At 39.2% G+C, this 72089-nt stretch overlaps 2 protein-coding genes across 2 annotated transcripts; both read right to left on the minus strand.

The window, feature by feature from the left end:
* Positions 1–13815: 13815 nt before the first annotated feature.
* LOC146002979 (uncharacterized) lies at positions 13816–17514 on the minus strand. Its single transcript, XM_083141135.1, has one exon. It carries the CDS (start codon positions 17512–17514, stop codon positions 13816–13818), a length of 3699 nt encoding a protein of 1232 aa, XP_082997261.1.
* A 27451-nt stretch (positions 17515–44965) lies between these two features.
* LOC146002980 (uncharacterized) lies at positions 44966–47286 on the minus strand. The gene is given in 3 exon segments (XM_083141136.1): positions 44966–45474; positions 45477–45726; positions 46738–47286. Coding segments are annotated over 3 exon segments (1308 nt in total).
* Between the last annotated feature and the right edge of the window lie 24803 nt (positions 47287–72089).

The raw sequence follows: 72089 nt of genomic DNA on the forward strand, positions 1-72089 counted from the left end.
AGGAGCCAAGACCTGTCAAGCGGCTTTCCGTTGAGTGACGAAAATCAGAGCATCAAATCCCATTGCCGCTGTTTTCTGGCTTTCCAGACCGGAGCGCACTGCTTCTTCTTTTCAAGTAGCTCCCCAATTGTCCTGACGACACGGTGCGTCAAAAGTTGTACAGTCATGGACACTGTCGGCTTGTAACGATTCCATTCAAAGTCAATGTATTTATTACAAGCAGGCAGTGTCCGCGATTGTACGTCCATTTTATGAGCATGTGGGCCAATTGGGACTGGGCGTACAGTTAAAACTGAGATTCGAACCACTGTAGACCACAACCAAATTCCCTTGTTTCCAAGGCGGTGACTCTAGTTTAGTTAGTTATTTAGTGAAGTTAGTAAGGGCAGACCGAGTTACAGTTGTTGTTGACGTCTGAAAACAGTGACAGTGAATTACGAATCGGAAAATGAGGAAGAATAGGATGATAAAATGCAATACTCCTAATAAAAATCAATTTTAAAGTTGTGATTTGTTCATAAAATTCAACACTTATGGGGTTAAAATTATGACCATATCGACATTTTTCTCACACAATATAAGTCAACTTCTTTTGGTTACAGAAAGGTAAATACAATTGTGGTCAATTTAGTCTCCCATTGACGTACAGTGTGATCCATAAGTATTACCGTGCAAATTATCCATAACTATTTTTACTAATTTTTCACTTACCTCCTATGTGTTTATAGGTAAGCGATGGATTTTTATGTATGCTGGTGCAGAAGTTGTCAATAGCTTGTTTTGAGTTTTCTTTTAATTCTTTAAGCTCTTTTTGGGTCAAATAAAGTGCACCAACATGGTGGTGAACAATTTGCACGGTGATACTAACGGATCCCACTGCACAGAATGAATGAATTAAATCTTCATGGTGCTTCAGTACACATAACCATTTTGCACCCGGGAAATATTCTATTATCTAAAATCTTTACTTGATATTTGTAAAGTGAATCCAAGAAGACCCTTGAGAAAGTGCAAGGTTTGTAAATGGGCCTGCACAGGACAAGCACAACACCTTAAAGGGGTAAGAATACTTACTATACAGATACTGATACGCTTCCATATAGACGAGATTGCAAGGGCACGGTACAGAGCAGGCGCATCGAAAACACGTGAAATTTTCACCACCTAGGCAGTAGTATGTGTTGTGTCGGCTAGAAAAGTATTCGTGTTGGTCGAAGTGTAATGGCATCGAAAGTGAAACGCTTCTGGGAAGGCTACATTGTAACACTTTCCGATGCACACTTCAGTTGTTCCAGCATAGTTAAACAGTGCCACGATCACGGATTTTCTGTTGGACGCTCCACTGTGAATGCCATAGTGCGACGATATTCAGCGCTACCGCCCCCGGATTGTGTTTCACCGACGAAGCCACATCCGAAATGGACCCCAGTGAAGCTGATACCACCGGTGTTGCGCGGCATTAAGACGTTGACGGCGTGGGAGAATCCACCGATACAGAGTGCTATGGCCAGCCGATTTCGTGTATCCCTACCAACCATCCACCGTGCAATTAACCAAAAGTTACGTCTCAAGGCGGCCCATAAGGCGAATTTTTATGTACTGAAAGCCAGCCACGTCGTGGAATGGAAAACCAACTGCAGAAAGCTGTACGAGCACAACCTGGCTGGATATCGGTGGAAGTTTGTAGTCATCGTAGACGAGGCGTGGATATATCTAACCGATTGTGGTAATGTTCGACCAATTACGTACAGACGTGTCGATGCAAAAGGACGAAGCAATTTTGTTCGTCAATGCACCGAATGTTATTCAAGCGGTTTCATGGTTGTGGCTGGCTTTGTTACAGGGGAAAATTGAAGCTACGTTGCGTTGCCAACAATGTGAAAATCAATGCTGCGTATTATCAGGAACATGTTTTGACTGATATGTACGTGCAACAATGAAATCCCCACAATGTATGGCGCGGATGCCAACCGCGTGGAGCTGCATCAGGACAATGCGTTGAGTCACACAGCCAAATCTTCGCTGGCATTCTACAGACGGATGGAAGCTAGTACCGGGATTCGTGCTATTCCCTTCTCCGACATCCTCGTGAAGAGTCCTGATGCCAGCCCCATGGTCTACTGTGTATTTTGGCTTCTGAAACACCGCCTTTCTTCTCGTAAGGTGGGCACGATTTCCGTCCTCCGGAAAGCGGCCCAACAAGCGTAGAAAAATATACCCCTTCTACATCTGCAACGAAGTCTTCTCCAGTGAAAACTGAGCTGTCGGGCAATCGTCAAGAGTGCTGGTCGTCACATCGAACACAAACAGTGGTGGAAAAGTGGTCTGTCATAGGTGTGTGAACATTTCAAAGTCGTCTATTTGGAAGAGTATCAGTCTCTGTAGCTTCTTCAGAGACATTGGAAAAGATCCTTCTCTTCTGAGAAAGCTAAACACATTTGTTAAAACACCTTCATCGTTTACCAACATGCAAGATAAGTTTTTGGAAACGTTAAGAGTGTGTCTGAGGAAATAGAAACCGGCACATTCGTGAAGGATGGGTCTAGTCCACGCAGCAAATTTGTAGGACGACTGCGTCCGATACGAAGTCGAGTTAAAATGACTTCTTCTCTACGGGCTTCTTCCCTGTTACCATATCCCACTCTTCCTACCACGTGTCAAGCAGGAAGCACCGAGACACATCCTGCAGGTTCCTGCTTGGCAGAAGGTGTACCAGAATATCGCCCTTTGCGTCAACAGACTTCGAGGTAGTATCAGCAGCAGTGATTGAATTGGGCCGGTATGAGACGGTATGGCATACCGGTAGTAAATCAAGATGCCAAAAAGCATACCAGCAGTAAATATATAATTGGTACTTATTTCTTGGAGCTAATCGCACAAGTATCTATGCAATGGCCAACAATGTACTCGCTCATTTCTCTCTCTCTCTTTCTTGATCCACTGAATTGTACCGTGTACAGCATTCTGCACCCTTCTCCACCTCGCCATCCACGACAAACGCTCCTTGTCGATCACACGTCATGAGAAACGCAACAATTGAGACTGCAATTAAAAAAGTAATTTTGCCGATAATTGATAAACTTCGGTAAACCGCTTTTTGCATAGGAGAATTAAAATTATAGCATTAACTGTTTGTCCCTTAAACAATTCTTTGGATAATCAAAATTATTTAAAATGTTATACGCAAAAATGTACAGTCACGTGGTTTATCCCTTTAATTATCATAAAAACGAAGTCTTTAAGTAGTTACTTTACTGCATAACTTTCTGTTTTTTGTTCAGTTGGCGTGTGCGACATATTCATTTTGCGGGTGTGTGTCACAAGTGAAAAATGAGTTTATATTTTTTGCTAAAACGGACACCTTCTAAGAAACGTGATATTACTGAAGTTGAACTTCAAAGTGCTAGATACGTAGGTACGGAAAAGAGAAAAAGGTTGCATATAAAGTAGGTCTGTGCATACGAGCATACCGGAAGTAATTTATTTCCAATTCGGCCTCTGATATACAGTGTGTCCGGTTTAAGACTATAATGAAAGTAAAATTCATAAAGTGTAGTATTTTTATTAGAATACGTAAATCAACTTCTTGTACATAATTAAAGGAATATGAGGCACAGATGAATTGTAGTGCCACCTCTGTCCTCTACACAACTTTTGCTAACCCTCCTGTGTTGTAATTGAAAACTGTACCGATCTGCTAGTTAACGTACGTAATTTTAAGGACAGAGAAAGTGAAAAGACAATATTTAATAAGCACAGAATATTACACAAATAAAAGCATTTTATAACAGAATGAAAACAACACTGATTTTCATTTCGAACTGCGTCTACATAGATTGCTAATTGATTGATTGATTTAGTTTATTTTACTTCTCGTTTTGTGCCTCTTGGCTAATTTGCGAAGATGGTGATGAGTGATGGAATGATGAAATTGATGAATGGACATTCACAAACAGCCAAGCCCGAGCGGGATTCGAATCCGGGACCCTTGGCGTCGCATCGGGATGTGCTACATAGATTGCTAAATATCATTTTATCTACCTCTACCTTACTTACTTGAAAACTTTTCTCAAATTGTATTATGACATAACACTCAGTAATAAGAACATAAATGTATAATTCACGTGCTCTAATGGAAATTAACATTTTTGAAATGAAATGAAAATCAAATTGTATTATGATATAACACTCAGTAATAAGAACATAAATGTATAATTCACGTGCTCTAATGGAAATTAACATTTTTGAAATGAAATTCTGTCTAATAGTGGTCGTTTGTTACCATGTTTGGAGTAATATAATAAGTACGTTATGCTAATATATCAAAGAATATTGGGCCTCCCCCATGGCGCAGTGGTAGCGTCATTGCCTTGTAATCAAGGGGTCCCGGGTTTGATACCCGGTGGAGGCACAAGTGGTTCGGATCCCACTTTAAATTGTAGGTCTAGTCCCGATTAGCCTTACTGTGCATAAAGTGGACTTAAAACAACAACTCAAACTAAACTCAAAGAATATTGTCCAATTGCAATTACTGAATTTGGAGAGCACCTGCATGTATTTTATCTCCTTCTACTGAAATTAAAGTTCAAAGACTTTTCCATATTCTTACTGAGTCTCAGATAGTCCAATTATCTTTCTTCACTTGATCAAGTGCAATAAGTACAGGTTTAAGAAGACGTAACACATCTTCAGCTTTTCGTTTTAGTGCCAGATTGGAGACCTTCTTCTGTACAGCTGAATCAATTACTTGTCGGTTTTCTTCGCATATTTTCACATGTTGGCCAACTGTTAACATACTTGTCTAAACAATCTGTACAAAACTATTCCACCGTACCTCCGTTGGAAGAACAAGTTTTGGTTTCCCAGCTTTTGCATATAACGCACTCGCAAAGTGATTGTACCTGAAGGAAGGCTCAGGTCCCTACATTAAAATTTCCTAGAGCTATAATATTAAACTATAATACTTACACGGACTAAAAGTTCTAAACGAAAACGGATCCTTAAACAACAGTTAATTAAAAAGAACAAAAAACCAATTTAATTTATTTAAGGAAAATAACTGGTTTAAACCACGGTTTAAACCATGGATTAAACCAAACTAATTTAAATCGCTCAACCCTGCCTGCACCTTAGCATAGGTTAACCCTTTCATCCGTCCACACACTATGGATATTATCTCTTCTCTAGTGAGCATGGTTTATATTACCTCTAAAAAGAATCAACTTCAGTATCATGAAAATGAATCAGAACTTTTGAATCACCATGTATATGTACTCTATGTGATCAAAAATATCCGGACACCAGTCAAAATGTGTGTTGTGTATAGTAGGCCACTCTGTGGTGCCATCTACAGTGAGGTGAGGCAAGCAAGGGACCACTACAGGCAGCATAGTGCAGGAGACAGCAGAATGGGTCCGTTGAAGGAACTTACAGACTTCGAACGTGGTGAAGTGATTGGGTGCCACAGGAGTAAGAAGTCAGTGCGCGAGATATCCACCCTCCTAAACACCCCGAAGTCCACTGTCGCCGATGTGATAGTAAAGTGGAAACATAATGGGACGTGTACAACCGCAAAACGTTCTGGCCGAGCGCCCATGTTGGCAGACAGAGACTGCCGAGTGTAGAATAGGGTAGTACGAGAGAACCGGCAATCAGTGATCGCCACCATCACACAGGAATTCCAAACCAGGGCAGGATGTAATCCTAGTAGCATGACTGTGCGACGTGAGGTATACGACTCGGTTACCATGGACGAGCGGCTGCCCATAAGCCCCACATCACCCAATGAAACGCGAAGCGCCTCCTCGCATGGTGTAAGGAGAGGCGACACTGGTCATTAAAACAGTGGAAATCAGTGATGTGGAGTGACGAATCGCGTTATACTATGTGGCAATCTGATGGTTGTGTGTGAGTGTGGCAAATGCCTCATGAACGACATTTAGCATCCTGTGTTGTGCCGACAGTGAAATTCGCTGGAGGATGGTTGAGAGTATGGGCATGTTTTTCCTGGAAGGGGCTTGGTCCCCTCGTTGCTTTGCATGGTACTGTCACGGCACATCATTACGTTGACATTTTACAAACGTTCATGCTGCCTACCATCGAAGGACAGTTCGTGGATGATGATTGCGTGTTTCTATATGACGATGCACCCGTCCACACTGTGGGCCATGTGGGACAGTGGTTTCAAGAGAACAACGACCCACTTATGGCCTGGCCTGCGCAAAGCCCCGATTTGAATCCCATTGAACATCTCTGGGATGTTTTGGAACGCTGACTTCGTGCCAGACCATGCCGACACACATCCACAGCTCTTCTCATCTCGGGACTCCGCGAAGAATGGGCCGCCATTCCCCAAGATACCTTTCGCCACCTGATTGCCGGTATGCCTGCGAGAGTGGAGGCTGTCATCAAGGTCAAGGGTGGCCCCACATGGTATTGATTGCCAGTGCATCCGATGGAGGATGCTTCGAACTTCACGCCCTAATTTCAGTGAGTGTCCGGATATTTTTGATCACATAGAGTATATATGTATATACGAGCATCTAAAAGATCTTTGAAATTTAGAGTCCGTTCATTTTTTATATGTAAACTGTTAGTGTACCACAGACAAAGAGCGCATTATGGACAAATGGATAGACTAGTCTGTCAACGGGTCAATGAGATTTGCAAATAAATGACACGTAAGCTAAGAAGCGAAATCAGATAAAATCACATTCTTTTAAATAAGTTTGTTTTCCTACCATTTGTTGTATCGCTCCTTTACGTCCCGATGGTTTACATAACGTGTTCCTCGCTTTGTATTACAATGCATAATGTGGTTGGTAGTTTGTCATCTTTCACAGAATATGTGTGTTCCTTGCAACCCTGGCATACACCGCTTCACGGCAGTAACGTAACAGATGCGTTCAAATGTGTTGGGTTGCGAGCATAGAGAAGGCTAAATTGGTCTTTTTAAAATATCTGTAGCGTCGAAATAACGCACCAACGACAAAAATGTTGCTCAGAAAAGTTGTTTTTTTATACAAGATCCTCTGTACGTTTCTGTGGTCTTTGGACGTCATTAAAATAACACCCTGTATACTTTTCAAATAATTTAACATTGTAGTTGTACATTTTTTTAATTCAATGTTACTTTTCGCCATGTTCAATGACCTCCTCGATGGCGCAGTCGTAATGTCGTTACTTGTAATTAAGGGGTCCCGGGTTCGATATCAGATGGAGGCACATAGCACAGTGGTTTGGATCCCACTTTAAACGGTAGATCCAGTTCCGGTTAGCCTATCTGTGCATTAAATGGACTTAAGTCAACAATTAAAAAATCTCCCTACATAATCTAATACGAAGCATAATATAATAATTGATGACATAAGTGGAAGAGATAAAATGTCACATTGGCTCTCTTCTGGACTTGTCGGGACTCGAACTTGAAGCCTTTTTATTCGAAGTCGTGGAAGGATCAATTAAAACGCTCGAACCTTCTTGGTCCTCCCGATGGTGCAGTGTTTCGGATCCCACTTTAAGCTACATGACCAGTCCTTATTAGCCTTACTATGCATAAAGTGGACTTAAAAAACAAATTCAATAAATCAATCAATGACAATGACCTTCTCAGAAGTTGTGGTAATTAATCGAACGACCTTTGAGTTTAGTAACATTCGAAGGCAGTTCACCATTTCCTACTAAAGCACATTCTCGTCAGAGGAGATTACGGAGCCCAAAAACTTTAATTTGCCGAAACAAATCTTGTATAGAATTTGCAGACGGCTAGGCTGATCCGTGGATAACGCCAGTGTAGCAGAATAAACCAATAAGCGGAGCAGAGTATAATCTAGGTAAGCTCTATAATGAATGTCTTCCTATCATACGTTAATTAGCTAAGCACCGGAGGTTGTGCCATTGGTTCAAATTATAGTATGGGGATCTCCAAATCCCACAACAAAGCGGATTATGATGTGGATTAATATAATTATTTCCGTGCATTATAATTATAAGAGAAAATCTCGTACTGGATTTTCCATTGCAAGGTACTTCACTTATAATAGATAACATGGTATTAACCTGTTGGTTAGTTAGCATTGTTTCATTGAACACTAAGCAATTCACGTTTAGTGAATTGTGCTTACCCACGAACGTATTTGCAAAAGTATTTACCTTGTTTTTTTAAACTGTAAGCAGGCTTAGATTTCAACCTAGGTTTAGTAAACAGTCTATAATCGGTGTCCACTTCTCAGGCTGAAGGCGTATGAATGTGCGTGTGAATGTGAGTTCATTGATAACCTATTTCCGAACATTAATATCACCACTTGAGTGCTGGAGAGAGAAGATTTCGCTCGAGCGCCATATAGTTCGCACGGACGTCGCTAGATAGCGCATGGAGTTGATAGTTTCTTCGCTCGAGCGAATAACGCTCGAACAGGCGAGACGAGCGGTATATAGCCAACTCGGAGCCCTGTAGTACACGTATTACCGTAATTTGTATCTGGTAGTGGGCTCTCAAATATGGATGGTGACGTGAAAGATGCAGTGAAATTGAAACTTGAGTGAACACAGTCATTATCCCCATGTTAAAATATAGTTTAGTCTATCTTATCAATATACAGTGACTCGCGTACTTTCGACGTGGCCTTTGGACACGTCTTGTACGCTCGCATGCGTGACCTTCGGCCACGATGTGGTCGCAATCATGGTATAGATGGGGTTCTTCATAGATCTTAATGACTTTGAAAATGTCTGCATGGATGATGGGGAACATATGTATAAGTTTGAAAAGTTTAGAAAGTAACTTTATGTGTGTATGGGCTCTAATAAGGTACAAATATTCAAACTATTATTATCTATTTTCTTAATAAAGAACTGAGTAAGTAATAACCGTTTCAAGATTATTAGCTGGATGTCTTGCATAAACGAATTCAATAGCGACACTAAATTGAAAATGCAATATTTACGTATCTTGTTATTTTCACATTTTTGAACGTAATTGGATAATTAATAACTGTTTTCCGTCATTCCCCTCTTTTGCCTACCTTGCCTCTGTAATAAATTCTGATGCTCGTATTTTGAAATTCGAAGAGTCTAGCATAATTCACTTACAGTAGTTTTCGGGGTGAAAATAAACATTATTTAAGTTCCCTAGCAACGTCTGTTTCCATGGACAACAACAGGCACGGCAAGCTCTAAGGAATTGCATGTCATTATACCCCCTAAACATTTAGTTAAAACAAGCACGATGTAGATATTTTTGCATTGAGTATAACAATATATACGGAATTGTATCTGGGCTGAAACTCCTTATTATGTAGATGTCACCCTTGTTTCAGGCACCTTTTCAAAACCACGAGTTCATTCATCTGCGTGCTAATGATCTGTGAGAAATATAATGTAGCTAGACAATTAAGAATTGAAGGAAACAATGTGTGCTGCAAAGAAATGCCCGTGGCAACGGTTGCTAAGGACGTGAGAAAAGGGCATTTTCACCCTTAAGGAAGGGCCGATTGAGAGGTTTTTGAATTTTCTCGGCCTTTTGGGACGATTTCATGGGGGGTCGTAATCGGGCGTTTTTCGCCTCCGGGGCTTCCTTCATGGAGAACATTTATGTCAGTGAGTGAGTCAGTGGTGGGATTGGGGCTTTATATATATTGGACTCGCGTATTTTCGACGTGGCCTTTGGCCACGTATTGTACGCTCGCATGCGTGACGTTCGGCCACGTTGTGGTCGCAATCATGTTATAGATGGGGTTCTTCATAGATCTTAACGACTTTGAAAATGTCTGCATGTTGTATTGGATGATGGGGAACATGTGTATATGTTCGCTAATTTGAAAAGTTTAGAAAGTAACTTTGTGTGTGTATGGGCTCTAATAAGGTACAAATATTCAAAATATTATTGTATATTTTCTTAATAATATACTGAGTAAGTAATAACCGTTTCAAGATAAATAGTTGGATGTGTTTGCATAAACGAATTCAATAGCGACACTAAATTGAAAATGCAATATTTACGTCTTTTGTCATTTTCACATTTTTGAACGTAATTTGATAATAACTGTGTTCCGTCATTCCCCCAAATTCCTACCTTGCCTCTGTAATAAATTCTGACGCTCGTATTTTGAAATACGAAAAGCCTAGCATAATTCACTTACAGTAGTAGAAAATAAACTTTCTTTAAGTTCCCTAGCAACGTCTGTTTCCATGGACAACAACAGGCACGGCAAGCTCTAAGGAATTGCATGTCATTATACCCCCTAAACATTTAGTTAAAACAAGCACGATGTAGATATTTATGCATTGAGTATAACAATATATACGGAATTGTATCTGGGCTGAAACTCCTTATTATGTAGATGTCACCCTTGTTTCAGGCACCTTTTCAAAACCACGAGTTCATTCATCTGTGTGCTATTGATCTGCGAGAAATATAATGTAGCTAGACAATTAAGAATTGAAGGAAACAATGTGTGCTGCAAAAAATGCCCGTGGCAACGGTTGCTAAGGACGTGAGAAAAGGGCATTTTCACCCTTAAGGAAGGGCCGATTGAGCGATTTTTGAATTTTCTCGACCTTCTGGGACAATTTCATGGGGGGTCGTAATCGGGCATTTTTCGCCTCCGGGGCTTCCTTCATGGAGAACATTTATGTCAGTGAGTGAGTCAGTGGTGGGATTGGGGCTTTATATATATTGGACTCGCGTACTTTCGACGTGGCCTTTGGCCACGTCTTGTACGCTCGCATGTGTGATCTTCAGCCACGTTGTGGGCGCAATCACGTTATAGATGTGGTTCCTCAATGATCTTAATGACTTTGAAAATGTCTGCATGTTTTATTGGATGATGGGGAACATGTGTACAAATTCCCTAATTTGTAAAGTTTAGAAAGTAACTTTATGGGTGTATGGACTCTAATAAGGTACAAATATTCAAACTATTTTAGTATATTTTCTTAATAATGAACTGAGTAAGTAATAACCGTTTCAAGATAAGTAGTTGGATGTTTTGCATAAACGAATTGAATAGCGACTAAATTGAAAATGCAATATTTACGTATTTTGTTGTTTTCACATTTTTCAAAGTAATTGGATAATAACTGTTTTCCGTTATTCCCCTCAAATTCCTACCTTGCCTCTGTAATACATTCTGATCCTCGTATTTTGAAATTCGAAAAGTCTAGCATAATTCCCTTACAGTAATTTCCGGGGTGAAAATAAACTTTCTTTAAGTTCCCTAGCAACGTCTGTTTCCATGGACAACAACAGGCGCGGCAAGCTCTAAGGAATTGCATGTCATTATACCCCCTAAACATTTAGTTAAAACAAGCACGATGTAGATATTTATGCATTGAGTATAACAATATATACGTAATTGTATCTGGGCTGAAGCTCCTTATTATGTAGATGTCACCCTTGTTTCAGGCACCTTTTCAAAACCATGAGTTCATTCATCTGTGTGCTATTGATCTGTGACAAATATAATGTAGCTAGACAATTAAGAATTGAAGGAAACAATGTGTGCAAAAGAAATGCCCGTGGCAACGGTTGCTAAGGACGTGAGAAAAGGGCATTTTCACCCTTAAGGAAGGGCCGATTGAGAGATTTTTGAATTTTCTCGGCTTTTTGGGACGATTTCATGGGGGGTCGTAATCGGGCGTTTTTCGCCTCCGGGGCTTCCTTCATGGAGAACATTTATGTCAGTGAGTGAGTCAGTGGTGGGATTGGGGCTTTATATATATTGGACTCGCGTACTTTCGACGTGGCCTTTGGCCACGTCTTGTACGCTCGCATGCTTGATCTTCGGCCACGTTGTGGGCGTAATCATGTTATAGATGGGGTAAAATGTATCCATGTTTTATTGGTAAAGCCAAACAAGTGTATAAGTTCGCTAATTTGAAAAGTTTAGAAAGTAACGTTATGTCTGTATGGGCTCTAATAAGGTACAAATATTCAATATATTAATGTCTATTTTCCTAATAATAAACTGAGTAAGTAATAACAGTTTCAAGATAATTAGTTGGATGTTTTGCATAAACGAATTCAATAGCTACACTAAATTGGAAATGCAATATTTACGTCTTTTGACATTTTCACATTTGTAAACGTAATGGAAAAAATAATTGTTTTCCGTCGTTCACATCAAATTCCAACCTCTCCTCCGTAATAAATTCTGACGCTCATGTTTTGAAATACGATAAGTCTAGCATAATTCCCTTACAGTAGTTTTCGGGGTGAAAATAAAGTTCTTTAAGTTCCCTAGCAACGTCCGTTTCCATGGACAACAACAAGCATTGCAAAAACTCTAAATAATTGTTTGTTATTATACCTCTAAACATTTAGTTAAAACAACCACGATGTAGATAATATTTTCGCATTGAGTTTACCAATATATACGTAAGTAATTGTGTCTGGGCTGAAACTCCTTATGTAGATGTCACCCTTGTTTAAGGCACCTTCTTGAACCAGGTGTTGATTCATCTGTGTGTGATCTGTGACAAATATAATGTAGCTAGACAAATAAGAATTGAAGGAAGCAATGTGAGCAAAAAAGAAAAGCCTTGGAAACGGTTGCTAGGGACGTGGAAAAAGGGCATTTTCACCCTTAAAGAAGGGCTAATTGAGCGATTTTTGAATTTTCTAGGTCATTTCGGATAATTTCATGGGGGGTCGTAATCGGGTGTTTTTTATTTTGCCTCCCGGGGCTTCCTTCATGGAGGACATTTATGTCAGTGAGTGAGTGAGTGGTGGGATTGGGGTAATTTTTCCAGGGTGTAGTTTTTAATATTGTTGTACAAAAATTGAGTGGAAATGTCCATTGAAAAATAATTGTTTTCCGTCATTCCCCTCGCACACTCTCGACGTGACTATTGGCCAAGTCTTGTGCGCTCGCCGATGTGACGTTCCGCGACTTCTTTAGTTCCACCATGCTCCTAATGTCGTTGAATATGTCAGCATGTATTAATGTAGTATGAAAACGAGTGAGTACGATCGTTTATTTGAAATTTTTAGAACGTAACGTTGTAAGTGGCTGGGCTCTAATAATCTTGCGAATATTCAAAACATTATTGTCTATTTTCATAATAGTAAGGTGGGTGAATAATATCTGTTTCGAAGTAAATAGTTAGATGTTTTATACATACGAATTCAACAGCGACATAAAATAAAAAAGCAATATTTACTTCTTTAGTCATTTTTACTGTTTAAAAAAGTACGTTCTCTAATGTACGTGTGCGTGGATGCTCCTTTTAAAGTTATCTAGCATTGTCTGTTTCCAGGTTAATGAACAACTAAAGTATTACATGTGTAAAAATTTTAAAACAGCCATGATGGAGATACTTTTATATTGAGTAGTAAGTTGTTACTGTTCATGTAATCTTTGGACTGACTCATATAGATGTCATCTCTTTTGAAGTATGTTTTACTACGTATACTTGATTCATTTATATTAATCTTGAGGAAAATGTAAAAATGACTCTTCTCGCAAATATAAATGTTTGGATTGTTGCCTATATGCATTTCAAACTTGTTTGAAGTCTGTTTCCAGACCTTTTTTTATTAACACATTGTACCTTGGAGATTTAGAACAATGTACTGTATTACTGCTTATGTTGTAGTACATCATGAACAAATTGTAAGGTCATTCATGGATAATTATTTTTTATTAATTAAAAGTAAGCAATATGTATATTTTTGTTAATGGAGTATCCGAGTAACATACATTAACTCTCCCACTGTGAAGAATCACAAATAAGTTTTCTGTACACTATATTTTTTACGTTCGCAACACCGTCTATGATTTTTTCTGAGGGTACTAGAATTCTAACATTTCTAGGTCATCTAACACGGCTCATCGCTACATACAGTTGTCCATGTGCGAGACAGTCTGAACGAAGATCCACGCCTACAACATCTAAGGTTTGACCTTGACTTTTGTGTATGGACATAGCGTAGCACAACTGCAGAGGAAACTGTCTCATGTACATCTGTAGTGGGCTCCCAACCACAATACTAAACCTAAACACTATTCTTGGTATGCCGAAGTGTTGGTTGTCTCCTGGTCGCCGCACCGTGATCAGCCGAGGACTTATGGCCACAATATACACTTTGGTACCGTTCATTAGTCTATCGTCGAAATTAAGGTTTCGCGTAATTACACATAAAGCTCCCACCTTCAACCTGAGGATGTGATCTGGAACTCCTTTCCCACGAGCATGGTGAAGCATCTCCACGTCTACATCAAAGCCATCTGCATCATCCTCATCGATGTAATCATAACTGCACATATCATGGACGTTTCCATCCAGTGAACGCATAAGTATTGAATTTATCTCATCCACATTGGAATTGTGTGTGCAGAGAATAGCTCTATTGGATGATCTATCTTTGTTTGCCAATACTTCAAGGGGGAAAACAAATTGAATTAGATTTTCCAAACAGGTTTCCACTTGAATATTATACATAGGAATACCTTTACCGCAGGCACCATGACTTAAACTGTCGTTTCCAATTTGTATGAGAAATTGAGAGTACTCCTCTTCGCCATGAGTTCTTTGTGGTGTAGTCAGCCTAAATATACGTAAAAAATCCCACACATACGAAGACAGTAATGATACCGATACAATATCAATTTCTGATCGGGCATTCGGTAAGACTGGTGGAATTTGACGAAAATCTCCTGCAAAAATAATGATTTTGTTTCCAAATGGCCTCTGCGATTGCATCAGATCACGGAGAGATCTATCCAGTAATTCAACTACATATCTATGAGACATGGGAGCCTCATCGTAAATGATTACTGTCGACTCCCGAATAAGCTCTGCACGTTGGGAACCATTGGTGAGACCCCAAAAACCCGTTCCATCACCTAGGTCTAAAGGTATCCGAAACATGCTGTGAGCGGTGATACCTCCCTCCATGTTCAATGCTGCAATGCCAGAGCTAGCCACACAGAGAACAATGCCATTTTGTGACCTTATATGTGCTGCTATAACCTGTAGCAATAGCGTCTTTCCGTAACCTCCTGGGCCATCAATAAAAAGTGAACGACTGTAGTTTGATGATGAACTAGTCTGACTTGCCATATGGTCCACATAATTAAACACGCAGCGTTGTTCTTCCGATAATTTAGCTTTCCAATATTCTACAAATGTCCTTAGCGAAGATGAATTGTACATTAATCTCTCTCTTCCGAGCTCAGTAGAATTGTCTTCAACGTCTGGAAGACCATGATCTCTCAAACAAGTCCCGTGGCGGCGCATGCCACGTTCAATTTCGATGAGCGCTAAATTGTATGCACGGAGGGTATTATTACGAATGCTTTCCAGGAAATCTTCAGAGAGACAGTGTTGAAATTCGTCCCACAAATCTGAAGCTGGAGCACCAATATTGCAGAGCAAAACGAAAAAAGAGCGCAAGTTGTGTGCAGTCATAAATACTGATGCTTCAGCCATTGCGTCTCTATATTCCTCCTCGTTATTGATAAGACCCAGTGCTCGGGCTGCTTCTTGAAAGGTGGAGCAACACTCCCCTCCTCGTCTAATCAGGTCTCTAAAACTACGGCAAGCGAATCTAGAAAGCAATATACGAAGATAATACAATTCTCCTCTGTTAGGAGCAACCCAGAAAAGACGAGCAACCACAGTACCCCGTTGTCTGAATGTTATAAAATGTTTCCCATCAGGATGCACGTGTATGGGGACTGCTGTAGTTTTGGGTCGCCTAGTATGAACAATATATTTTTCATGAAAATCAATGTACGTTAGGTTGTCGAACTCTGGCAAAGACGGTCGATTTAAATATATGGTAAGCTTAGATGAAGACCGCTGAACAGCCTCAGCCTCCTCACCTGGTCGGAATATCAGTAGCTGCTTTCCTTCTAGATGTACAGGTAATACTTCTACAGTAGGTTCCCTACCCGTTATATTAAACTCCAGTACCCGCCAAGCTGCGTCACTTGCTCCGATATACCTCTTTGTAACGTACTGCTCAACTTCATTAACCTTATCGTCGGGCACCACAGCAACACGTCTCAATGAAATTCCCTTGGTTATATATTTGAAAAGATACTTCACAACTCTTCGTGCAGAAGCAATCTCAAGATTTATGTGACATTCATATTTCAGCAGTAAGGAAGAGTTGTATGGCACCACCCACGAATCGCTAATTTCTACCTGTCGGCCACCTTGCTGAAGCAAGGCAGTATTTTCAGTATTCCTACGGTAATGAACAAATCCTCTATCGTCTATGTATGTGACTTGTGTATGGGGCTTTGGGAACCATTTTGTGCATTGCTGTTTCTCAGCATCCCAACATGGCACGTTCGTGCGATTTGGCGGGCCGCACGGACCATGAATCATGTGACGAATAACAAGCTCTCTCAGTCTACCACCAGCTTCCTCAGATCCTGGAATGTCAGCCCGTATCACTCTGTCAATATCCGTAGACTGCCTAGGACCGCCCCCTTCGATTCTGAAACATATGTGCGCATGCGGTAATCCCCTCATTTGGAACTCTACCACCCACACAATGTATACTACTTTCCCAAGAAAAGCACCACTCCTAAGGTCACGTAGTATCTCCTCCAGTTTTATATGGAACACCCTACAGCACACTTGAGGCTCACTCTTGCATGTTCTGTGAGTCGATAGCCTGATTTCTGGCCACTGGCAGTAAGTTGTAAATGTCAGAAAATATGTAGGGCCACCAAGTCGTCCTACTAATGCCATTGCATCTAAATAACGCATCTTCATGTATCTAGGTCCACCAGTGAATGTGTTAGGGAGGTAAATTCGACCAGGTATGAAACCACCCTCTCCTAGAACGGTTTCATCTCTGCGGGTAGTATTCACTACATGCTCTCTTTGATCAGATGTCCCTATCTCTAAGTCCAACATTTGGTTCCTGGTGGCTGTAACAACATTTGATTCCACCTCATATAATGGGGCACTTCTGAGACTAGAGCTCGAAGTATTCCTTTGTGAATAATTAAGAAAGCGTAACCTCTCTTCCTCTATCCTTACGTACATATCCACGAGCCAAGTCTCTGACAACCTACCATATTGTGTGAAACGCTTTTCCGACATTAGTAGGCTACGAACATATTTAAGCTGTGATAGTTTGCAACCTTTATTATCCAATCGGTTTATGTACCATCCAGGAGTTCCTTCTGGATACAGAAGTGGGTACTGGAAGGACTCACACAGTGGGTGGTTGGAATCTGTTGTGCGAGGCTTGGCTTCTCCCATTTTCCAAATGCATATCGTACGAGGATTAAGTACCTCAGACTCTGTTCTAATTACAGCTGCTATTTCCATGCTCTGTGGTCTGTCACGAAGCACTGGACCGTGAGTTTTTCTAGTGGCTGTTTCAAAAACAAGATGAGCCTCATCCGATGGTTCATCACTTAGCCGTTTTAACATATTTATAAAAGGATTACGAGCATGCAAATATTCAGATATTGCATTCACCACGTTTGAATTAAGGAATTCCCTTGTTGCCCAACGAATCCTCTCCTCGCCGTCGTCTACATACATTGAGCTATGGTTTGGGTACGGACCTCTGTAGGCAAGGTCAAAGACCCGATGGTAAGTCCTGCCTAATATTTTCACGAAGAAAGCCCAGTCTTGAGATGGTGCCAACCTTGTGGAATAACCAGAGCACTAAAGGCGAACAAATCATTGTACATCCGAGGCCTTTTGATGAAATCAGGATGTTCATAGAAATTACCTGAAAGTTGCGGAAATTTAACAACGTTGTACCTTCCCTGACCACAACACCATTGGATTTTCCCTCTCTCCTCCTCAAACAATGGAGCACTACAATAGCTACACTTGTAACAATTTTGAGAGAGTAATGATGGATTTTTCAGGCGGTAAGGCTGAATTAAATGTAACTGCTCTTTTGAGTAAAAAGCAATACCTTCGCAATGCCTTAGAGAATTTGGGAGATGCCTTACTGTTTGCTTCTCGTAGGACTGAGATGCCTGTCTATTTCTGTCCTTGTTCTCTGCAGCATACCTCTGAACAGCTGCCTGGTTTACCTCTGGGTGTTTCTGCATGTAACGCTGAACAGCTGCCTGGTGTACCTCAGGGTGTTTCTGCGTGTAACGCTGAACAGCTGCCTGGTTTACCTCTGGGTGTTTTTGCGTGTAACGCTGAACAACTGCCTGGTGTACCTCTGGGTGTTTCTGCGTGTAACGCTGAACAGCTGCCTGGTTTACCTCTGGGTGTTTCTGCGTGTAACGCTGAACAACTGCCTGGTGTACCTCTGGGTGTTTCTGCGTGTAACGCTGAACAGCTGCCTGGTTTAACTCTGGGTGTTTCTGCATGTAACGCTGAACAACTGCCTGGTGTACCTCTGGGGGTTTTTGCGTGTAACGCTGAACAGCTGCCTGGTTTACCTCTGGGTGTTTCTGCGTGTAACGCTGAACAGCTGCCTGGTTTACCTCTGGGTGTTTCTGCATGTAACGCTGAACAGCTGCCTGGTTTACCTCTGGGTGTTTCTGCATGTAACGCTGAACAGCTGCCTGGTTTACCTCTGGGTGTTTCTGCGTGTAACGCTGAACAGCTGCCTGGTTTACCTCTGGGTGTTTCTGCGTGTAACGCTGAACACCTGCCTGGTGTACCTATGGGTGTTTCTGCGTGTAACGTTGAACAGCTGCCTGGTTTACCTCTGGGTGTTTCTGCGTGTAACGCTGAAAAACTGCCTGGTGTACCTCTGGGTGTTTCTGCGTGTAACGCTGAACAGCTGCCTGGTGTACCTCTGGGTGTTTCTGCATGTAACGCTGAACAACTGCCTGGTGTACCTCTGGGTGTTTCTGCGTGTAACGCTGAACAGCTGCCTGGTTTACCTCTGGGTGTTTCTGCGTGTAACGCTGAACACCTGCCTGGTGTACCTCTGGGTGTTTCTGCGTGTAACGTTGAACAGCTGCCTGGTTTACCTCTGGGTGTTTCTGCGTGTAACGCTGAAAAACTGCCTGGTGTACCTCTGGGTGTTTCTGCGTGTAACGCTGAACAGCTGCCTGGTTTACCTCTGGGTGTTTCTGCATGTAACGCTGAACAACTGCCTGGTGTACCTCTGGGTGTTTCTGCGTGTAACGCTGAACAGCTGCCTGGTTTACCTCTGGGTGTTTCTGCATGTAACGCTGAACAGCTGCCTGGTGTACCTCAGGGTGTTTCTGCGTGTAACGCTGAACAGCTGCCTGGTTTACCTCTGGGTGTTTTTGCGTGTAACGCTGAACAACTGCCTGGTGTACCTCTGGGTGTTTCTGCGTGTAACGCTGAACAGCAGTTCTGTTTATGTCTGGATGGGATATAGCGTATCGTTTAACTGCTTCGCGATGTTGTTCCGCTGTAGTATTAGATGAAGTTTTTGACCGTTTTCTCTTTAACTTTGGAGGGCGTCCGGCCTTTCCAACATAAACGTCTGACTTTCTACTCCGACCGGTATTTCCAATTGACAATTCTGACTGCCCTGCAACCTCTATTGGCTCTGTTGTCCTTACGTCGGAATCATTTTCTACCTGCGCCTCCGAACGAACACCAAGTTGGAGTTCAACTAGTACGCGATGCACAACATAAAATCGTAATACGCCATCGACAGCAGAATTTATTAGCAAAACCCGCGCTAAGCACTCAATATTTTCACATTTAAAAAGCCGCGCAAAATTGTCATATTCGAAATGAATATCATGTACACCCCTTTCATTCACTGCATGCGAATTGTATACATAGAAACACCCATCAAAAAACCAAAATGAGACAGTGTATGTTTGTCCTGTGAACAGATAACCACAATTGTTTGGAGAATTTTCACACACGGTCATCAAGTTTGCAGCCAACTCCTGTATGCTATCTGGTATATTTGACTCTCTCAGTGGAAATCGCCCGTCCAGCACTGGTTCTACTCTTCCCAAGTTTATCTTTTGAGACAGAACAACAATCTCTGCCGGCAGCTGCTCTGGTTCCAGGAATATATCATCACCCACAATTTGACAATATAAGTTATGACCTTCATGTAGTAAGGCGTCTATAATGTCAGTAGAAAATGAATTGTTAGAAATAACATACCAGGCAATAGCACATGCAGAGTTTGCCACGCACTGGGCGTTTCTTCCCTCTGTGAAGATTCTCAAATCTCCTTGATGTGTTGTGCCGCTTGCAACGCATGTAAAGACATCTGATGTATCCATTTCAAAAACAACACACTAACAAAAAATACTGTATAAAACATATATCGTAACTTACAGTGGAGCCTTTTCTAGTCTAGTCTAACTTTCAGAACATTATCCATCGAAGCAGCACAAACCGTCATACAGGAAAACTGTAATATTGTAATCCAACTGATATCCATGTACAATTGACATTTTCTATTCATTTGTTTTGTCAACAGACTTTAAGAAGAAATGAAAACGCAGGATATATATGTAACTTTCAATTGGCAGATTCAGCCCACATATTGCAAACACGATAAACATTTCATGAAAACAGTCATGGTAGAGCTATTTTCGTATTTAGAATACCAATGAAGTAAGTTGTATACAAATGTTTATGTAAAATCTGAACTGAATCTTTTTATGTTGATGTCACTCTTGTTTGATGCATGTTTTCTAACTGGGACTTGAATCATATGCGTCCATGTTCTCAAGGATAATAAAAATGTCGGAAGGCACTAAAGACTCAACCAAGGCAGGCCAAAAAGCTCAGAATGTTAATAATGTTTTAGTAATGATGACAATTGTTTTGTACTGTGTCAGTTAAGTTTACTTTTTTTGACACCATGTGTCGCCCCAATCGAATCTGACGGTGTACGTTTGTAATCCGGCATTGCAACATCTGCTCGTACATTAATCAGTGCCATTCACAAGAATCGAAGTATCTGGAAGAGATTTCTTGTTATTTTAAATAAGGAAATTATTTATTTTGTAAATTCGTTTGGCATTCGAAAAATATTGAAAGAAGGTACTGTACGTCATTTTCAAATTTAATTATTTTATGCTGATGTTGTTAAAGCCTTGAGTGAAAAATGTCGGATATCTAGCCCCTGGAAACGGAGGTTGATAGGGACGTATAAAAAGAGCATTTTCACTCTTAAAAAGGGCCTCTGGCTGACGTGGTTCCCTAATTTGGAAAGTTGTGAACGTAATGTTATGTGTGTACGGGCAAATATTCAAAATATTGTTGTCCATTTTCTTAATAATAAGCTTCAAGATAGTCAGTTATATATGTTTTATGTAAACAAATTCAATAACTACACTAAGTTCGAAAAGCAATATTTACGTCTTTTCTCATTTTCACATTTGTAAACGTAATTGAAAGATCATTGTTTTTATTTTACCTCTGTAATAAATTGTGACGCAAATACAAAGTCTAGTACATCTGAATTATCGTATAATCAATCATGGCAATCTCTAAATAAAGAATTGTTTGTCATGCCTTTAAACATGTAATTAAAACAAGCACGATTTAGATATTTTCGCATTGAGTATACCAGTATATACGTAATTGTATCTGGACTGAATCTTCTTCTTATGTAGATGTCACCCTTGTTTGAGCCACCTTTTCAAAGCCAGGAGTTGATTCATCTGTATGTTGTAGATCTGTGAGAAATATAATGTATCTCGACAATTAAAAATTGAAGGAAACAACGTGTGCTGCAAAAAATGCCCGTGGCAACGGTTGCTAAGGACGTGAAAAAAGGGGATTTTCACCCTTAAGAAAGGGCAAACTGAGCGATTTTTGAATTTTCTCGGCCTTTTGAGACGATTTCATGGGGGGTCGTAATCGGGCATTTTTCGCCTCCGGGGCTTCCTTCATGGAGAACATTTATGTCAGTGAGTCAGTGAGTCAGTGGTGGGATTGGGGCTATATATATATTGGACTCGTTGTTTTACCATTTCACATCCCAATCGTTGATGCCCCATCAAGTGCAGAGTAGAACACGGGTGCTCTGCTCTCCCCCAGAAGGTACGGTGCACAAAGTGATTGTACTTTTTATGCAAATTCAAATTCGTTCTCATTAAAGGACGTGGTTTAGCCAGTGGGTCTATGGGCAGATTATGAATGACCTTCTCTTTAAAAACTTGCTTGATTTAAAATTACCCCTAAGGTAAAATGCCCGTAAATTCCACGTTAACAATTTATCGCAGACAGCCGCCATGACTTGGAGGGAAAACGTTTCGTTATTATCTCACATAGGAAACACATTAATTAGTTTTTTAACATACCAATGGGAATTAACCACTAAAGCAGGTTTAGATTTTAATTTTAATTTTGTGACTATTAAAATATTTTTTTATTTTTCTACAATATACGTGGAATCAGGTTTCTAAATTTCTCGCTAAGTCTTACTTACTGTAAGTATCTCGCTGAGTTTTAAAAGTTACAAACAAATGAAAATGTGTTTTGGAGAAAACATACGCCATTCGTAACCAAAGATGGAAATGGTTTCTTATGCTGAATTATTAATTACCGGATTTTACATACATATGTAGAAGACGTGTAAGCTTATTTGTCTCGGGTAAACTATATTATAGGGAATATTTATATTTCTTTAAAAATATTTGAAAACTGTAGATGATTCTCAAATTGCGTAACCTAAAACCTTTTTAGTTGGTCTTTTTTATCACTGTAAGTATATCTTTGCATCCCTTCTTCATAATAATAATAGTATTAAGATACAGAGACAAGTCTTCTTCCTTTACGTCTTATTTAACCTTCTAAATTAAATATTCTAACAAACCACCTAAAGTTCAAATCACCAACCAACGTACATGCAGAAAGTATTGCAAACTCATAGAAGTAAAATGATCCACACGAAAATCCAGCGTTGTTACAGGATTCATTATGTAAGGTAAAACAATGGCCAATTTGTAGTATGGGATACGCTCCCGCAAATGACGTCTCACTTTAAACTCAATGCTCTTTCTTTTTTACTTATTGCTTCACCTTATGTTTAACTCTTTGCACCAGTAATCATTTCCCATAAATGTGGCTTCTTTCTGTGTATTTCGAACTTTGGAAGTAATACAGAGAAAAGTTCATCGAAAGTGTCTAGGACTGATGAAGAATACTCCCAATGTTGCAGTATACATGGAAGCATGCGAATGGAATTTAAGTTATAGGAAAAGAGAAATGTCTATTAAATATCTGTTAAAAACAATGTCAGAAGTCAATCATCCGTTTAACGACATTCTATTTGACTTGGTTCAATTATATGATACAGGCAAAATTAACAACGGCGAAGATACAGGATGGGTGCAATTATATAATGAGTACTATGAGGATCATCAAGAATTATTGAAAGTAAGGAGTAAGCCCATATATACTCTAGATTTTCCTGTTTGTGAATATAGAGATATTTATTTTCCTGAACAATATACAAAATACTCGCGTACTTTCGACATGGCCTTCGGCCACGTCTTGTACGCTCACATGCGTGACCTACAGCCACGTTGTGGGCGCAATCATATTATAGATGGAGTAAAATATCTGCATGTTGTATTGGATGAAGCGGCGACAAGTGAATAAGTTCGCTAATTTGAAAAGTTTAAAAAGTAACTTTATGTGTGTATGGTCTCTAATAAGGTACAAATATTCAGAATATTATTGTATATTTTCTTAATAATAAACTGAGTAAGTAATAACCATTTCAAGATAATTAGTTGGATGTCTTGCATAAACGAATTCAATAGCGACACTAAATTGGAATGCAATATTTACGTCTTTTGTCATTTTCACATTTTTAAACGTAATTAGAAAATAATTGGTTTTCGTCATTCCCATAAAATTCCTACCTTGCCTCTGTAATATATTCTGACGCTTGTATTTTAAAATACGAAAAGTCTAGCATAATTCACTTACAGTAGTTTTCTGGGTGAAATAAACTTAGTTTAAGTTCCCTAGCAACGTCCGTTTCCATGGTGAACAACAAGTACCGCAAACTATCTAAATAATTGTATGTTATTATACCACTAAACATTTAACTGAAACAACCACAACGTAGATATTTTCGCATTGAGTTCATCAATATATACGTAATTGTGTCTGGGCTGAAACTTCTTCTTGTGTAGATGTCACCCTTGTTTGAGGCACCTTTTTAAAACCAGGAATTCATTCATCTGTGTGTTACTTATCTGTGAGAAGTATAATGTAGCTAGAGAATTAAGAATTGAAGGAAACAATGTGTGCAAAAGAAATGCCCGTGGCAACGGTTGCTAAGGACGTGAGAAAAGGGCATTTTCACCCTTAAGGAAGGGCCGATTGAGCGATTTTTGAATTTTCTCTGACTTTTGGGACGATTTCATGGGGGGTCGTAATCGGACATTTTTCGTCTCCGGGGCTTCCTTCATGGAGAAAATTTATGTCAGTGAGTCAGTGAGTCAGTGGTGGGATTGGGGCTTTATATATATTGGACTCGCGTACTTTCGACGTGGCCAAGGCCACGTCTTGTACGCTCGCATGCGTGACATTCGGCCACTTTGTGGGCGTAATCATATTATAGATGGGGTAAAATGTCTGCATGTTGTATTGGATGAATGGGAACAAGTGTATAAGATCACTAATTTTAAAAGTTTAGAAAGTAACTTTGTGTGTGTATGGGCTCTAATAAGGCACAAATATTCAAAGCATTATTGTCTATTTTCTTAATAATAAACTGAGTAAGTAATAACCGTTTCAAGATTATTAGCTGGATGTCTTGCATAAACGAATTCAATAACGACACTAAATTGGAAATGCAATATTTACTACGTCTTTTGTCATTTTCACATTTTTAAACGTAATCGGAAAATTATTGTCTTCCAGTATTTCCCTCAAATTCCTACGTTGCCTCTGTAATAAATTATGACGCTTGAATTTTGAAATACGAAAAGTCTAGCATAATTTACTTACAGTAGTTTTCAGGGTGAAAATAAACTTTCTTTAAGTTCCCTAGGAACATCCGTTTCCATGCTGAACAGCAAGCACCGCAAACTCTCCAAGTAATTATATGTTATTATACCTCTAAACATTTAATTAAAACAACCACGATGTAGATATTTTCGTATTGAGTTTACCAATATATACGTACGTAAGTAATTGTGTCTGGGCTGAAACTCCCTATGTAGATGTCACCCTTGTTTGAGGCACCTTTTTGAACCAGGAGTTGATTCATCTGTGTGATCTGTGAGAAATATAATGTATTTAGCTACACAATTCAGGATTGAAGGAAACAATGTGTGCTGCAAAAAATGCCCCTGGAAACCGTTGCTAGGGACGTGGTAAAAGGGCATTTTCACCCTTAAGGAAGGGTTAATTGAGCGATTTTTGAATTTTCTCGGCCTTTTGGGACGATTTCATGGGGGGTCGTAATCGGGCGTTTTTCGCCTCCGGGGCTTCCTTCATGGAGAACATTTATGTCAGTGAGTGAGTGGTGGGATTGGGGCTATATATATATTGGATATGAAATTGAAATAGATAATTGTGGGCTGAAACTTCCAAGGAGAATATTTTACATGTGTCTACGATTATTGAAACATTAAAATGATCATCGATACGATGTGTCCCCCCACCCACATCACACGTTAGTATCCTAGTGAAGTCTACGCAATACACGGCACATGCGACGTTTGCAAGCTTTCTGGATTTATCCTCTAGACTTTCCTTCGATGTGTATTTCAAGTCTTCTTTTTATTTTTTATTACGTTTCCCATACCTGTCAAAATAGTCTATCCGATCCCACGTAGCCATGTGAGGATTCTCTGACCAAGGGTGGTTTGGAGCAAGCAAACGAAAACAAATCCTCTGTGCAGGTAGCGACTTGAGTGAACTTGATCAATGGACTCGTGAGAAGGAAGAGAGGGAGCAACGCGACTGCAGCTACCAGCATAATGCAACCGCGCGTACTGCTTCGGTCCAACTACTCGGTTTCTCCCCTTCTTTATCGTTATGCGTTGCTTTGCTCCACAGACTTATAGGACAGAGTATAGATTATGTTTGGAGCTTTGTATCCTCCCAGATATTAAAATTTGAGGGTATAGTCGCAAATTCATTGCGCCGTAGAACTGTACTAAGTCCACCCTGTGCGGCGGGCATTTTGGAGGACGCATTTTCAGAAGTGTTCTTCTTCTTCTGGATTACAGTACGGTGATCGGTTTGTTCGTATGAACTTTCCAGCCTAACTATTGCCTATTTTTGTTGGAGTAGGAAAGTGTTTTTGCCTTGACTCGTCTCACCCAATAGGCCAATAGGCTTGCCCCGAGTTATTTTCCTGGAGATGAGGCCTGCGCGAAAGAGGTTTATTATCCAGTCGTCCGGTTTTGCCCAATTTCATAATACTAAAGACTACAGCTAACATTATCATTGTGTGCAGTTTTCAATATGTTAAGAAATAGTGAAATTGAAGAAGTTAATACATGGCACAGTAACGGACACATCTGAATTGTAACGACCCAGTGGCGGCGATTGGGTACGAAATCTAGGGTGGCAAGGTGCAAAAAGTGGGGGAGATGGACAGTTTACTTTTCCTTGGTACATAATGTTTAGCATAGAGCGGGGGCAAAAGTGGCAAAAGTTGGGAGGGGCAACTGCCCCCTAATCGCCGCCACTGTTAAACGACCCAATAAAAGGTGAATGAAGGCGTTACAACCCAGTTGTGCACTAACTGTACACAGAATGACCTTATGGATAGTGTTTTTTGCAACATACAATACAGTTGCAAGAACTTGGTGATTGCTATTATGGGCCAGTTTAATTTCAATATGATTATGCCCATTAAGATAAGATATTCCAAAGTTGCTATCTGCTTTCATTATATATTTGACATACATATCTGGGAGATGCTTCAACTTTTTAAAACAATGTACGTTCGTTACTTATTCAACAAAATTTTCTAGTCATTTGTATTTATTGCAAATCATGTATAAAAACAAATGTATAATTAACATAACACAATGCACAATTTTAAAATGAAAGTTCAATGTCACATGTACTGCAATACTCTTACTACTACTATAATAATAATGCATTAGTGATGAAATCAAATCAAATCAAATGTTGACTTACTCTTTAAATGATCGTACATAATAATTGAGTTTGTCTTCCCCATTGATTATGCTTGTTTGTCAATGTAAGTCATTAACAACTAATATAACCTGTCTAAATATTTTATTAACTGTAATTTATGTGCAGAAAGAGAGAGAATCGTGATTCTGTAAGTCGTGTCGATCATGAATCACCATTATAGACAGGTTGTTGTTATATTATGCTATTATAATTTTGCAAATATGAAACAAACGCTTAGCTACATATCGTGTATACAGTCGCAGCAATAAAAATGACTCACCTATATTCTAATATTCTCGCTTCTCTGAATGCTTGTTGCCTAACTCCAGGCGGTTGTTGTTGTCGAACCTGCTATTGAATATTTGCTAATAATGTTCCCTTATTGCCGTGGTGCTAGGCAACACACATAACATCACAGAGAGAAGCGAGTATTCAGGATATAAAAGTGTTCCTCTTTGCTTTGCATCACGCCGTCAAGGAGTATAGGGGGTGTGGAGATAGGGCCCCACACTTTCTTGAAGGTGGGTGTGATGTGATCAGCACCACGCCTCTGGCCGCCTTTACCCCCAAAAGTTTCCTCCAGGTACCCACTTTATACGATGCTGGGTGGGCGTAGGAGCTGCTTGAACAGGTGGAAAAAATCCCTATTCTCCCCGCCGTGGATCGAACCCGGGTCTTTCGCATGGTAGTCAACGCCCTAACGACTTTTTTTTTTTAAAAAAAGGAATACCTTTAAGCGGTAGTAACCCCGACAAACACAAATATCCATGTCTTATCCTAGATTCGAACCCGGGACCCTTGGCGTCGAAGCGCGATGAGCTAACCACTCCGCCACGAGGCCGACAACTACTGAGCTACCGCTGCACTATCAGGATATAGATGTCCCATTATTATTGTCGGTGATTGAACGTATTTCACTTTGTCTATTTCTATACCCCATGTGTGACTAGAACATACTATGATGTGATGAATTAGTTTAATCAAGACACGCAATAAATGAGCTTAAATTCGACACTCTGCACTTAGATTGCTATATTTTAACCAAGCATGACTGATTGTAGTGAATGCTATAGGCCATACCTCGAGGGGAAACTCCAATGGTTCACGGGCCTCCCCGATGCCGTAGTGGTAAGGTCGTTGCCTTTAATCAAGGGGTCACAGGTTAGATACCACATGGTGGTTCGGGCACCACTTAAAATTGTACGTCCAGTTCCGATTAGCCTATTTGTACATAAAAGTGGACTCAAAACTCAAACTCCACAGGTTCATATTGGAAGCCAAACTTCTAAAAAGTAATACTCAATTCACCTCAACTCTCCGAAAGTGCTGCAAGTCGATTGAAAAAATACCTCACCTACCAATATGAAGAACGCGAAGGGTACTTCGAAAGAGTACTTCAGCGAACTTCATGGAGCTTCTCAATGATCCCTGGGAATGGAATGCTTAAGCAGGAATCCCCAGCTCCGGGAGAAAAGTTAGAATGCCGGAGGCTCCGGAATGGGACGAGCTGTGTCTCCAACTTCCGCAATAACCCACAAACTCCCATTTATGAGAAGCCATAATAAAAATGCAGCTCCGTTCCAGTTGCTTCCAAGGCAAATCATCACACGCCTGCTGCCCTGGACCCATTTGGATGTGGAGAACATTGGACCGTAACAATGAAAGGACGATTCTCGATGCTGTCTTGATAACAGATCCACGTTGTGTCACAATAGTCGTTAATGAAGAGCCAAGAAAAGTGTCCGTCTGGGTCAAGTATTGATCTAGGAAGAACTATTACCGTCAAATAGATGGTGCTGAGTTTATTGTGTGCAATTTCGATATATTCCGTAGGAGGCCACACGATCCTGAGAAATTAATGTTTAACGTCACAAATATACGTATTTATGTTTTATTTTAATATCCCAATTCTATTTGTGTAGGTTATTCTTGAATATAAGGAGGAATGGCAAAATTAATGAAGTAAATGGTAGAAAGCCCATTTTCTGAAAACAAAGCTTCTGATACTCTTTCCAAACCAGAAATAAATATTTTATAATATCAATAACCATCTTTCTGTTTTATATTATATCCATTTCTATTTGTGCTTGCTATTTGCGAAGTTGAGGAAGAATGCTGAACTGATGAAGTAAATGATATAAAATCCCTTTTCTGGGAAGGAAAGTTCTCACACTATTTCAGAAACCAGTTTGCTGCGATTACACATAAAAATATTATTGATTCTCAACATTATAACAACTACTGAAAAATACTCGGTTATATTAATTGTTTAGTCGGTTTCATCGCGATCGTTTAGTACATACTTGTCTATATTTATAGTGTTAATACAAACTATAATTAATACATATTTTATTTCCTCCTGTAAAAAAGGTATTAAAACAGCATACCTCTAGAAAAAATACCGAGCATGTGCTAGGGATGGCTATTTTCGAAGAGAAATGATAATCGATAGAAAATTTTCGATTATTCGATTCTCACTATTTTCGATTTTTTTGTTTGTTTTTCGAAAAAATAATTTTGCGATTTTCAATTCTTCGAAAAGAGTGGCCATGTAAGTGTGTAAAGCTACCCTTGAACATTGGAAACATGCCGTGAAGGCCCTATATGTGAATGTAGAGCCCTACACCTTCAGAATGTCTTATATTGGTTGAGATGATGCGATCAGCACCACGCTCCACAGGTACACATTTATTAGAGGCTGGGTGAGCCCCAAAGCCTATCCATGTAGAGATATTACTGGCAAATTCCCACGTGAAATCAAGCACCCAGAGAATGAAACACTGACCTTAAGCCTGGCAATCAGACTCCCTACCAAATGAACCACTGCGGCTGATAAGATACGCTGATAGAGACAAGACACCATCGACGTCACCATTGATTCAAAGCCAACAGATCCTTTGCGGTTTCACTGACAGAGACCATTTCACACATATTAACAAACGTGGCTAAAATTCAGGTAGAGTATTAACTAGGGAAGGGATTTCTAGGTTCATTCCTAGTTTCTTTTACTACGTCCTAGACGTATGCTATTTATAGATCTTTGCGTTTCATGTACACAGCACCCCTCTACTGAAATTCTATAGGATCTACGTAAAGTGCTTAAACGAACTATAAATTCCTGTAAATTCCTAAAAGCTCTATTTTGACCTGAAAAACACATTTTAAAATTATGTGCAACTTGTGAAAAATAACTTTTATTAAGAATGACACTTACGTTTGCAACTTAACTGTAAAAAGGGACCCATTTCTCATATTCGACTCGCTCAACCTCAACTGCATAAAGCAGGATCTACCATACAGAGGGACAGTGAAAGCAGGCTGTTATCAGAGTCCATTATTCTAGGAAATCAAATACCAATTCAAAACCAGAAACTTAGATCTTTTCCTTTTAATTTAACAGTGCAAGAGTATAGAATTTTAACAATCAACATGTAAATATTTTCCATTTTTTTATATATAGCATTAATCAGACAACTGTATGCCATGCAACTTAAATTGATAAATAATTAGGGGGCCATGCTTTATTGGTGAATGCGGCCGTACGACCGAGAACTCAAAGAATAGGTTCCTCAATACCCAAACTGATATTAATTTAATAAGAAATTTAGAATAACCAAACCTAATATAGAACAAACAAATGAAGAAATTAACTGTAGAATTTAAAGGAACCACAATCTACATAAATTCCCCATCATATCGCCACACTCACCATTCACGTTGTTAGTCAGTGCTACACCGGTCTTTCCTCCGTGACAGATGCCTCAAGACAATGCATGGTCGTTTGTTACTCGCAGCTCCCAGCATGCCAGCCAATTAAATCCAGGCATGACGTCATGCAATGCTGCCAGTACATTTGTGGGCAGAGGGTTATACTTTCCACCACAAAGGTTTGAGGCCCTTGAACCTTGAGACTTTGAACGAATCCGAGCGACTTAAGACGCAATACAACAGCAAGGGGTGTCAACATCTGTGCAAATTTCTGCCATTGCAGCCTGCATCACGAAATTGGAAAAAGGTGGAGTGATGACACTGGCTGAATGCGGCGTTCTCCGTTGTTAAACGCTGTACTTCCCAGGCAATTAAAGGGACCGTAGGTGTATCATACCAAACACAAATTCGGGCTGTTTTGGGACGGTATCCTAGCTACAAGATCACTCAGTTGTTAAAGCAGGACCGGCATTATTCCCGACCTTCAACAGTGTAAGAGCGCCGGAAGAATATATCTGTCTGCCTGGCTGTTTCGAGTGCCTGCTGTGACAAGTATGAAAGGCAACCCTGGAATTGACCAATAACGTCCCCTATTTACTCCATTGACACAACAGTTAGGTGAAAAGCGAGAGTTTGCGCCGGAAATTACAACTGCCCTAGTATAGGGGCTATTCTATGTGCCTTCAACGGATATCGAACATACGACCTCTTCGTTACAAGGCGACAACTTTACCAGTACACCTCCGGGAGTCTAAAACTTGGCTTGGAAATCAGCAACAGTTGCATTTATCAAGTTTGCACCAATAACTTCCTCCTTGGGTACTGTTGAGTTGTAACGATCACATTGAAAGTTAATGGGATTGTAACGACCCAGTAGTGTTCGTGACTGTACAAGTACCCTCTCACGAACAACTGGAAGCACTTCACTACGGAAAACATTGAAAAGCATAATACGATGCAGTGTTTCAGAATATGATAAAGATTTACATTCGACATACTGTATCTATTTAATATCAAAAGAATAGAATTTACTGCACTGAAAATAGTGCCAATTTGTATACAAATAAAATTATTATTAATTAATAATTACAGCTAATTCAGTGACGGCGATTGGGTTCCAAAGCTGGGGTGACCATTTGCAAAAACTGGGGGGGGGCAAGGAGAGTTTACTTTCCCTTGGTACATAAGGTTTAGCATAGTGCGGGGGCAAAGGAGGAGATAAGTGGCAACTGCCCCCCCCCCCAAATCGCCGCCAATTACAGCTATTTATTGTAAGCACCTAAAGTCCAAAAATGTAGTATGTGAAGTCCAAAATCCCTCTTTTTTAACACCAAAAGAGATGTTCCCTAGTAATGACAGTCCTAGCCACAGACATGAGTTCGAGTCCTGGTCGAGCATGCATTTCTCGCTTCAAATTCCACGTGGCATATCTCCTGTGCGTGACAACACTCTTGAAGGTCGGGAATAATGCCGGTCCTGCTTTAACAACTGAGTGATCTTGTAGCTAGGATACCGTCCCAAAACAAGTTGAGGTAAGAAGTAGCGAGGCCCATATTTAGCCCAGAGGTAACGAGTTCCATATACCTGCTGTAACAGATTGGTATCTCTCGTGTTGTGTAGCTTTAGCCTACAAGGTTTTTTTTCCTCGTACCTACAAGAAGATCGTAGTTGCAATTCGCTTGAAGCAGGATTTGCAGCGACGTCGCCCATAACTCTGTCAATATGGAGGCGCAGATGAAAATCCCCGTAAACCAGCAAACCGCTTTTTGATCACGTTTTCAGGAATGGAGATTGCAAATAAAGCTGAAAACTGGATTATCCTGTTGGCGCTTTCCACGATGCAAACAGCGTTTCGAGTGCTTTGGCCGCAATACAAGAGAAGGCGTTCTGAGGATGCAAGTCCGTATAAAGGGAATATTTTTCTCTTTTCAACCAGGCGATCCTTAAAGTTTTTCTCTCCTCGGGTAGACAAACCATACTCATATTTCTTTGAAAGAGAATTTGGATCAATATCCGCAAATTTATATCGAGAGAGATGACATAACGAACAGTCACCAATGGAACATTAAAGTTACATCACAATAGAAGTAATTAGGGCTAGGAATTAATGAAAAAATATTTTATTTATGGTCGTTAAAGACAACCATAAATCTGTCTCCCTTATATTTGAACCAAGAAATATTGCTTTTACTTTGCATTCTTGTAATTTCCTGCCTCTTTTGGCTTTTAGGTCATTTTTAAGAACTTCTTGCCGTCTTTGTTGCATTTATCATAATTGTTTAGGTTTCCTTAATTTTACATGCATTTGCTAACATAACTTAAGATTAAAATTTCCGAACAGGGTATTTTTAGGAAGTAAGCTAGAAATCGAAAACATTGTCAATGCAACATTATTATATCTGAAATATTTGGCAATGAATTATGATTAATTTCTGTAAATTTATTTTTCCTTACAGCTAACTTACAATGCATTTAGCTACCTTGAGCTTTCCTTGCTCGCCACTGTAATCGGTTTATATGTTGTTTTATAGTAAAACTAGTTGATTGCCCGACGTTGCTCGGGTATTTGTTTATCCCAATCTTCTATTAGCCAGGAAAATAATGTATTGTAACTACAGTGTAAAATTAACTTGGAGTTGAACGGCATTGGGAGTGTCACTATTCATCTTAATGGCCCCCGAAAACTATGGATTCCACACTAATACAGGTTGTTTTACATGTCACCCCATCCCATCCCCTACCCCTAGGGGTGCTAGGGATGTTTTACCCCCACAGTATTTGATTGTAAGTGGTATGTGTTGGAATTGCTCGAGGATACCAATATCGCACCTTCTGTGTAGGTCACCAACTTCGCCGTGCTGTGTTGCAGGAAGCTTAACTTGCAGGATACGACACAAAAATGCCACGCAACATAATGCCATTTTATGTCCCCTTACCACCCCCACACCTAGGGGTGCCGGAGGTGTCTTACCCCACAGTATTTGTTTCGAAATTTCAAGTGATACGTGTACCAAGTTTGGTTGAAATCGCTCCAGGCGTTCGAGAGTTATTGCTGAACAAACACACATACATACATGCATACATTTTTATACCGGGTGGTCCATTTATAATGATAGTATGGAATATCGCATGCAGAATGCATCCAATCGAAAAATTGCAGAGAAATAAGTTTGATCAAATTGAGGGAGTAAGTCAATGCCGCAAAAATTTCGTCGCCGAAATTTCAAATGGAACACCCCCATTCGTTTTACATATTTGGATTCCGTGTTGAAAAAGAAGTATTTTTTGTTCGAAAAAGTTTGTAAAAAATTGCAACCTTCGAACATTTATAAACATTTGGTAGTTTCAGTTTCATTTTGTTCCCTGTATGTAATAACAGTTTTGCTTTCCTTTGAGAACATTGCAAAAACCAATTTTATTCAAAAAATGTGAGCAAGGAATTCCGCAAAGGAAAATTGTTTGCAACTTATGTTTTTGTGTAACAATTAATAATATTAATATGTTCCAACTCTTTGGTTTCAAGGAACAATTTCATATGAACAACAAAATTAATTATGTTACTACAAATTAGTTATTATTTGAGGTACACAAATAAATGTTTAAAGGAGAAAATGTTCAAAATGATGACCGTTCTCTTCAATGCATTTCAAAACACGGTGTCTGAATCTCCAGACTGTTTTTGCAATGTTCTCAACGGAAACCAAAACTGTTATTACATAAAGGGAACAAAATGAAACTGAAACTACCAAATGTTTATAAATGGTCGAAGGTTGCAAGGTTGCAATTTTTTTACAAAATTTTTCGAACAAAAAATACTTCTTTTCCAACACGGAATCCAAATATGTAAAACGAATGGGGGTGTTTCATTTGAAATTTCACATTTACCCCCCATCCCCCTAAGGGGTGGGTGGTAGCGACGAAGATTTTGCGGCATTGACTTACCCCCTCAATAGTATCGAACTTTTTTTCTCTGCAATTTTTCGATTGGATGCATTCTGCATGCGATATTCCATACTATCATTATAAATGGACCAGCCGGTATATAGAGAGATTAGTCGCAACATAATATATATACATACACACACACAGATATATATATGAATGGCTTATTGCAGAAAGGGACCTGAGTCACTTTTTCACAATTCTGAGAAAAACAAGAAAAATCGTATAATATTGATAGTGTAAGAAAGAAATGTGCCGTTGTTGGCTCAAATATTCAGCATAATGAATAGTTAATTTTGCAACCCTCAATGCACCCCCCTGCAGTATGCTGCTAGAGATAGTGGAGATGAAAAAGTTATGACTCCGGTACCTTTCTGCAATAAAAGTGGAAACGTTGAGAAATAAGACGAGAAATATCCTACAAACGTCCTTTGTCGTTCCCACATAAGATAGGATAGGTTAAGATATGTTATATATTCAACAGAAAATTATAGATTCGGAAAAAAATTACAGTGCATTGCACTTTCTGGACTTTATTGTCGGTGTTTGAAGTACAATAATGTACGAGCTCATACATGCGTGTGTTATTCTACATCTGAGTCTGTTTCATTGCCGTGTGTAGTGGACCACTGAAGAATATCTTCATAAAATCCTTTGACGTCGTCTGTACATACGACAAGGCAGTTCACATGTCCTTCAATTTAGTAAGCTTGATCGTCATACGTGCAACTGGGAACGTACGTGGCGTAGGAATTACAATTCTTGCACCTTTGGACAGATAGAAGATGTAAGACGTGAAAGCTTTAATGAATTCGGAAACCTTGACAGTACCCTTATGTTCAACGCAGTATTCAAAGTAATGATATTTGGAAATCTGAAAATGCTGCCTATTCTTGTAGGAACACATGGTAGTTTTCACAGAGGGCACATTTTTTTTGTAGACATTAGGTCACCACATTGCGAGACCAATAATGGTACTGGTGTCAATAAGTTTGACAGTATTTTTACCGCTCCAAGCTGCATTACAGATTAGCGTACACAGTTCGTACAACGTATAAATACGGCTAAGTTTATTACAGAAAAGGACCCGAGTCAGTGACTCAGGTACCTTTCTACATTAAAGTACACTTTTCACTGTGCATTTTCTTGGCTATAGCCTCGTGTGACTGACGTCCTTTCTGCACTAAAAGATGTGTCTGTAACTAGGAAAATCAAAAATACCATTAACTCAGATTCCTCAAAAATGTGACTCAGGTCCCTTTCTGCAATAAGCCATTCATATATATATATATATATATATATATATATATATATATATATATAAAAGGAGTCCCGGGTTCAATACCCGGTGGTTCGGATTTTACTTTAAACTGTAGGTCCAGTCCCTATTAGCCTTACTGTGCACAAAGTGAACTTTAAATACAAAACCAATCAATAAATCAAAATATATATTTTTATAAAAAAATAACGTGTCACGGAGTTCTCTCTTTATGTACACAATTTATTTTACATACCTCCCCTACTCCGTATATACATATGTACTTTACAATCCACTAACAACTGCTCCCGGTTGCTCTTTGCCCCAAAACAGGGAAATGTACTTAACAGGACTTCCAGGACTTCACTCTACGAGCGCACTATTTAGCATGGCGCCCACAGTTTACCACGCAGAGGTCCCTATGCATACGGCGCTAACTCTCTGTGTATCTCTGTGCATCCATCTGGCTCTGTGCAACTCTGTAAAAAACTGTCTCAATCCAACGGGCCTTGCATCTGAGTATCTGAGAGTCTGAGCCTGAGAGACCGTAACAAGTCGACACCCGGTGTATATATACCTCCGGCAAACTGGCCCGCCCCCAATCACCGGGGTTTAGGCCCTATTACTAGTTTACTTTTCAAACAGGAAGACCGTTGAGGGAAAGCTTCCCCGGGTACCGGGCAAAAAGCAAACTAGGCAAGAGCATTTACAAATATCCAAACTTTTACACATATATTTCCATTTTCCAGCTGTATGCGTTAAAACCACACATATATATGTATATATATATATATATATATTATTGTGTATTCAAACACACGCAGATTGCTTTCAAGGTGTCGAGTTGATTTTAGAAGATATATACTGCATAATCCAATGTTATTTATTTAACATCAAACTGCCACTCAACAATTTATAAGGAACTCCATGCCTAGAAAAAAGAAGTAAAAGACAAAACACAATCTGTTCTTACAAACATATGGACAATTCCAAAGGTCTTATAAACTACACAGTGCATTAACATACGCAGGTATGATACAATGAGGTAAAATAAAATGCTATTTTGCTACTTTTCTCCACAGACACACACTTATATTGCAATAATATTTCCCTTGGGGATCTTCCACAACCGAATAACACATTCTCCAAATCCATTTTCGTGAAATTTATTCCTTTCTGTACGCCTTAATTGGCTACAACATTGAGTGCTGTACTCGCGATCTAGTCACCTACAATCTAAGGTTCGAGTCTTGGATAGGCACTAGCATTCTTTTGTGAGTGCCCCTTCATCATTTCAATCTATAGGTATTTTCTACTCTTACGGTGGTCGGTGCAAATAGGTGCTTACGCAAACCATAATTTTCTGTATCTGTGGTGCGGTAAACTTAATTGAATTCAACTGGAACACCATACGTACGATATAGTTTATACATTGGTTGGAAATAATGATCCCCGGTTGAGATGTGTCATTCATAACCAGAGATTTGATGGTTCAAAACAAGAAGGGGGAGAAGAATGCCTCCTGTTGCTTCTTCAAATCGCACCCTGCATTAAAATGAATGTATACATGTTTGTTCGCTACTTTCAAATGACAGAATTCTGATTTTCCGTTCCATCACATTCCAAAGGAGTCCAAAACGAGGTATAGAGCTTTATATATTTCGGAATTATCTCTTACTAAAATAACCATAAATTATAAGACATAAAGAAATAAAATGTATTTAATTAAAAAACAGGAAATCCTTGTGTGCTTTTCTAAAATTGATTTTTCCATGCTAACAAAACATAATATGGGAGACGAATGTTTTACCTCGGCGATGAAAAATGTTCCCACGATTCTGTCAATGCACCATCTAAGTTCGCAAGTTCAACCCCCCAAAAAAATCCTGCGTACGCCAGTGGGTATTGGTGTTCTTTGTGATTGTCCCTTCATCAATCTCCTCATATCATCACTCATCCTCATCGTCACGATGTAAAGTAAAGTAAAAAAAAATGAACTAACAAAATCAGTTTCAATTGCATATTTTCATGGAAGCCTACTAAAAGTTCATTAGAAATTGATGTAGAGACTAAATAATGCATCTATGTTGATTTCTTTATTTTGAACATCGTACCCACTAAATTGCATTCCGCACCTCTACACAATTAATCCTCGCGCCGTCACTGAAGCGATGTCCTGCATTTGATGGCAGGCAACATTGTTTGACAAAAATGAGATTCGATATGGATTAAGTTTACTCCCAAGCAACAGTCAACGTGTCCAAGCTCTAGCTGTAAGCGAAGCTTCCCCTTGGTTTAATTAGGTGCTGACAGAATCTCAAGCAAAATGTACTGAATAGAATCTTATTTGTAGGAATTATAGAGAACTCAGTACATTTAATAATTGGCTTTGCTCAGTATAGAGAATGTGTGACAATTATTTCCTTCAAATACGAGACTATGAGTTTACGTCAACTTGCATGACAAACGCAATCGGTGAGGAAAGATGTTTTGGAGGCCTAGAAGTAGCAGGAGATATATAATTATGTGTAAAACAACAAAGAGGATTAATGAGGTAAGATTTATCAATTTTTTTGTGAGTCTAGGTTATGTTCAGATAGCCAAATCTGGACTAATCTGAATTTATATTTCGATCCAAACCACTGCACAAAGTGTTTACATAAAGTGATGGTTTGCAGAAGTTTTAAGTCCACTGTAACCACAGATAAGCTAACCGTGGTTAGAAAGTGGGATCAGAACCGCTGTGCGCCACCATCGGAATTTAACCAGGGACACCTTGATTACAAGATGGCACTACTCTTACTACGGTGCTGTTAGCGAACGTGCACTTAGCGAGCACAGTTACGGAAGGATTTGCAGGTACATGCTGTTAGCGAACACGCAAACTTTTCCTGTTTTATTTGTCCTTGAAACTAGTCAGCATGCAAGTGTTGCCAGTGATAAGCCAACTTGCGTTAGGTTAGGTTACTTCAGTGGACACCACCATTATTTATTATTGCACTTGCGTACGTTTTAGGCAAACCCTATTTTATATACACACACACACACACATATATATATATATATATATATATATATATATAATATTTCATATATGCAGCCATTTATTGTACAATACATAAAATACAATGTATCTTACAGGACCTCGAGAATCGTGGCTACGGCTTCGTAACGGAAATCCCAAGCAATACCACTAGAAAGTCTTTGCTGTGCGGAATAAGAAGAAAGGTCATAGGTAGCCTTGTCACCAAATCCCAGCAACGAGTTGTGCCATCAATTTTCCTGATGAAATGCTGAGACTTCCAAACGGCGACAGCTTTCTTATTGTAAACGAGACGATGGAAGATGATAGGCTCTCAATTTTTGCTGCAGAAGAAGCAAAAGCTGTTCTCGAAAGAAGCAAAACTGTATTTCTAGACGTCACATTAGATAGTTTCAGTGAACAATTTTCCCAGCTATACACACTCCACGTCGATGTAGGAAGTACGGACACACAGACCCACGTATATCCAATAATATACGCACTCATGCCGAACAAGAAAGAAGAGATTTATAGGCGATTTTTCATGCCATGGTGCAAATTAGGCAGGGAGAACTTGGAGTCTCTAGCGGTGAAAGGAAGAAGACTTACTGTACATGAACATCGACATCCGGATAAAAACAGCTTTGGAACAACTGAAAATTGATAATAACATTTTCAAATGTCTTAGGAAGATTTTCTTTGTACAAAAAGTAACCTATGTTGATTAACATTTACATTTCCTATGTAAAATTTGATTTTAAGGAAGATGAAATATATCAATATTTTAACAAAAACTTTCATGTAGTTAACCTAAATTGTTGAGGACCCTTCATTTAGCTAATTTCAAACACAAAATGATTGTAAGGTAGCACTGGCAACACTTGTATGTTCACCACTTTCAAGGACAAACAACGCGCACCTGCAAATCCTTTCCTTCTGGTGTTCGCTACGAGCACGGAATCCTTACTACTACGCCATCGGAGAGACACAAGCGCCTTCACGCCGACGTCCTACGTGGTGGATTGATTAGCACAGCGCGCTACGACGCCAGGTGGGGACGGGTTCGAATCCTGGCCTGGGCATGGATGTTTGTGAGTGTCCGTCCATTCATCAATTTCATCATATGATCAATCATTCCCAATCTCGCAAATTAACCAAAAGTGGCACAAGAAGCGAAGTAAAATAAAGCAAATCAATCAATAAATCAATCGAATACCGACCTGATCATGGGTGTTCTTTGTGATTGTCTCTTCATCAATTTCATCTCATTCTCACTGTCGCGATTAGCCAAAAGTGGAAGAAATGCGAACTAAAATGAGTCCAATCAATCAAGCAACCAAGTGCTTCCACAGGTAATCGAGTTGATTTGATTGATTGAGTTGCTGTATTAAGTCCACTTTATGCACAGTAAGGCTAATCGGGACTAGAGCTACAGGTTAAAGTGGATCCGAACCACTATGTGCCTCTACCGGATATCGAACCCGGGACCCCTTTATTACAAAAGTAATCGATTTGAGTACCCCTTGACAAGATGAATAAGAGAAATTAAAGACGCGAGAGGGCTCGACCAATAAACATGCGAGAGAAGTAAGTACATGGAGAGTCAAAAGCGGCTGCAGCTACCATCCGTTTGCAGCTCCGCCCATTTGATTTCTCCCCTTCTCTATCGCTATACGCGGTCCTGCTCCAAAGATTATCGAGACAGTGTGTAGAGTTGAAATTTCTTGCTCCCGCCTTAAATTTGAACACCTCTCTCTCCTTCCAAACGAAGAGAGAAAGACACTAATCTTCCTATTCTTCCGAGCAGCTGCTTCGAAATGAAGGCCATTGACTTCAAACCGAGGAAACTTGCCATCCAACAGCTCCACTCTTGTGTGTGTGTGTGTTTTTCTCTCCCTGCTAAATAAATCCAGTTTTCCAAACATATCGTTTTCGCTTAACACGGGAAAGCTCTCAAAAAATCAACGCGAAAATAAGCTTGATAGAATGCGGTCAGTGGCCGATTAAACTTTCACTTAGTTCCAAGCCGTGAGCTTCCCTGCACTCCACAACATGATACACTCTTAACATCAATATACAAAATCTGTGTATAAGCAAGTTTGTCAGATCCAAGGAAAAATAGGAAAGTAAGTGTTTTGCAGTACGAATTAGAAATAGAAAAAGTGAAGGATATGAAAGCTGGATGATTATTATACCAAAATGAAATAAAGAAAAATCTACCAATTTGCTCGTATATGTGGAAAAAGAAAACTTTGGATGGATGGATTGTGAATGGATTGAATGGATAAGATAGATGGAATGGATGGATTGGATTGGATTGAAATGCATGGATGGATTGGATTGGATTTAATTGGATTGGACTGGAATGTAATGGATTGGATTGGATTGGATTGCTGGATGAAATGGAATTGATGGATTTGATTGTATTGTACTGGACTGGATTTGATTAGAATGGATGGATGGATGGATGAATTTATTGATTGATTTATCTTCAACTGCAGAAATAGTGAACCAGTTGGTACAACCAGTTTAGAAAAAAATGTCGACTATACCCTGTCCCAACTAACTGTGGAGCAGGGCCGCGCATAGCGGCAGATGAGGGGGAGGAGAATCGAGTGGTGAAAGCGCAGTGTTGACACCCGTACGGTCCAGACCTTACTCCGTACGCTAAATGCACGGCTTGTCAAAATTTACACTTGCTGTTTTATCCCTAATATTTCCCCAAGAAATTCTTAAACCAAGCGTGCGGACCGGGAGACAAAAATACGGTCCGTTTGCCATGCGCATACGGTATTATCGTTTTCAAAAGTTTGCAACGCTGCAGAGTGAAGCAGAGAAAGCGGGTAACTCCAGTGGTCCATTACGCAATCCCGATTGTCTCAGTGTTCATTGGTGGAGCTGTCTCGTGTCACTACTTGCGCAGAGACTTGTTCTCGTTCGCCTGGTCTACAGTTAGCTGATACAGGGTACAACTCTTTCTCTCTAAGGTAACTCTTTAATATATTTTTTGATTTCTTTCCTATTTAAGATTTAGCAAACGTTCTGGGTTACTAAAATTCAAGTAACCATAATTTTACATTTACATTAGACAACTTTTTTTAAAATCAAATTATAAGTACGGCCCCACACATTCGTTTGTCGGTCATAGTTGAGGTGATATGATCAGCACTAAGCCCAGGCTGTCTTTTCCTTGATGATCCGTGATAATAACATAACGTCGTTTCATCTCATTTCTGTTTAGCACTGGCATTGAACCCACAATGTTCGGTTCACAATAAAAACATTTCGTAGCTAACCCTTGTACCGAAAGCGACGTCACTCCACTCCATACTACTTCAGTTATTTATTGGAAACAAGTTACAGATTCGCACATACGATCCGTGGACATTTTTGTACTCAACTTCCCCAATGATAGATTTCCCTCATTGTAGATAATACCCATGGATCTGATAGTGAAACAGCGTGGATAATTTCTTCAGTATGAAGACCTGGTTCATCACATTCAAGAACTGGAACTGTCAGTTCTATGCCAAACCACAACATGACTGGAGAGCAACATGTGTCACTGAGCCGGATTTGCGGTTGTGACTACGAATGTTGCAGTATTTCACTTCCACAGTTGATTACCATTCCTCTTTGACTCTATCTGTTGGACAATAATATTCCATTATTTGTATAATTCATATTACAAAAAATAATTATTACTTGGGGTCCGGATAATGCTAATTACATGTTTTTGCCTGTTAACATTTGTAGACCAAATCAGTGAAGTGAAGACGTTACTGCCAAATATAGGATAAAAACGTGCATTTTTAAGTAGATATATTGTCATATTTGCCTCATACGTAGAGCCCGAATTTGTATGTACATACATATTCCACGTATTTCTATCTAGATACATACCTTGAACAGGAAAATGTCAACGAATTATATAACTGACATGATTTGGCATATTTTTACTCACAAGGGAGGTTATCTAAGTGTCCCCCTCCGATTTCCATGACATTTAGAAAGTGTACAGAGGAGCCCAAAGGAAGAAATACGTGTTTTTTTGTTTAGGCTAAAAAACTGTTTTAGGGGGCAAAACCTCTCCTCTAATGTCAAGATGAGGACAAATTGAAGTGGGGATCTGACCCCTGTGTCCCCTTCCGATTTCCATGAAACGTGGCACGTGTATAGAGGGGTGACTTACTGACTTACTTGACTTATTTCCTGTTACTCCGCTACGGAGCATAGGGCCTCAACGAAGCATCGCCAACGGACTCTGTTTCCAGCCATCTTCCTTATCTCGTTCCAGGTCTTTCCTGCTTCCCATATTTCTTGCTCTATTGTCCTTCTCCAACTCATTCTTGGCCTTCCTCTCCTACGTTGTCCTTGTGGATTCCAGCTCAATGCTTGTCTCTCTATTGCCGATGGATCTTTCCTCAATGTGTGGCCAATCCACTTCCACTTTCTTCTTTTGATCTGTATTGCCAACGGTTCCTCTTGTGTACGTTTCCATAGATCTTCATTTGAGATAATATCTGGCCAATATATTCCCAGAAGTTTCCTTAGGCATCTGTTTATGAATGTCTGTAGGTCTTTAACAATTTTCTTTGTTACTTTCCAAGTTTCACATCCATAAAGGAGAACTGACTTCACATTAGTTCTAAAAATTCGCAGCTTGGTTCTTATTGAAATTTCTCTGGCTTTCCAAACTTTATATAGCTGAATAAATGCCACATTTGCTTTCCTAATTCTTGATCTAACATCATCTTCTGCTCCCCCTGTATTTGTCACCAAACTCCCCAGATATGTAAACTCCTTAACCTCTTCAATATTTTCCTCATTCAAGTGGAAATTTTCCGTCTTTTTTACATTTGTTCTTAATGATTTCGTCTTTGTACTATTTATCTTTAAACCAACTCTTTTCCCAGGGGTCCAAAGGAAGAAATACGTGTTTTTTTGTTAATGCTAAAAAACTGTTTTAAGGGGCAAAACCTCCCCTCTAATGTCAAGATGAGAACAAGTAATTGAAGTGGGAATCTGACCCCTGTGTCCCCCCCCCCGATTTCCATGAAACTTGGCAGTTGCATAGAGGGGTCCAAAGGAAGAAATACGTGTTTTTTGTTAAGGCTAAAAAACTGTTTTAGGGGGCAAAACCTCCCCTCTAATGTCAAGTTGAGGACAAATTGAAGTGAGGATCTGACCCCTTTGTCCCTCTCCGATTTTCATGAAACTTGGCAGGTGTATAGAGGGGCCCAAAGGAAGAAATACGTGTTTTTTTGTTTCGGCTAAAAAACGGTTTTAGGGGGCAAAATCTCCTCTCTAATGTCAAGATGAGGACAAATTGCAGTGGGGATCTGACCCCTGTGTCCTCTTCCGATGTTCATGAAACGTGGCAGGTGTATAGAGGGCCCCAAAGGAAGAAATATGTGTTTTTTTGTTTCGGCTAAAAACTGTTTTAGGGGGCAAAACTCCACCTAAAATGTCAAGATGAGGACAAATTGAAGTGGGGATCTGACCCCAAAACCACGTAAATCTGGCATAGGAAGAACACGCTCATATAATTGGAACACACACAGCACAGAACTGTAGGATTGTCGGTACCAAACGCAGTGCAATTGTAGAGAGATGCCGAATTCATAGACACCGTTGTTCATGGATAGGGATGGGCATAACAATAGACGGACCAGAGCAGGGTAACGGAGCATCAAAATAGCCTCACACGGGAACCATAATCCTATCAAGCATGACCTAGATATCATATAGGTGATATCCATAGCCAAGGACACAAGAGGATAGTTCCACAGATGAATACACAGCATGTATAAAACATTTATTACCATCAGAAAGTAACACGAAACAACGTTATGGTAACCGATCACAAAGTAAAGACAAGCACCACCCATGCATCACATTGAAAACCGCCCCCATTGTTGCTTCCACGGTGTCAATGTACATACTCGTCACAGTAATGGTACTCCTAAAAAAATGATTTAACCATAATGTTGGGTTACACCATGCACATCTGATTACTGCACTGCACCACAAACATCACATATCGGATTACTGTCACCACCAAAACAGAATGCCACCGGATTCTCAAATGGAGGTGGCCTTTCGGGAAGATACCCACTCTTATACCATGCGTATTGGAAGACGTGTCGAAACCTGGGTGAGGACAACTGGTTATGTGTGAGTGATTGTAGTTTGACAATGTTATTGCGTCGTTGGAGATTAATGTCACTGTATAGTAACAGGATAAGATCGGAAAACAGTCGCACAAACTTTTTCCAAATCCTAAATCCATACACATCTAATGGTTGGGGAGTGCCAGTCAATCCTTTAGGTATTGTCAACAGAGTAATGTTTTTGCCCCGTGGTTTCACTTCTCGCATAACAATATCACTATGTCCACTCCACGAATCTAATAGCAGAGCACCGAAATCACCTGTGTTTGGGAAGTACACCTCCTTGAGTCAGGTCTTAAAGTGATTTGTTGTCAGTTTCCCCGATGTAGAGGCTGCAATGAACACATTACTGGACGGAACAGTGTTCGGTTGACATATGGTCCAAAGGTACCTTCGGGTTCCTTCAGAACAACGAAGAGAGGAGACAATACCTCTCCCGCGGTCGAAATAATTGGTTGAATGGTGTAGCTGTGTGTTGTGGATGCAACAGATTGTACGATAGTTTCCACTTTCTTCGTTCCCTTAATAGCTAGGGTGCGACCACTGTGTATTTCTAAATTAAAACCACTTTGATCAGAGTCAAACACATTTCCGACAGAGTACTGTGCAATACATAATTTAACAGTATTAACTCTTTGCGGCTCAGGAGTTGGATAAATTACCCGACCCTTCCGGCGCGGAGAAGGTTCGAAATTTTTTTTTTACATTAACAATTTTAATATCTTTTATTTTGACATAAGAATACATATTTTCATAATATTTCTTAAATTCTATTGTAATTGTAATTTTAATTTGAAAAAAACTGGTGGTTATCAGCACTAACCACCACGCAAATGTAACATGTTTTTTTATGCAACATATGTGAATGAAAATTGTGAAATACAAAGGTTTTCTTTACCTAAATTCAACTTCAATTTCGGTGAAAGGTTTGGAAACAGTCTTTATCCTTCCGCAAACAAAGGGGCACATTACAAACACTGCACATCCATATTGTGCGGACTGGATTGCTCTTCGTGCTACACTTAGCACATCTTCTTGATGTGGACCTCTTAGGTTGATGGCTTGCACTCTGGTTCCTAATACTCGGCATGACACTAGGTTTGTGGCGCTTTATTTCTACACTTCTGTTTGGGGGAGTGTGTGGAGTTGCTATTCTTTTGGAGAGCAATCCTATATATACATCCCTCCTAAATTCCTTGTTAGTGAACTTCTCACCTTCAATTTGATTGTGAATAATAAAAGCATTTGTTAGAGCTGCATCAAAAAAGTGAAAAAATAATCTCAAGTACCATTTCCTACTTTTGCGGTCAATCTGGTAATCATTCTTCAGTCGATCAAAATTATCGACAAAATTCATATTTTCATTGTACTCCTTCACAATCTTTGGCAGGGAACATCTGAAATAGTACCATCTTTTGCCTTCCTACTGATGGTTATTGTATCATTGGGATTGTGGAAATTAGACAAAAAGTTCACTGCTCGTTTATCTTTAACCTTTTTACACTCATTAGTTTTGAAATATAATAGTCATGCCAGTCTGGTTTTGATGACCAATAATCTCTGTAACTTGACATTCGTTTGAGACCCATAAAAATGTTCATTCCTATAAATACTCGAATTTCATCCATGTCTGTTGGTTGGAAGGGCTTACCTTGTTGTGTAGCATATAAGTTCGTGTGAAACACAATATGATTGAGCTGCTCATCATTGAAAAAGAGTGAAAAAATTGCAAGAGGGCTCTTATCTTGCAGTTCCTTTACAGCATCAGTCGGTCCCACCCTACTTGAGAAATGTGGCACTGGAGTTGTTTGATGAGATGTCTGATCCCAGATTGGTGACCTTGTTACATGAACCAATGGCACAATTGGAGTACTCACTGTGACCTCATTGGAACCATCCTGTTGTCTGACGCTCATTGATACACTAACACAACCTGTGGCACTTTGTGTTGATGTCGAAGGTCCTTCGTTAGTAGGAATATTGCACTCAAGAAATTCATCTTCAGAGGACGTTTCTGCAATGCACATTCCTTCTGCACTTATTTCTGGGTGAAAAGTGGGATCTGCATCTGAATCATCACTACTGAAGTCCAAATCGGAGCTTGAGGGTATGTCCTCAGCATTAAAAAAGTCTTGAATATCCTGATCAGTCAGCCTCTCCATGATTCTAGGAAATATGTAAACTTTACACAGAGTTCCGAAAGCAACCAAATCTGCGCGGTGGTCAGCAACACTAACCACCTACATATGAAGAGTTCCTTTGTGAACGACCGCACAAAAACCTCCACTTCTTGGCACAGACGTAGCCACGGTAATGGGGAAATATAAAAGCACAGTGGATTCGGCAGAAAACGAAAAAGAACTACCATTACAACAATTAGTCATTAACAATCACTGTTTACAACAACATTAAACAAAAGCGGCACCATAGAGGAGGCTGGAGTAAACATAAGAAACAACAATCCCCAAAATCTCATTTCAGACAAAAGGCGATACACCTCAAAGCGAAACATTCGAGTTAAAATACCACACAAAACGAAAATTTGCATTTCAAGTGGTGGTCAGTGACACTAACCACCGAGCCGAAAAGGACAATCTTGAGGTGGTTACCATTGGTAACCACTGCGCCGCAAAGCCGTCACGTTCGTTCTGAACATGTTCCACCTTGCCAGCAGATGTGCGTGTAAATGAATTTGGTGACCTTCCGGGAAACGATGTGATGTGCTTTCTTGAATTTCCAAAGCCAAAACCGTGACGCTTTAAACCGAGGAACGTCCAATTCAGCTTTAGCTTGCAGAGCCTATCTCCGAATATCAATATCATGATTTGGAACCTGTGCTTGCACGGCATCACTAAAGTTTTCTAAAACGTATTTGGAAACCTGACACAGCTTTTCTTTCCGTGTTCCTCCTGCACGTACCTGCTCTTCCCATCTTCGTAGTTGCCGTGTTGAGGTAACCTTCTTATACTGATTTTGCAAGGTGGTCAGAGACAAACGTCGCTTCTGTCCACTCTTCCAAAAGTCAACGGAACGGCTCTTCGTTTATATCCAATGGATACAGTATGTGGTGAACAATGGTCGATATAGTCTTCGTCCGTGTCATCATCTGTATCTTCCAAAACGTGTGCATACGTATCGTCTTGCTGGTCAAAGTCCAAGGAAGTAGCAAATTCAACGATGTACGCAGGATCTTCGGTACATCTTTCAATGACGTCCTTCACAATGTCTGCGACATATGCCTCCTCTGCTGTTAAAGGAGATGGACTACTGGCATTAGAAGCCTGTATTAAAAGTGTGACCACATTCACTACATTCAACTTGGTACCTCCATACAGAACGATTGTCCTTATTTTCTTCTGTGAGCTTTTATATACGGGGTCACACATATGGAATTTGGATTAATGATGTCTTATCGTACATACCATCCCACTACAGCACACCTGATAATTGTGTTTAACTGTGGCCTCCTGGAACCATTTCACATTTCCTTACTCTTAGCTCCTCTGCTTGTGAGATATCTCCTGACAGACTGCCCATAGGTGATACGTCGTGGTGGGTGCGTTGCACATGATTTGTGTGAAGCATGTATCGTGTGTTATGTAACGCATTTTGTCACATTGTATGCTCTCGCGTGGAATATTTGCCTTTCTTCGTCTCGTCGGTGATAGCTGTGTTTCCCAGTGACATGCACTTCATATCTCAAATGCTCCACTTGTGTATCTGTCAGTTTTTTTTAGCCAGAACAAATAAACACGTATTTCTTCCTTTGAGCCCCCCTATACACCTGCCAAGTTTCATGGAAATCGGAGGGGGACACTTAGATAACCTCCCTTGTCAGTAATTGTTTTCTATCTTGATCCTTTTCCTATATTTTCCATCTCTCCACATGAAGAAAATCAATGAGATGCATAGTGCTTACGGTCACCTCATAGTCGAAAGACTGAGTGAAGACAAAAATGAAATTATAAATACGGGAACTGTTATTTGTCGAAAGACGCTGGAGTTTCTCCTCTCTCTTATCTGGTTACACATTTTCGTTTCGCTTTTAGGTTAGGCAAAGCTCTTGACATCGGTCGACAAGAAAGCTACTTTCATGTAAGTAGCGAGTTATACAATATGTTCGCCTGTATACAAAAAATACAAAAATAACTATGTACTAGGTAGTGGTTCAGTCTGCATCAAAACATAAAAGTTCTGTGTGCATTATTTCTTCTTGAATCTGCCCCTATATTTACATTGTGAAAAGTAATTAATAGTTAACAAAATTGGTTTATAAATTTGATACATAATTTAATTTGAACATCGTATGTCCTTAAAATTATGTTCAATATGTTCAAATAAAATAAATATCTGGCAGAATTCTTGACATTGCTGAATACTCGATTATTCTTAATATTACATATTCTTTGATAGTACATATTTTGCTACATATCCTTTGATAATAGGTAGGATATTTTATCAATTATTGTTACATATTTATGTACATATTTTGAACTTTGATAGTAAATTAAAATACGGGTCTACTCATAAGTACATATATTTACACATTTTCTGTCATAAGATTTGATTGATTGATTGATTGAGTTGTTGTTTTAAGTCCACTTTATGCACAGTAAGGCTAATCGGGACTGAACCTACAGTTTAAAGTGGAATCCGAACAACCATGTGCCTCCACAGGGTATCGAACCTGGAACCCCTTGCTTACAAGGCGACGATCATGAGAGATAGTCTTGAATTTGGCCACTCAACACTTCTCTCGAAAGTGTGGAAAGATCAATTGGGGTCGCGGTAATGAATTTTTTTTTTTTTTTTGTGAGTAAAAGGTACAATACAATTTTAAGTATTAACATGCTGCTAAGTGGAGGAATAACTCGGACGTGTTTGGAACTGAGAACACACCAGAAGATACGTGCACTTTTTAATGTGCAGCAATGATTCGTGCAAAGTTAAAAGATCATGTAGCCAATACAAAGTCCTGCCATTCATACTCTGTCTCTGGAATCTTTGGAGCAAGCGAACGAAAGCAAGTCTCTGCGCAAGTATTGACCAATGAACTCGTGCGAGAGGCGGGGATTGCTTGGAGGGGAAAAAGAAACTGCAACTACCAGACTGATATAACTAACTTCAGGCAAATGCTGTGGTGACGTATTTACCGAAGGACATGGCCGTTTGCTCCTACTTTCTGTTCCCCTCTTGTTCATCGCCTTATACCTCCAGTCGTTATATTAATCCAGCGATATTTGACTTGATTCTGAAACTGAACAAATATTTTTTTCATGAATCATGTAATACATTCATTGTTCGGTAATGAATGTTTATTGGTGAAATCAAAGACGAATGGGATGTTTCAACCCTGCAAAGAAGCAATGAATCATCCTTTTTATTGTTACCACACAACGACCTGCCAAGAAGCAACAATGAATGATTGTTATTTAAAAAAAAAAGACTATGCATGTAGAAAGAATTGTAGACATGCAAATCTTGGTTCATAAACATCATAAAAGGGTAATTTGCTATTCCACCCTTATCTAGAAAGAAGGGAGGAAGGAGTTACGCGGTGATTATTCACTTCTCTTTCTTTCATTGTATTTATGGTAATAAAGCCCGTCTGCAGAAAGGATGATGTAGCTCAGGTAGCCTCTAATTGTTCCTGAATCAGGCCTCCGGCCGACGCGTATTTTTTTTTAATATCTGCGGGCCAGTGGGGGACTTTGTTACCACAGCCGCTTTTGGTTAAAGGAATGGCTTGCTTTATATTTATAATTGAATACCTTCATTTAGACATGTTCTTACTTCTTTATTTGTGTCTTTGAATGTACAAATGGTTTATTTTTATTTGTGTATTTATACTTACTCATACAATGATAAGTTGGAGTTATATAATATATTTATGTATCTTTGATTTTAACATATTTACGATATTTATTTATTTTTTCTATACAGTAATAAGGTGCTTACATACCTTATTTGTGTCTTTCAGTATGCAGATCTTTATAAAAGTTTACCTTTTTTTTCTTTTCATTCACACAATAATATGTGGTTGTTTTTCCGATAAATAGCACAATGAATGGATATAAGTAATAAATAAAAATCAAACTGCATTGCTATAAAAGTGATGGGTTATAAAACTAATAATAGACACAAAAGCAACCAAAATAATAATAATAATAATAATAATAAAAATTAAGATTTTACTTACAAGACAAGGCGAGCCGGGAAATTTATTGGAAGAATAGCAGATGGGACGGTAAGGTGGCGCCAGTAATGTCTAGGCACCAAAAAAGAACACGGTTGTAACGCCGGAGGGTTAGTTACGAAGATGATGAGGAAATTTCTCTGAAATAATGTAGTAACTATTCTCAACCATTAAGTTGTCTCTCTTGTTCAATAAACCTTTCTTAACTATTTTATATCCTCCCTGCATAATTACAGCCATTGAAAGATTCATTTTCCTCTACTTCTGGTCACCCATTGTACACATAAACACACACACACACACACAAGCACACCAATTTGGCAAATTTTGCCAAATATTCAATACCAAAAGGTTCTCTTAAATACTGTTATGAGTTTCTATAGTAGAAAATAAAAAAAAATATTTGCACTGTTTTAGTCTGTTAACGTTGGTGATAACCTAACAGAAGAGCTTGATATCTGTAACTTCCAAATGAGGAATGAAGAGAAATCAAATGTAACTGAATGCAATAGTTTGAAACTTCACTATATTGCACTTTTGTTACAAAATCTTGCCCATTATTATTGTCAATACTATATTGTGTAAACATTTAACAGCAAGATTCAGAAATGAATTAAGTTCCAGTTGCCCTCCACTTTCTGCCCCCCCCCTGCATTTTGTCCTCTTCATACTAAGTTTTGTCTACCAAGAGAACTTAAACTGATATTGCCCCCTCGTTTTGACACCCAATTGCCGCTACTGGTCAGGATTAAATATTTCATTCTTTATCTCGATCGGTCTGTCCGTCTGTCTGCCAATGCGAACTAAATACTGACAGCAATCAATATAATAGCAACCAATCCTTAACCAATAAAATAGAGACATATTTTGAGTCTAAAATATCAATAAGATAAGTATTTTTACAAAGCATTAGTTACACTGATTCTCTTATCAAACTATAAATCCTACAAGGATAAAATCTTGTGTAATGAATACAAATTCAAATGTTAATTTATTATGATATAAATTACTGCCATTAACAATTCGTTTAAAAATATAACAAAGAAGCTGATAGATACATTAAGTACCGATTTGTGCTCGTGGAGCATATCGTCCTTACGTAGTAAATACATTTCCCCCATATAGGCCTATGCGAAAATTAACTAGCCTTTATGCATAAGTAGTACACTATATGAAGTTTAACTGTATATTAATATCTATTAGTGTAGGATTATAATTTGAAATCGCGATGTCTGCCTCGTTTCGTATATCCGTTCATGTTTTTTACAATATCGGCATTCATGCATTTGAAACAACGCGGCAACACAAACATTCGGCGTGGGGACTGTACACATCAATCCAAACACACTTTACAATTTATGGCTTTCAAATTAGATGATCGTCTGGTCACACAGATGCAGTGAAATATTGGAGGAGTTCTTTGGCCAAATAAATCCTTGAATTGAATTTATGTGGTGCCAGCTTGTTACTGTGTTTGCGCTACCATTCGGTCCCATCGATCTTCACTCTAATTGAGTTTGGGTTCATTTCTGCGCCCCACTTGCGGTTGGTCAATCTGGAGAGACAACGAGAGATGGAAAATCGTTGGAGCTGTGGTTGTAACTTCATGCTCCAGACATCAGTGACACGGTATAGGACATACTCACACACAGAGATGTGATTTTGATTTTTGTTACTAAGCGTGGCTCTTCTTCAACTTTTGGCTAATCGCGACCATGAGAATGAGCTACTGTATGATGAAATTGGTGAAGGGACCCTCATATAGAACACCAAAGCTCAGGCCGGGATTGGTGATAACTACTGTCGGCATATAGAGATATGTGTGCGTGTATGTGTAATTCAGGGTGATTCAAAAGTCCCTTAACACCCGTTATAAAATGTAATGGAGTTAGGGTGGGTACAAATTGTTATGACGTAAACAGGTTAGGCCTAAGCCCCGCGACAGGTTAAGTTTGCAGCAGATTTTATGTATTAAACCACGGGAGAATGGCGCTCAGCATCTCCCGTGCAAGTCTTGCCTCAACTGCCGAGCTGTTCATATCACAGACAGTGAGACAATCGGCAGTATTGCAGCAGGACTACATTCTGTGTGCACGTTTGGGTCTATTATATGCGAAAAGTTGCTGCAAACTTAACCTGTCGCGGGGCTTAGAGGATTGTCGACATATTGAATTCAACTCTCAACTTTTATTCTGGCTCCTCGAAAAGGAGAAAATTTGTACAATAATTCATTCGTAACTTTTTAAAGATATGTCGAAATCTTTAACCATTGCATTTCTTGTCAAATTCCAGCCTGATTTGATATTCATGTCACCCCCATGCATTTAAAAATGTTGAGTGGAATTCAATATGGCGGCGACCAATATAGCGGACGTCTTCTTGGAACACACCAACATGGTTCCCCCTAGTCCTAACCGTTTCTATCATCACCATGTGTACCCAGCCTAACGCCTTTATATTTTATAAGCGATGTTAAAGGACCTTTGAATCAGTCTTTAGTTATATTTATGTGACGTTCATATTAAATACTGTCTGTAAGTTAGGAAATATTCAATTAGTATGTCAAAAATCTCTCCCTAAATTATATCATTTTTAGAGATGTATTGTATAATTAATTATTGTTACTTTGTGATTATCTAGTAGAATTTTCAGGAGGGAATAGGGAGTAATGAAAGCTTCAGTCTAGAGTAACAGAAAGGTTTGGCAGGGTTTCTTTTAAAAAAGAAAATACAACAACAGTTGCATGATTCTTGTAAAACATAGAAAAATCAAACTTTGTTTAACTTCTTTTCATGCACATATACTCGTAGACTATATAATCAATAATCAAAAACTACGTAATGTGATCCGAGATACATTGTTTACAATGCGACAGTGTTACCATTGCGCAATCGAGACAACCTAAAATATATTATGTTGCAAATTAAAGAAGACATAGGTTGGTTGATTTGGTGTTTTAAGTCCACTTTATGAACATTAAGGCTAATCGGGACTACAGCGCCTTGAATAACGTAGTGTGGAAAACGACCCAAGAAACTGGTTCCCCGAGACGATGACAAGTAGATGGCAGTGCGATGGACACCGGTGCTAATTTTGATATTCAAGTAATGTGGCTTAGTTAGTTTTTGGAATATATTGTGTAGATTTGTTTCTCTAGAAAGGCGGTAAGTGAATTGATGGAAACAGTTATATTTGTGGAGTAATTTGCAGTCACGAAATGGCATTAATTTGGAAAGAAAAGTAAAATAAAATTAATAAATAAATAGCATGCGTAACACAAGAAGAAACATCGTAATGTGATTCCGGACGTCAGGTCTTGGACTGTGTATTAGAGTTTATTTTTCTATGTTGTTAGAATATCAATAGTATCCTGAGAGATATTTCATACCGAGGCGACAAACCACAAATGTCGCTTGAAAGCGAGCAGTCGGAAATCAATGCAGCCTTTCGAACCGTAGGGACAAAAGCTCTGACTGCACCGTTTCCTCAAGGAGATTTTACACCAAAGCGACACGCGACAAACGATACGAGGATTTCACACCAAAGCGACACGGGTCATTCGGTCCAAGGCAACTTTCATACCGAAGTGTAACATGTTGCTTGGAAAGGAGCCAATCAAGAGCAACATTTCACATCGTAGCGGAATGACGGGAAGCACAGGCCAGCGTTCGGTTGGTGAAATCCTCAAGCGATAAGTGTCGCGTGCCGCTTGTCGCTTTGGTGCGCAATCTCACTAAAGCAATACACTCATTGCATCGCGTATGCGCGAACAACAAACCACGGCAACATGTTGCAAGCTATTGAGGAAATGGCCCAGTTTGAGCGACGCAGAAGCGACAAAGCGACACGTGTGGCTTATCGTGTAGCCTAGATCTGTTGTTGTATTGTGCGGTTTATCGTGACGCCTATCTGTTGTTCGCAAGCAACGCTTGCTAATAGACTGAAGGCACCATGTCGCTTGTCACTTAGTTGGGAACTCCCCCTGAAGCGCGTCGCTTCGGTCTCAGCACCCTTCCTTTAAGGAGCTTTCCGACCGAAGTAAGAAGTAGCACGCGAATACGCCATATGAAAGTGTCGTTTGCTGTTTGGACCCTCATGTGCAATGAATGCTATTTTACAGTCTGGAAGTGTGTGTCACTAGTGTGACAGTGTGAACATCCCGTGTCGCTTGTCCCATTGGTCTGAAAGTTGCCTTACACTCATGTCGATGGCACTAAGAAAGTTTTGTGGGGTTTCCCTTGTCGTTTCATGCAATCATCATTATCATCATCGCCGCGATTAGTTTAAAGCGGAAGAAAAGATACAGTAAATATCAAAAATACAAATGCTTCAGTGTGTATATCTTTAAAAGAAATGATGATGATGATGATGATAATAATAATGAACCTAATTCATACACAAACATTTAGTTGCTAAGAACATTCCACGCGTATTTTTTCTACCGTATTATTAACGAAAGTATGACGATAACAGGACGTGGTCGACTGTCTAGAATGTTCGTTAATATCTTCGCGACCACTGTACCAAATATCATAGCAATTATCACATTCATAGAAATGCTTCATGTAAAAGAATCAGACGTTGCAGCGAAAACTCCATTTACTTCCATTATAAGCAGTCGAACACCAAGCACCGGTGTCAACACCAGCGCCTCTAGCGGATCATTTTAGAGTGGAACCAGCCTGAGAGCGCAGAAGCATGCCGTTTTCCACACTACGTTATTCTAGGCGCTGTATCGGGACTAAACGGGACTGAGAGGGCGTGTTTCTTCCTCGCGGGCCGTTCTTACAACAAACCCTTATGAACTACATAATACAATTGACACTTTACACATTTGAAAATCACTGTTGAAGTATAAAAATAAAAATATAACATTCATACTTATAATGCAAACAATTAATGTACTGAAGGTACAGAGTTAAATCTAAAACCACAATTAGAATATGATTATCAAAGAGATAAAACTAAAACTAATAACCAATACCTCATTCCCATTCAAATACAAAACCAGGCACTATTGTAGGGACAGTAGATGTTTTTTAGGTTTATTTTGTGTGTTGCAGGGTGGAGCCCCCCTGAGGTCAGTGGTGGGGGGAGTTCATTTCATTCTTTTATTGCAGATGATATGATCCCTATTTTTATGTGAAAATACTTTACTTTAAAATATGTCACTGATATATTATACTTTTATGAAAGGACACGTAAATGTTGTGTTATTATATGTAATATTGCACCTTGTTTGTAATGTATATCGTTTTTTAAAGTTCATTGTATTTTATGCTCTATTATGAGTAGTTTAATGTATCTTCATGTTTGCGAGAGTGCACTATGTGAATTTGTATTTCTAAACATGTGTAGATGTCAGTTTTTGTTGATAGTATCCTTTATTAGATAGTGAGTGATTCATCTGTACTTTAATCTGTGTTCTCGAAAATAGTATAAAAGCGAGGATATCGCGTAAGAAATAACACACTTTCGCCACGGATCGACGAAGCTTTTAAACTTGAAAGAACTCCTCGGTGTTGTGCATACATCTTGGTATGGTAGTTCGGGTGGCAAGTTAGGCCTGTGTGATCATAGGTACGCCGGTTGCCATGCATTGATGCTATGCACAATACTGCAACCATTCTACGTTAAATAATAAAGCTAGCCTAAGGATTAATTTGGAAATAAAAGGCTAAAGAGCAAATATTGGCTCAGTTATTATTGCATATCTCTTGGTGTGGTAGTTCGGGGCGCAAGCTAGGTCTATGTGATCATAGGCATGCCGATAGCCCCGCATTGAGTTTATGCGTTTTTAGTTGAGCCAATTCATCAACAAAGCGGAATCCTCGCCTTCATGTTAAGTACATTCGCATTATAATGCCCATAAATAAAGAATAAAACCTTTTAGTTTATCTACTGCAGCAATGTGGTTTTATTTCTCTGTGCTGTGAATATTGTCTTTACCTAACACTATCCCTGTACCTTGGAGGAGTCTGTGTACTTCACCGAGTCTCATCGTTCACCGCTGATTATTATTAATAAATATAATAATACGTTTAATAGTATAATAATTCAGGCGTGAACGTATCACAGTGACTATGAAAGAATTTCCATAGAGTGTTGTTCTGTGTGTGGGCATCGTGAATTGTGTTTTTTGTCAAAGGTTAATTTGTTTTTCCTTCTTCCTGTACGGGACAATTTGATCATATAAATATTTAGGTTCCTTATTGTTCAGGATCCTGTACAATAACGACAATGCCAAAAATGTTCTCCTATTTTTAACGTTTAACCAATTAAGTTCCTGTAAGTACCGAGAAATATGTTCCCTTCCTTTGATATTCAGTATAAATCTTATACAATTGTTTTAAAGTTTCTGTAGTTTGTAATTTAGGGTACTGTTGCTGTTTATAAATACGGGGGAAGCATAATCAATTTTTGGCATTATCTAGGTACAAGTGTGTCGACTAGGTGAGTTTTCGTTTCTTTGCTTAGCATATGTTTGAATGGAAAAAGTTATTTCAGTTTAGCTATTGAGCATTTAATTATGTGTGTGACATGAGAACCCCAATGTAGATGTTCGTCCAATATTATTCCGAGCTTGCGTGCTGTTTCTACTTTCTACATTTTGGAATTATTCAGTGTAGGGAGGAGGAGTTTTAATTGTTCTAACTTTTTTAGGTTACTCTTTGTGCCTAGAGTTAAAGACTAAGACTTAGATTAATTCAACTTGAGTATATTACATTCAGACCATTTAGATATTGAATTGAGGTTTGTTGCAATGCTTCTAGGGCCATTGCACTGTTTCTTAATGGTGTTGGTATATATATTTGTGTGTCATCCGCATATTGATGGTATTTTCAGTGATTTAGTGCGTCATTAAAATCTTTGATGTATAGGGAAAATAGGATAGGTTCTAGAATACACCAAGCCATTTAGACATGCATGACGTATTCTCATGTACTAATTTTACACATTGTTGCCTGTTCGTTAAATAAGACCGAAAACATAACAATTCTTTATCTTTTATGACGATGGATTTCAATTTCTCTGCCAAAAGGTTGTGGTTTATGGAGTCAAATGCCTTGGTGTAATCAATGAGTACCAGGAACGAAATTTTACCATTATCCATCCCCTTGGCTATGTCATCAACAACGCTAACTAAAGTAGTTACTGTACGGTGCTATTTCCTGAAACCTGATTGATGTGGAGAATAGTGGTCATGCATTTCAGATGGTTTACTAATTGTTCTTTTACTATGCGTTCTAAAACTGTAGACATAATTGGTAGGAAGCTAATTGTTCTTAGATCTTTAACATCTAGGGAAACAGCGGTTTTCGGTATGGGTGTCACTATAGCTTTTTTCCAATCTTCGGGAAGTACCCCTTGAGTTAGAGAGCACTTAATGATGTGCGTTAAGCTCTTTAGGCAATGCGGGATGCAGAGTCTCAACATTTTTAGACTAATGCGATCATTACCCTTAGCATTGGAATGTAGTTTTTTGACCTCTTTCAACACGGTAGCCTCATTAACCTTCTTCAGCTTGAAGGTTCCGGTTGTCTGTCGTGTTTTATATGAGTCGATTAATTTCTCAACCTTGGTCGTGTTTGCTGACAAGCAGAATTTACAAAAAAGTCATTTATTGCATCCGCATTGAGTACACTTGAGTGTAATTTTTGGTAAAACTTATTAGTAACAACCATCTCTCGTTTTAATGTCTGCCAAAATACTCTAGCGTTTTCAACTTTTTCATTAAGAACCCGGTCGTAATGGTGGATATTTACGTTTCTCGCGGCTTTTTTCGCACGATTTTTAAAATATTTGATATGATCCTCCCGAACCATATCAAATATTCGGTCATATTTAATATCATTCTTAATTATTTTGCTTTTTATATTCACTATAAAACGTTATGAAAGATAAGATATTTAATAGTTGACCTAATGACATAATTCTGTCAATCGAGAAGTTTCATGTTTGTTATTTGCAAGCTTCTTGATAGCAAAATCTTTCATTGTTGACAATTAGTCAAAAATATGTATTCTCAGTTTTAGAATCAAACTATTATGAAAGCCATAAGAGCTAAATTTCAGTTGAAGTTATTAGTAATATAAGCCTTATGGACATTGGAAAGAAGTTTTTAAGAACGTGACAACTTTGTAGTAGAGAATATTATAGATACTTCAAGGATCATGATTGTTGTTTTAGACATAGAAAAGTGAACCTTATGGAACATACTGTTTAATCTTTAGAATATTGCCATTATACACAAATTAGTTCTGGAGATCACAACTGTAGCTATGTTTATCTTTTGTGTCACTGGAGGCGCTCTGCTTGACATGCGGGGGTATAAATACAGCTTCGGAACCTAATTCTGGGGCATTTTTCATCACCGACTCCGATGGATTAACATCTTAAATACTCAGCTCCCATTATGGGAGGGTTCAAGAACTCAGTCTTCGTTCCCAAATTAGCTTAGAGACATAGTTATTCTGTCGTATGGTTAGGTTCGCCCTGTGGACATGATAACATGTCACCATACGAAAGAATAAGTTAATTTAAACTTTATTTTGAAGTTTTCTGAAATTTTAAATAAAATCTTAGCAAAATAATGTTAAATTTCGACTCTGAACTTACTGTTATTCTGACGCATGGCTAGGTTCGCCCTGTGGACATGCTAACATGTCACCATGCGTGAGAATAAGTTAATTTACGATTTCTTTCAACCTTTGTGATAATTCAGTTTGATTTCTGCGAAACGTATACGTAATATATTTTCAATTTTTGCATAAAGCAACAGGACTTAATGTTATTCTGCCGTATGGGTAGGTTCGCCCTGTGGGCATGCTAACATGTCATCTTACGGAAGAATAAGTTCAGATTATTTCGTCTCCATGATTATTATTTATTGATCAGGTTATTCATTATTGATATCTGACATGGTTAGGTTTCTCCCTGTGAACATGCTAACATGTTGCCATACCCGATATCAAGTCGATGTCTCTAATATTTTACGAATTATAGTAGTTTGTATTTCTGCATATATCTTGAAGCCAGACCATAATGTCCAATTTATATTAAAATCGGAGTCAATACTTAAAACGTTCGCCAGTCATGTCAAAGTTATGCTTCATTATGTCAAGGAGCGTTCATAAAGTTCCACGCAAGCGCCTGATCGTCTTTATATAACTGATATGATAGCTTGATCCATATTATGTAAATGAACTGCAAAAGTCGCGTAGATTTAATTATAAGAAGGAAATCTGTTCTGTCCTTTATTTATGGAGATCTGTAACTAAGATGTAAATTTATATAAGTAGCTATCTTGAAAATAAACCATCTTCAGGAAAATAATTGCACATAAAGAAGCCTACTGAAGACGCAGACCTTTCTTCAGAAACAGTTGTTACCCATTTATAAAGTCTCCCTTTTCCATAGCCTGTCAAATGATTTATTACGTAACAGTTGAAGCTTCATATCCCATGTATTTCTACTACGCGTACTATACCCGTACCTGAGAGGGATCAGAGTATCCCATTAGCCCACTGAGTTTAGCCGAGGTGACGAAACAGGTGAAATTGGATAATGAAAGGTGATTGAAGGAAGGTAAAGATGAGAATGGACGCTTTGTCTTCGTGATTTTTTTTAATGTAATAGCTGCGATTGTATAATATTTCGAATGCGATTTATGCTCGAGGACGCTAACAACAGAGGGTGGCCTAAAGGTTCGAGAGAGGAACCGCCACGAAGCCTAGTTCAGTATGAGAGCAGCCTAAAGTGTCGCGATGGATGTTTCCGCTCACTTTCTTCGTCTCCTTCGAAGTTTAGAGCTTGTGATCGAGCGCAGGTCTCTCCCCAGCCATGCAGCTAAGCAATGATGATTTTAGAAAGATATTATTTGTTTTATTTTGATTTTGAGCGATTTCCCTCATCAGTTGTTATGTTTTCCTTCCTAATTTTGCCTAACGCTATGCGTCGCTCTTCATAGTCATTCACCTGTTGATATGTGCTGATAGGAATATTGGCAGTCCTGAAAGGACTCTCCTGGAATTGGAGGAAAGGAAATGAAGGGAGAGTGGTGATGGTCCCTTACATACTTATAAGACAGAAGCGCGTCTTGATCTCCGGTGTTAACATACTTCAGGTGAAAGTAATCGCGTAATTTCCAAAATTATTTTACTTTTTCAGATATCCAAGGGGTGGGTGGTCTTGTTACTCGAAATGTTTTTACTGGAAAGTGTTTGTCAGCCAACGCAATAATGTTTCTGTTCAAGAGAAAAACGGCTTCGTTTACGTCGTGTTTGCTGCATATTAAGTCCCAATTAATATTTTCCGCGTATTTGTTATACTCACATTCGTTAAAGTTCTTAAAGCGTCTGACTTGGACCAATTTGTTATATTTTTTGGTGCAGTTGATTCCGAACACGGCGTGTGTTAGGTGATGGTCTGATATTCCGCACATCATATTCTGATTGACGTGGGTCACCTTCAGGTTATCAGAACAGATGATAACATCGATTAAAGTCATTGACGTTGGAGATACCCTCGTGGGCTTTGTGATGATTTGCTTACCGTGAGCCTCGGCAATGATGTTTAAAAAGGGTAGATCGTTTTTATATTATTATTATTTTTATTATTATATTTTTAAAAAAACAATGGAAGGATAAAAGCTTCTGCAAAAATCTGTCACAAAAAAGTAGCGACAATGGGAAAGCAGAAAACAATTCTGTTATAGTTTGTTATGGACAGTGCGTGTGACGACATTACATTTCCGGAAATATGTTCTGTTTACTGAAGGTTCGTTGAAATTCGGAAAAAAAATAAGACATGATTTCTATGTTCGACTAGGTTTAAAATAGAATAATTATTATGGACAGAAATAGATAAGAGCTCTTCCAGTAAAAGTAACGGATCGAAATAACACAAAACAATAGATATGATCAAATTTTTCATTTTCTCACAAAAATGTTTGTACTCTGAAAATGTTATAATGTTTTTCTAGTGGTAATGCTATCGGCTTTTCATAATGGAATCCCACATTCTATTCCAGGTGGGGACATATTGCACAGTTTCGTTAGTATCTCACTCATTTTCTTATTTCAATAATTTTTTTATATATAATTGACTGTAGCTTTAACACAGATCCCTGAGGGATTCCGGATTCGACAACCGATGGAGGCACATTGCACACTTTAAACTGTAGGTCCACTCGTGATTTGCCTATATGTGCTTAAAGTGGACAGAAAACAACAAATAAATTAAACAAACACAGTTTATTTCCATCACTTTCTCTACCACTACAAACAATCAATAGTTAAACACGTGATATCACGGTGATAAAAATTAATTTACCTCAACATAAAGTGGACTTTGAACAAATTTTGGCAAATAATTACACATGAAAGTACCGATGAAAGTTGAATAAATCAGAAGGAAAATTTCATGTGTATTCCACAGTCATTCAGCCAATAGAATGAACTACTCACCCCGTGCAATGCGTGCATATAGTAAAGTTCAAGTCCTGATTCGGACGCCAGTTCGGTATCAGTTCGAGAGGAAACCGACCGGACGTGTCCGGTTTTGAGCCAGCGCCTGTTTTTCTGAGAAGCGCTGTCGTCACTTTTCGCCTGTAGTGTTTTGACATCCAACACGAATTGCGATATCGTTACCCTCCCAAGGTCTCCCCATTGTATAAAAAGATAAAAAGCTCAACACATTAACACAACCTCCTCAACCTCACGTTGTGAATTCTGTATTGAAATTGAGTTGGCAACATCTCATTTGCTCCACGTGGACTTGCTAAGAGCCGTAAGTTCCTAAAGCGGAAGCTATTGGTAGGAAAGGTTTGAGGGGAGGATGTACTGGGCTCCACGTGGACGTGACGTATGGTTGTTTACTTCTAAAACGGAGGGAACTCATATTTCGGAACTTTCTTTGAAGTAAAGTGGCGTTCGAATTAGGACTTCAACGTTACGTGAGTTTCATTGGTAGATCGGCAAGTGTAATATGAATAGTTCAAACAAACCCGTCTAACCTGTCCATAAGGAAAAAAAATTACATACGTGCCACTACCACTCACACCATCGCAATCCACATATTCCACTTCCAACATCGTTTTACTGAAACTATGATACTTCACGCACGTTTCGTCTAATTGCATCAGCAAAGTGCGACCAATTTGAGAGACTGCCAAACATGTTATGAGAGCTAATTTTGACGTGTCGTGATTTTCAACTGAATCATTTGCCTCCATCGAAGCATATTTCCTGCAACACCTTTGAAGCACTGCTAGGTGTGGGGCTTTGTAGGTTAGAGATGAATTATCAAACGCCGCCACGTGCTTTTGATCAATATTCCCAGCGGGTACTTGCGGAGGTGGAGTGAGGATAGGTCTCCAAGCGAGGTAAAGGAATCCAACAGCAGGATGGGAAGATAGTGTTCTCATTGGAACCCACCACAAAGAGAGAAAAGACAACACCTTTGCGTTACCTGCACCTCAATGTTTAAATACTGTTTCCAAACACCAGAGGATTCTATAGTTAACTGAGAACTGTGCACAGCCTAACTTCCTCATTACGTATCTCTTAAACAGCAAGTTCGTATTCAGTAACTTTTTGCCTATTAGTTACTTTGTTATCATTTATGAAAAATTATTTAAATTTTGTCGATATTAAAAGCTATGGTTATAGTAACACATATCCCTAAACCAACTTACGAACTACAAAAGTTCCTTCCAAACGTTAAGCACGCAATGCAAATTTTCGAAAGCATGTGTGAATTTGAATGGCTGAAAATCGCCTCGGATGTAGATGTTAGTTCTTATGTGTAGGTTCCTTTTTGTAAGTAGATAGTGAATCATCTGTACCTAGGTGCTTAATCTGTGCTCTTGAAATAGCATAAAAGTGGGGATTTCGTGCAAGAATCATCACACTTTCGTTGAAGCCGCCAGCATTCTGAAGGGTTTGAGGTGTATTTTAAAGCTGATACGAAGTGTAAATAACTTTTGTATGGTTATTTTTTATAATATTCGTGTTTCTATGTCTGAAAGAAGACGAATGACACATAGTGAGCGCTGGCGTGCTGTGGAACGTATTGAAGCAGGACAGTCAATCAAAGATGTAGCTATTTTCTTTGGCGTTGATCATTCGGTAATTTCTCGATTATAGAAACAATTCCAAACAAGTCAAACAGTTGTCAGGAGACCTGTGCCCGGTCATCCAAGGGTTACCGCCTCTGATGATCGATGCATTGATACAGTAGTCACTAGCCAAGCGGAATCGACGAGCGACCTCCACAACTGTTACATCCATGGTTGCAGCGGCACTTGGTAAGACAATATCTGCCAGTACTGTGCGCCGAAGACTCCACATGAAGTGATTGTAGTACGCCCGAGTACCATGTGTTTGTGTTGCACTAACCGTCCAAGCCAGAGGATCAAGGTTAAAGTGGTGTCGTCAACATGTCAATTGGACTGTCTCAGATTGGTGCAACGTCCTGTTCACTGAATGTCCAGATTTGCCCTGGAATCGGATGATAAGCGTGTAAGGGTATAGAGAGAACGAGGCATACGCAATCAGGCTAAGAACATCATCGAACATCATGCATTCAGAGGTCATGGTGTGGGCTGGAATTTCAATGGGATATCGCACTGAGCTGCATATCTTTAAATGTGGTTCTGTGAAGGCTGCGCGGTATCTGGATGAAGTCCTAGACCCTATTGTGAGACTCTACGCTGCAGCAGGTGGTCCTGATTTCTTCCTTATTGACGATAATGGCCGTCCCCATCGAGCCAACATCGTTGACGAGTACCTGGAAAGTGAAGACATTTCTCGTATGGAGTGGCCAGCGTATTCCCCCGACCTTAATCCCATTGAAAACATTTGAGATGCCTTCGGGCGTGCTGTCTCTGTACGTTTACCTCCTCCAACCAGTCTCAGAGAGTCGGAAACTGCCCTAATGGAGGAATGGCCATTGCTCGCATCTGTGATGGTTGATCACCTCATTGAAAGCATGGAAAATTGTTGTAAAGTTTGTGTGAAGGTCTGGGGTGTCACATACCATATTAATGTAAGTTTTGTTTTGGTCACAAACCATAGTACTGTAAGTTTTGTTTGGTTTGTTTACCTTTAAACATCATTATGTTAATGACCCAAATGTGACGTCATCATATAAAGTACCAAAAGTAATTATTTTTTTCATCTTTGTATACAATTGTTGTTTTCTTTAATGTATAAACACATTTGCTACCTTCATCTGCAATTTCGTGTTAATCAAAGCTTTAATTTTCCATTTTTTTCCATCGCGTGCTTAACTTTTGGAAGCTTGTTTATTAATACAACTGTCTGACACTGCGAATAATTCATGTTGTGTACATTATTTAGTTTATTTATTTTTATATGTGACTTTCTAGAAGTAGTAACTGGTGTACGCACGAAACCCAATTTTATATTGGAGTTGGTCGGTCATGTAGGTAAATGTTTTCACGATAGACACCACTTTTAGAGCTAAATTGTGAAGTTTGTAGACTACACTGCTCAGAGATCAAACTCGTTCATTTGGTCTATGCTTCTCTTCCTAGATCCTTTCTTAAAGTCATCCTGGTGAGATCAATAATTCAATTACTGCGTTAAGTACAATACTGTATTTTAACTTCATAGAAAATTTCATCTTTACATTTGATAAATTTGTTATATTCAATGTTTATAATACCTAGTATTGGGTGCTCTGCTTTTGTAACTATGTAACCACAACTATCGAATATATACGTAAATATGTATAAGACACTTATATGTAAAAATTATGCATTTAATTGTATATATATATATATATATATGTGTGTGTGTGTGTGTGTGTGTGTGTGTGATGGTGTGTGTGCGTGTGTGTGGGGTGTGTGTGTGCTTGGCCTGTGTCATTCATAGCCAGAGAGTGAGATGGTTCAAGATGGTCATCGACCCTTCAAATAGCACCCTGATATTAATAAGAATTAAAAATTATTTTGAAATGTCATAGATATTAGTGATATTAATGGACAAGTAATTTGAAATTTTTACTGCTACAATTGCATTGGAAATTTGCATTTTTATCATTAATAACTTTATCAAATGCAGGAAGCTGTCTAGATTGTTGATGTGAACACATTGACTACTTGTGCTCACACCATAGAAGCCAGACACCCTTGAGCATCTGCAAACTTACATAAATGTATACAGTGGCGGCGATTGGGTTCCAAAACTAGGGGGCTAGGTGCGGTAGCGGCTTCCGCCTATTTGCACATTCGCACGTGCACACCCAAATAAATCTGTAATGCAATTATTTTTTATTATACTTATTGAATGAATACTATCTCCTTCAAACAAAGCATCAAACGTTCCCACGCCCAATCGCCGACCATATCTTCGTGTTACGAGCGCCTGCAGACTGAAGTTCGTTCGTTTCGCAGTGCGCTCAGATGCCGCTGTTTGCAGCACGCAAGGAAAGAGAATGACTGGCGCCTGTAGCTTGCAGTATTATGGGCTTGACGAGCACCACCAGTGCTGTGTTCACGCAGTGTTGCAATCCCATTCCATTCGCGATCGTGTGGCGGAGTGGAGACAGCCCACACATCATCGTAAATCGAGGGATTTGTTTTTTTTTGGGGGGGAGGTACATTTCTATGGTATCTTCGCCCACACTGATGTTCCGAGCAAGAAAGAAGGGGATTAAGGAGGGGGCAACTGAGCGAAACGCGTGTTTTAAACAATGTCTTTCATTCCTTTGCTTAGTGCAGCAGCTTGTTCAAAATAAACTGTCCTTATGGCGCTGTAGTCGATCAACGCGGGCGGGGGGATCGCTGCAGTCAGCTGTTTTCATTGAGTCTAGTTCATGCGCTGCAAAAATTGTTACACTGTCAAAAGCTCGTTCCTGTTTCAGTGCAAAGTGTTTGATTTCATGATGTAAGGGGAAAACTCTACACAGCGAAAGCATATATACGTAATATTTAACGTTCTTGAATATTTGGAGGGAAGTTAGCTACAAAGCGCGCAGCGACTGCAGTAATAATACGGACACAGCGGAAGGGGAAAACATCTAACATACGAAGCAGGGTAGTGTGGACTCAGTGAATACTGTTATTTTCTTTCATATTTATTATTTTCTTGATTTTGTTATTTTGGCCAGTCGGTCGTTAGAAATAAACAACTGCTAGATAAGCTACAACTGATGTTCTGCATGTTGTCTTTGGATCGGCTACCTTGCTTGCAGTAGCGGCTTCAGATAAACTTTTCACCCGGGCGAGGTGTTGCCCCCTCTTTTCCACCCTGATGCTCCTACTTTTCGCCTTGCTCCAATGTAAATCATGGTCATGTTATATATTTACGGTTTTGATGACGAAAAATAATAGCATTATTTTAAAAATACTTTGAGTGTTACTGTTAAAGAACCTGTTTATTTAATACCTATGTAATGACATCAAAGTAACAGCTATTTCTTAGCTTAAATTCCTACATAATTGTGCAATATGCTTATTAAGTTATTCAGCAGGCACATAGTGGTTCGGATACCATTTTAAACTGTAGGTCGTGTCTACTTTTCTATGCATAAGGTGGATCTAAAAAATAAACTCAAACAAATATATAGCCAAGGCTGAAGTGCACACCCATAGAGCCAGACCAGCAGCCGCCACTGGCTAGGTGTAAAAAGCGGGGGGGGGGGGGGAGAACAGTATACTTTCTCTTGGTACGCAAGGTTTAGCAGAGTGCGGAGCAAGATTGACAAAAAGTGAGGGTGGGGAAACTGCCCCCACTAATCGCCGCCACTGAATGTATACAATAAGTAGTAAGAAGTTCAATAATATTTTACACCTATTTAATGGAAGATGTTTGGTGGACATTAGACATTAAAATTTCTAAAAGGCCTGCTTTAAGAAAGCATACTTACCTTCGGTGCAGAGAAAATAACCTTGATAGGAAGCAAGAAAAGAAACCAAAGGGTCTAGAAATCAGGATGCAGTTTCTTTTCTTTTTCTCGCTTCCTGTCTCTCTCCTCCGTTTCATTTCGGAAGCCATTTATCTTCTTCATCCGCAGTTCCCGAATAACCACGGCAGACACCCGCACTCAGCAGTCCTCAAACTCCCCTTGTCTATCGCTCTTCACTAACACGTAAAAAATAGAAGAAAAAAAAGCATGCCGTTCTCGTATTTTCAATTTCTTCGTGTGAAATCGAGAGAAAAAAGGTTTTCACGGGTTCGGTTTCCAAGATCGGCATTTCTTTCACACCTCTTCGAAACCTTGAAGCAAATTTGGGCTAAAATATTTATTCACCTGACAGTCTTTCTGCGTACAGTATTCCCTTCTAGCTACGAATGGCTATTATTTGCAAGAAGTGATTCGTCTCATTTTCACTATATTATTGGGGATTTCTTCTTCAGATTAACTCATTCACCTTTAAGCTTTTATGATTATTTTTTAGATGAAAAATCACTTGAATTTTATTCAGTTTTCCCACTTCAAACCAGAGTTGTTGAAGGTCCAGGAATTTTAAATCAATTCAATTCGTGTCCAGGAGAAAAAAAACAGCAAGCGTAAATGGGTTCTGGACCGTAAACATCTTTTCATTTGTAAAGTATTTCAATTCGGTCCCTCATAGACCGAATCGGTCCAGGAACCTTTTTTCGGATCAATTTAAATACGAACCAGGAACCTTTATTCAATGAAAGATTACGCAACTTGGACCGAATTGAAATTGTGCGAGAAATAAGGTTCCTGTCTTGCAGCGGAATCCAGTAGAACCCCTTAGAATTTATAAATGTACTCACTTATATAGAAGGACCTTTAAAACCCCACTTTAAACATCAATTAAGACCACGGAATTTATTAATCTTTTCTGCTTATAACGTCTTAGGTACGTAATTAAACAGTTATGACTGTCATTCAAACTATCAGGCATAAGCAACATTAATCATTAATATATCTGAATTAAATTATTATTTGCACATCCCGCTACGATGCCAGGGGGTCCTGGGTTCGAATCCCAACCTGGACATGGATGTATGTGAGTGTCCATTCATTAATTTTATCATATCATCACTCATCCCCATCTTCGCAAAGTAGTCAAAAGTGGCGCAAAAAGCGAAGTAAAATGAAGCAAATCAAATCAAATGACTATTTGTAGTATTTCCCACGGTTCATATGCTATAGATTCTACTTCGCCTATAGTACACATAAACCACAAACCATTATTTATTCTATATAATTTCCAAAAATGAGAAGAGCTTCCGCAGTTCGACATGCAAGTGAAAAGGAACAAAACAATATGCTTTGTGATTTGAAAAATCAAAATTTGTTGGTTATTTATGAAAGTTAATGCTGGCATGACTAAAATTCGAAATTGAGATTGTTTAAAATTGACATTCACAATTATTATGAACTTATTTAGTGAAAAATAATTAAAAGTGTTTGAAACATTGAGACATATTTATTTTGTTAAAAAAAGAATGGCTAATTAAAAGAATTCTATCTTAGTGATTAAACAAGTACATTAATACAGTGATATACACAAAGATATGATGTATTAAAACATTTATTTGTGCAATCTATGAAGTTAAATAAAGTTTAATTTGGGGCTAGGGAGAAGCCGGGGTCTCAAAATTTAACCACTGCAAAACATGAAACTTTATAACACCTACAATGATGGCAGTCACGATAGACTAGTGGTAACGTCGTTGCCTTGTAATCAAGGTGTTCCGGGTTCTATACCCGGTGGATATAGTGGTTTGGATCTAAGTTTAAACTGTACTTTAAATCCCGATTAGCTTATCTGTTCATAAAGTGGAAATAAAATAAAAACTCAAAATAAAAAAAAATAAAAAAAATCTGCAATGATACCTGACTAGAATTCAGCTTCGAAGCTCGTGCCGATCGGATTATCAAACACTCCACGTCGTCTCGCTCACCCGCGCCCACATACTGTGTGTGAACTTCTGTCCACTCCAACTTTCGTGCTGTGTAGATGCTTTAGGAAGTTACTCCTGACTGAGTCAACTACAGGCTTCGTGCTGTGCAGTTACCAGAGCACTTCCTTTTCTTATTGGATCTAGTATGTCAGTGAGAGGATTGGCAAGTGACCCTCTTACTCTTACATTGACCCTCCTATCTCTCCGGAAGAAAAACATGAAAACTTTCCTTGCAGTTTGTGAATTCTAAGTACAGTGGCACCATCTCGTAGCAAGCCCTTTTACTAAGCCTCAACGTATCCTCCAATTCACTTCTACTAAGAAGCATTATCTCATATGTTGCTAAAGTTGATTGAAAACTTCTTTGTCAATGTTATATTTGTATTTGTAAGTACACTATCTTATAATTGAATAACCCGTGGCTCGACAGCCCTTGAAGGGCCTTGGCTATCTCCCGACTACCAGTCTCCCTCCCACAATCCTACTTAGAGGTTTGGAGTTCTTCAACCGGTAATGGGGTGACGTGTGGCCAGCACGTCGAACATCCAGCTGTTATATGAGATATCCGAAACCGGGTTACGCTACTCACTCGTAGCTCCCCAATTTCCTCACGATGGTGCGTTGCCACCGGTCCTATACACAGGCCGAGAACTCAGAGAATTAACCCAGGCGAACTCGAACTCATGCCGTCCCACAGTCGGAGCCCAAAGCACTGCGCCACGGAGGAGGACTATAATTGAATAAATGTGATAATAACGCTGAGAAATGTATTTTACGTATTTACATCAAGTTATCATTGATAAAATTACAGTGTCTTGTTCTTGTGACCTGCCGACCAGGGGTGCCCACAGGGGGGGGGGGGAGGATTATGGCTCAGGCTGCGCCATCGATATTTTTGGCGGACGATATTTTCCCTTCAAATAATATAAAATGCAAAATTTATATATTTTTTCAAACTATATGTAAATAATTTACACCTTAAATGCACCATATTAAATCCATTAGATGAAGAAAAGTATGTGTTAAAGGGTATTATTGAAGGTGGGTGGGGAGAAATATCCAACTCTTACATATTAGGTCTTAATTGACACGTGGGGTCTGGGGGGATTCTGAACAAAACGTTAGGGGGGTGCAGTATCTAACTCTAGGTCTTAGATTATGGCAGATATTTTAGTTATATGGGGATTGCGCATTAAATTGAGGGGGTTATCCAATTCTTGTCTATTACTATTGTCTTAGGCTGTTGCGGAAATTCTGGTGTGGACACTGAGAATTTATTTTTTGGAGGAGGCAATATCCACTCTTCAATATCAACAGTAAGTCTAAAAGTGCCCTGGAAATTTTGGTTGTAGGATTAAGTATTACATTTAAAGGGGGAGATAGGAAGCTCTTGATAAAAGTGTTAAAACTTTTATTGTCAATGGATTTCTGTAGTGGAGAGAGAGAGTTTGAACATTAAATTTTGGAGACTGTATTTAGCGATATGTTTTCCACACGATTTTAACTCCGAACGTGCCAAAAGAGAACTGGGGATCCTAAGAAAGTATCGACACCCCATTAAATTAATATTCTTGAAAGCCTGCAAAGAAATAAAAAAATTTCTTGCTCGCTTCGCTAGCACTAATTTCTTGTGAGGGAGCGTGTTTGGCTCTTTACTAAATGTGAAGTTATATACTATAGCTGCATTAAAAGACATAAGCGATATTCATTAATAATATCACTTCTTAAAATATAATGCTTAGTGTTGGTATAATTGCATAATTTGAAACAAAAATATATCGAATCCGCATTTTCTACTTATTGTCACAGGAAGATTTTACTTTACTTTAACAAGTTTATGTTAAACACACCCTCAAAC

Source organism: Lepisma saccharinum, chromosome 19, assembly GCF_977018435.1.
Source record: "Lepisma saccharinum chromosome 19, izLepSacc3.1, whole genome shotgun sequence".
NCBI lineage: Eukaryota > Metazoa > Arthropoda > Insecta > Zygentoma > Lepismatidae > Lepisma > Lepisma saccharinum.

Excerpts from the sequence above, each read along its gene's own strand:
- LOC146002979 (XM_083141135.1), bottom strand. The coding sequence starts at position 17,514 with ATGTATGTAGACGACGGCGAGGAGAGGATTCGTTGGGCAACAAGGGAA.